Source organism: Suncus etruscus, chromosome 20 (assembly GCF_024139225.1).
Source record: "Suncus etruscus isolate mSunEtr1 chromosome 20, mSunEtr1.pri.cur, whole genome shotgun sequence".
Classification (NCBI taxonomy): Eukaryota; Metazoa; Chordata; class Mammalia; order Eulipotyphla; family Soricidae; genus Suncus; species Suncus etruscus.
In genome coordinates, this window is record NC_064867.1 from 7,869,654 (window position 1) to 7,936,921 (window position 67,268).

The 67,268-nt window shown below is 46.7% G+C and overlaps 1 protein-coding gene across 1 annotated transcript; it reads right to left on the reverse strand.

Annotated features, from left to right (window-relative positions):
* Positions 1–9,454: 9,454 nt before the first annotated feature.
* On the reverse strand, positions 9,455–46,541 carry LOC125998203 (CCR4-NOT transcription complex subunit 10-like). Its single transcript, XM_049766473.1, is given in 17 exon segments — positions 9,455–9,590; positions 11,735–11,795; positions 11,798–11,847; positions 16,048–16,128; positions 17,024–17,200; positions 18,474–18,595; positions 20,195–20,394; positions 22,004–22,153; positions 23,957–24,074; positions 25,788–25,871; positions 29,230–29,267; positions 29,270–29,315; positions 30,392–30,534; positions 32,500–32,574; positions 32,577–32,649; positions 45,706–46,212; positions 46,467–46,541. Coding segments are annotated over 17 exon segments (2,136 nt in total).
* Between the last annotated feature and the right edge of the window lie 20,727 nt (positions 46,542–67,268).

A 67,268-nucleotide genomic window follows, 5' to 3' on the forward strand; every position in this document is an offset into this window, starting at 1 on the left:
CAAAGATGCAAAGAAAGAGGACAGGGTAAAGTTACAGTGGAAGCCCAATCACCCATAAACAGGATTCTCAGTAGTTCCATCGATGATATCCCAGCCTTGAACTTTCAGCCAAAAAACATTAAGAAAAACAAAACTGAACCCATGTACAATACAATTACTTTGTCCCTCAAATCCCCAGTTGTAGTACATACTATTTCTTAGCAGCACACAATATAATCTAAACACATTAGATTTATGTAACTCCTTAAACATTGAGGGCAAAGTATATTTATCTAGTTCCATGCACATGCTTACTAGTATAAGGTAACCTCAAAAGTTTTAGTGGGTTGTTTTTCTTAAGGATTGGAGTCAAGGGAACATAGTAAAAAACAGTGTTATGGCATTTGTTTGCATAGGCCCACCAAAATATAAGGGACATAGAAAGAAAAATTATGGCCTAAATACAAGGAGACCTTACCCCTGAAGTTCCTTGGCACAGGACAGACTCTAGGCTCCAGGCACACTATTTTGTCCAATCCAAGTCATCGTCTGTAGTGGCAATACACCTCCATTCCTCACATAGTCTCTGTTGTTGGTATCATACTTCTGTATTAAAGATCCTGGAGTCTGCATATCCCAAATTGCAGTCAGGATGGTGCAGAGCATCCTCTCGTTTCACCTCACACTTAAGGGGCAACAGAGAGAACCATGTCCTGTAGAGCAGGTCATTGTTGTTGTCAAGTCTTCTCAGTGTAAACGGAAGTCTCTTTTTAGGAGGTCCATGTCAGACCCTTGGTAGTGTCTTTCCTGGTAGAGGATAGCTTCCAGTTGTTGCTATAAAAGACCTTGGATGTTTCGTAGCTTGCCAGGTTCCGGCGTGAATGGAGGATGCCCATTCTTCTGAGACTTGTGCCAGGTCATTTATCAATGTTCAGGGCGTAAGGTACATTGAACTGAGATTTGTGTGTTCCTACCTCTATTAGATAAGAACTTATCTGTATGTATAGTGTTTTTCCATTTTAATGTGTCTATGCAAACAAGGATCAATGACATGTAGCGTTATTGGTGCATCTGGAGGCAACAGGAACAAGACCAGCAATTTCCATGACATAGTTCAATCATAGGCATTAAACTGAGGGACAGATCCACCAACAATCCGTACTGAACAGCTTACAAAGGAAAGACAAGATGAAAAGTGGATAGAAACATCATGGTAGAAGAATATATAGAGAGAGTTATACCTTTTAAAGAAAATACACATAAAATATTCAAAAGATATGTGTCCAATTTATGTCCTAAATAGTTCTGGGATTGTTAGATCCACTGTATGTCTTTGGTCTGAGATTAGAACTGTGTTTCTGGAGTTAAGAAGGATAAATCTGGGGTACTGATGGTTGGGAGGAGTATATGTTTGCAACATGTAGACTGGTATGAAATTGCCAGTGACAGCCTGAGTATAGCTGAGCAGCTATCTGCCACCCCCCAGATCAAAATCCACCCCCTAAGCCAATCTCTGGAGCCGGCCTGGAAGTGGGGAAAACCCAGGGTACCCCATCAGGTCCTCCCAGGAACCCACCTGGATATCCAGAGGAAAGAGGGAGGGAGCATCGGGTGACCCAGGTCCAGGCCCCCCTACCCTAGGCTGGGCCAAGAGGCCTCTGGCACATACAGAGGTCTGACAGAAGCCAGCCCATTCCAGCTGAAAATCCTGCTCCAGGAAGGAAGGAAGACCCTCCCAGGCCGAAAGGGCAGGAGTTCAAGACCCACCCTAGGCCAATCTCTTGCTTTGTCGAATTGTGCTACACTTGGGACTTTTTGCCCGCCATGGCAATCTTGTTAGTAAGTTTCTGAGGCACAGCGAGGAGGCCGTGGTCCAGGGAACCCACAGGGAAGAGGCCCTTGATGATAGCAGGTACCAACAAACACTACCCCAAGACCTGCAGCCCGCCCTGGCACCTGGCACAGCAATGAGTCCATGGTGCGACGAGGGATAGTCCAGGGCTCCCACAGGGAAAAGGGCCTAGAATACAGCAAGCACCAACAGCCACTACGCCAGGACCCGCAGCCCGGCCCTGGCATCCGGCACAGCGAGGAGTCCCTGGTGCGAAGCGGGATGGTCCAGGGCACCCACAGGATAAGACCTTTGATGATAGCGGGTACCAATAACCACTACCCCAAGACCCACAGCCCAGCCCTGGCACCAAAGGCAGCACTGGAGCGGGCCCGGACACGGGAGCTGAAGAGGGCTCTGAAGGGAGCAGGTTGGACTTGTACAGGAAGAAGATGCCATGCATAGAAAAGTCAGAAGAAGCCATCCGCAGGTGCACCAAGGCACAAAGTAAATACATATTTAGATTAAAAAAAACCCCAGCCTGAGTGAACTCTAATCAATGCACATGTTGAAAATGTTCTCTGCTTTCTCCACTCTGTCTTTGTTTGTTAAATAAACTTGTGTTGGCGAATCCTGCTACACTTGGGACTTTTTGCCCGCCGTGGGCAATCTTATCACTAAGTTTCTGAGGCAAAGCGAGCAGGCCGTGGTCCAGGGCTCCCACAGGAAAGAGGCCCTTGAATACAGCAGGCACCAGCGGCCCCTACCCCTAGATCCGAGGCACAGCCGTAAAAGCAGTGAGGAGTCCCTCATAGTGGCCCTGCAGCCCTGCCGTAGCTTGGACAGCGAGGAGTCTCTTTCATCAGACACGCAGCATAGCCCTAGCAGCACAGACTCCTCTTAGTCAGCCCCTGCTACCCAGGGTATCAGTGGACCAAAGGACACCACTCCAGCCCCTGCTCTCCTCCTTTCGGGAAAAGAGGAGATGAATGTCATGCACTAGCCTGGACGTTCAGAAGAAGAAAATGCTCCATACTGAAAACTCAGATCAACTGCTGAAGAGCAGGGCACCCAGTGGGAAGAGGCCCTTGATGATAGCGGGTACCAACAACCAACAAGACCCGCAGCCCGGCCCTGAACCCGGCACAGCGAGGAGTCCGTGGTGCGACGCTGGATGGTCCAGGGCACCCACAAGGATAAAGCCCTTGATGATAGCGGACACCAACAACCATTACCCCAAGACCTGAATCCCGGCGCTGGCACCCAGGACAGCGATGAGACAGAGGTGTGACGTGGGATATTCCAGGGCACCCACAGGGAAGAGGCCCTTGATGACAGCGCGTACAAACAACCAACAAGACCCGCAGCCAGACCCTGGCTCCCGGCACAGCGATGAGTCAGTGGTGCGAAGTGGGATGGTCAGGGCTCCCACAGGGAAGAGGCCCTTAAATACAGCAGCACCAGCAGCCCCTACCCCAAGACCCGCAGCCCAGCCGTAAAAGCAGTGAGGAGTCCCTCATAGTGGCCCTGCAGCCCGGCCGTAGCTTGGACAGCGAGGAGTCCCTTTCCTCAGTCCCGCAGCCTGGCCCTAGCAGCACAAACTCCTCTTCGTCGGCCCCTGCCACCCAAGGGATCAATGGACCAAAGGACACCACGCCAGCCCCAGCCCTCCTCCTTACGGGAAAAGAGGAGATGAATGTCATGCACTAGCCTGGACGTTCAGAAGAAGAAAATGCTCCATACTGAAAACTCAGATCAACTGCTGAAGAGCAGGGCACCCACTGAGAAGAGGCCCTTGAATACAGCAGGCACCAGCAGCACCTACCCCAGACCCGCAGCCCGGGCGTAAAAGCAGTGAGGAGTCCCTCATAGTGGCCCTGCAGCCCGGCCGTAGCTTGGACAGCGAGGAGTCCCTTTCATCAGACCCGCAGCGTAGCCCTAGCAGCACAGACTCCTCTTAGTCGGCCCCTGCTACCCAGGGTATCAGTGCACCAAAGGACACCACTCCAGCCCCTGCCCTCCTCCTTTCGGGAAAGAGAAAATGAATGTCATGCACTAGCCTGGACGTTCAGAAGAAGAAAATGCTCCATACTGAAAACTCAGATCAACTGCTGAAGAACAGGGCACCCACTGGAAAGAGGCCCTTGAACACAGCAGGCACCAGCAGCCCCTACCCCAAGACCCGCAGCCCGGCCTTAAAACAAGTGAGGACTCCACTGAAGTTACCTGCAGCCCGGCCGTAGCTTGGACAGCGAGGAGTCCCTTTCCTCAGACCCGCAGCCTCGCCCTAGCAGCACAGACTCCTCTTCGTCGGGCCCTGCCACCCAAGGGATCAATGGACCAAAGGACACCACTCCAGCCCCTGCCCTCCTCCTTTCGGGAAAAGAGGAGATGAATGTCATGCACTAGCCTGGACGTTCAGAAGAAGAAAATGCTCCATACTGAAAACTCAGATCAACTGCTGAAGAGCAGGGCACCCACTGGGAAGAGGCCCTTGATGATAGCGGGTACCAACAACCAACAAGACCCGCAGCCCGGCCCTGGCACCCGGCACAGCAATGAGTCAGTGGTGCGAAGTGGGATGGTCAGGGCTCCCACAGGGAAGAGGCCCTTGAACACAGCAGGCACCAGCAGCCCCTACCCCAAGACCCACAGCCCGGGCATAAAAACAGTGAGGAGTCCCTCATAGTGGCCCTGCAGCCCGGCCGTAGCTTGGACAGCGAGGAGTCCCTTTCCTCAGTCCCGCAGCCTGGCCCTAGCTGCACAAACTCCTCTTCGTCGGCCCCTGCCACCCAAGGGATCAGTGGACCAAAGGACACCACTCCAGCCCCTGCCCTCCTCCTTACAGGAAAAGAGGAGATGAATGTCATGCACTAGCCTGGACGTTCAGAAAAAGAAAATGCTCCATACTGAAAACTCAGATCAACTGCTGAAGAACAGGGCACCCACTGGAAAGAGGCCCTTGAACACAGCAGGCACCAGCAGCCCCTACCCCAAGACCCGCAGCCCGGCCTTAAAACAAGTGAGGACTCCACTGAAGTTACCTGCAGCCCGGCCGTAGCTTGGACAGCGAGGAGTCCCTTTCCTCAGACCCGCAGCCTCGCCCTAGCAGCACAGACTCCTCTTCGTCGGGCCCTGCCACCCAAGGGATCAATGGACCAAAGGACACCACTCCAGCCCCTGCCCTCCTCCTTTCGGGAAAAGAGGAGATGAATGTCATGCACTAGCCTGGACGTTCAGAAGAAGAAAATGCTCCATACTGAAAACTCAGATCAACTGCTGAAGAGCAGGGCACCCACTGGGAAGAGGCCCTTGATGATAGCGGGTACCAACAACCAACAAGACCCGCAGCCCGGCCCTGGCACCCGGCACAGCAATGAGTCAGTGGTGCGAAGTGGGATGGTCAGGGCTCCCACAGGGAAGAGGCCCTTGAACACAGCAGGCACCAGCAGCCCCTACCCCAAGACCCACAGCCCGGGCATAAAAACAGTGAGGAGTCCCTCATAGTGGCCCTGCAGCCCGGCCGTAGCTTGGACAGCGAGGAGTCCCTTTCCTCAGTCCCGCAGCCTGGCCCTAGCTGCACAAACTCCTCTTCGTCGGCCCCTGCCACCCAAGGGATCAGTGGACCAAAGGACACCACTCCAGCCCCTGCCCTCCTCCTTACAGGAAAAGAGGAGATGAATGTCATGCACTAGCCTGGACGTTCAGAAAAAGAAAATGCTCCATACTGAAAACTCAGATCAACTGCTGAAGAGCAGGGCACCCACTGGAAAGAGGCCCTTGATCACAGCAGGCACCAACAGCCCCTACCCCAAGACCATCAGCCTGGCCGTAAAAGCAGTGAGGAGTCCCTCATAGTGGCCCTGCAGCCCTGCCGTAGCTTGGACAGCGAGGAGTCTCTTTCATCAGACCCGCAGCGTAGCCCTAGCAGCACAGACTCCTCTTAGTCGGCCCCTGCTACCCAGGATATCAGTGGACCAAAGGACACCACTCCAGCCCCTGCTCTCCTCCTTTCGGGAAAAGAGGAGATGAATGTCATGCACTAGCCTGGACGTTCAGAAGAAGAAAATGCTCCATACTGAAAACTCAGATCAACTGCTGAAGAGCAGGGCACCCAGTGGGAAGAGGCCCTTGATGATAGCGGGTACCAACAACCAACAAGACCCGCAGCCCGGCCCTGAACCCGGCACAGCGAGGAGTCCGTGGTGCGACGCTGGATGGTCCAGGGCACCCACAAGGATAAAGCCCTTGATGATAGCGGACACCAACAACCATTACCCCAAGACCTGAATCCCGGCGCTGGCACCCAGGACAGCGATGAGACAGAGGTGTGACGTGGGATATTCCAGGGCACCCACAGGGAAGAGGCCCTTGATGACAGCGCGTACAAACAACCAACAAGACCGGCAGCCCGGCCCTGGCACCCGGCACAGCGATGAGTCAGTGGTGCGAAGTGGGATGGTCTGGGCTCCCACAGGGAAGAGGCCCTTGAATACAGCACGCACCAGCAGCCGCTACCCCAAGACCCGCAGCCCGGCCATAAAAGCAGTGAGGAGTCCCTCATAGTGGCCCTGCAGCCCGGCCGTAGCTTGGACAGCGAGGAGTCCCTTTCTTCAGACCCGCAGCCTGGCCCTAGCAGCACAGACTCCTCTTCGTCGGCCCCTGCCACCCAAGGGATCAGTGGACCAAAGGACACCACTCCAGCCCCTGCCCTCCTCCTTTCGGGAAAAGAGGAGATGAATGTCATGCACTAGCCTGGACGTTCAGAAGAAGAAAATGCTCCATACTGAAAACTCAGATCAACTGCTGAAGAGCAGGGCACCCACTGGAAAGAGGCCCTTGAACACAGCAGGCACCAGCAGCCCCTACCCCAAGACCCGCAGCCCGGCCTTAAAACAAGTGAGGACTCCACTGAAGTTACCTGCAGCCCGGCCGTAGCTTGGACAGCGAGGAGTCCCTTTCCTCAGACCCGCAGCCTCGCCCTAGCAGCACAGACTCCTCTTCGTCGGCCCCTGCCACCCAAGGGATCAGTGGACAAAAGGATACCACTCCAGCCCCTGCCCTCCTCCTTTCGGGAAAAGAGGAGATGAATGTCATGCACTAGCCTGGACGTTCATAGGAAGAAAATGCTCCATACTGAAAACTCAGATCAACTGCTGAAGATCACGGCACCCACTGGGATGAGGCCCTTGAATACAGAAGGCACCAGCAGCCCCTACCCAAAGACCCGCAGCCCGGCCGTAAAAGCAGTGAGGAGTCCCTCATAGTGGCCCTGCAGCCCGGCCGTAGCTTGGACAGCGAGGAGTCCCTTTCCTAAGTCCCGCAGCCTGGCCCTAGCAGCACAGACTCCTCTTCGTCGGCCCCTGCCACCCAGGGGATCAGTGGACCAAAGGACACCACTCCAGCCCCTGCCCTCCTCCTTTCGGGAAAAGAGGAGATGAATGTCATGCACTAGCCTGGACGTTCAGAAGAAGAAAATGCTCCATACTGAAAACTCAGATCAACTGCTGAAGAGCAGGGCACCCACTGGGAAGAGGCCCTTGATGATAGCGGGTACCAACAACCAACAAGACCCGAAGCCCGGCCCTGGCACTCGGCACAGCGATGAGTCAGTGGTGCGAAGTGGGATGGTCTGGGCTCCCACAGGGAAGAGGCCCTTAAACACAGCAGGCACCAGCAGCCCCTACCCCAAGACCCGCAGCCCGGGCATAAAAGCAGTGAGGAGTCCCTCATAGTGGCCCTGCAGCCCGGCCGTAGCTTGGACAGCGAGGAGTCCCTTTCTTCAGACCCGCAGCCTAGCCCTAGCAGCACAGACTCCTCTTCGTCGGCCCCTGCCACCCAAGGGATCAGTGGACCAAAGGACACCACTCCAGCCCCTGCCCTCCTCCTTTCGGAAAAGAGGAGATGAATGTCATGCACTAGCCTGGACGTTCAGAAGAAGAAAATGCTCCATACTGAAAACTCAGATCAACTGCTGAAGAGCAGGGCACCCACTGGAAAGAGGCCCTTGAACACAGCAGGCACCAGCAGCCCCTACCCCAAGACCCGCAGCCCGGCCGTAAATGCAGTGAGGAGTCCCTCATAGTGGCCCTGCAGCCCGGCCGTAGCTTGGACAGCGAGGAGTCCCTTTCATCAGACCCACAGCCTGGCCCTAGCAGCACACACTCCTCTTAGTCGGCCCCTGCTACCCAGGGTATCAGTGCACCAAAGGACACCACTCCAGCCCCTGCCCTCCTCCTTTCGGGAAAGAGAAAATGAATGTCATGCACTAGCCTGGACGTTCAGTAGAAGAAAATGCTCCATACTGAAAACTCAGATCAACTGCTGAAGAGCAGGGCACCCACTGGGAAGAGGCCCTTGATGATAGCGGGTACCAACAACCAACAAGACCCGCAGCCCGGCCCTGGCACCCGGCACAGCGATGAGTCAGTGGTGCGACGAGGGATGGTCCAGGGCTCCCACAAGGAAGAGGCCCTTGAATAAAGCAGGCACTAACAGCCACTACCCCAAGACCCATAACCCGGCCCTGGCACCCAGCACAACGAGGAGTCCGTGGTTCGACGCAGGAAGGTCCAGGGCACCCACAAGGATAAGGCCCTTGATGATGCGGGCACCAACAACCATTACCCCAAGACCCGAATCTTCGTCCTGGCACCCAGGACAGCGATAAGTCAGTGGTGCGACCTGGGATGGTCCCGGGCACCCACAGGGAAGAGGCCCTGATGATAGCGGGTACCAACAACCATTACCGCAAGACCCGCAGCTCGGCCCTGTTACGTGTGTGAACTCGGTCACATGTGGGTAACTAAAGGTAACTAACAACAGCCACAAAGGAAATGGGACCGAGAAAGGCTAGACTAGCACGCATGGGGCTGATAGTAGAAGGATAAGGTGTTTGCCTTGCATGCGGCCAACCTTGACTCAATCCTTCTCATGCTCCATGGTCCCCTGAGCCTGCCAGGACCCCTAAGCATGCTGGATAGGGCCCCGAACAAAAACAAAACAAAACAAACGACTATCAAGGAAAGCAAAACACCAAAGAGTAGAGCTGGATATGACAGTGAATAGGGCATTTTCCTTACATGCAGTCAACCTGGGTTTGATCTCCAGCATCCCACATGGTTCCCCTGATCCTGCTGGTAGTGATTCATAACTGTAGAGCCAGTTAACACTGGTTGTGTCCCCAAAACAAACAAAACACCTCATAAAAACACTGAAGAGGAAAGCTGTGAGCGTAAAATCCGAAAAGGGAAACACAAAACAAACAAAAAACCTAGAATCAGTCCATCAAAACTGATACTTCAAACACAAGATAATCAACTACTACTTCTACTTAACCAAGAATTATTTCCAAGTCAGTATTGCCTGAAAGGTAGCGCTGACCTAAAGCATCCTTCCTTTCCAAAAGTAACATATACTTTTCTTCTGGTGGGAGAGGAAGAGGGGGGCTACATCCAGTGCTGCTGAGAGGATCATGTGGTATTATTGAGAGAGGAGGGAAAACATTGAGAGAAAGAAGAGGAGAGAAACAGAGGGAAGGAGAGGGAGGGACAGGAAGACGACCCCCTTAAAATCTCATTCATCCTGAGTTACAGGAGGAAGAACAGTGGAAATGGTGATTAGTTCAGATCGAATGTGTCCTCATTAACCTTGTTCCTGATCATTGGAAGAGATCCCTAAGGAGACATCAGTGACGTTTTCTGGATTCAAGTGAGTAATGGCATCAGATATTCTGTCCAGAGAGATGAGGGCTTCTGCAGCATACAAATGGCCCAGAAACCTAAAATGAAACATAGTTTAAAAGAAAGAAAAGTAGTTCATCATAACAACACCAAAAATACAATAAATCATGTATTTGATTCTTTAAATTAGGATCTAAATTTATTAATGCATCAATAAGTGCTGGATTAGTTTTTTGTTTTTTGTTTTTACTCATTTGGGCAGTGCTCAGGGGACCATAGGAAATGCTGGGGGTTAAATCTGAGTTGTCTGAGTGCAGAGCAAGTTCTATAATATATACTATCACTATGATCCCATTTGGAATTTCATTTTTTGTTGTTTTTGGGTCACACCCAGCAGCAGTCAGGGGTTACTCCTGATCTCTCCGGCCCCTAGAATTTCTTAATTGACTACTTAAAATGCACTCCACAATGCAGATTTATTATGTTGACCAAATTTTCTTTTGTTTTCTTTTTTTTTTTTTTTTGGTTTTTGGGTCACACCCAGCAGCGCTCAGGGGTTACTCCTGGCTGTCTGCTCAGAAATAGCTCCTGGCAGGCACGGGGGACCCTATGGTACACCGGGATTCGAACCAAACACCTTTGGTCCTGGATCAGCTCCTTGCAAGGCAAATGTCGCTGTGCTATCTCTCCGGGCCTGTCTTTTTGCTTTTTTTTGGTTTTGGTCTTTGGGTCACACCGGCAGCAATCAGGGATTACTCCTGGCTCTGTGCTCAGAAATCGCTCCTGGCAGGCTGGGAGGGGGACCATATGGAATGCCAGGATTCGAATCACCATCCTTATGGATGCAAAGCATATGCCCTACCTCTGGATGCAAGGCAAACACCCCATAATTTGTGAGTCTTTTTGAGGAGCTATCTTTTCTTGGAGCTGGTATCTAAGAAGAAGACTTCAGTGATATGACTTGGGCAGAAAACAAGCAGGCACTGGGTAGTCCCAAGTAGTTACCACCTAATATTCAGCTAGCACAGCTTCATACATTTAATCTCCATGAACAGGATACTAATGTGAGTGTATGAAATAAAATGAGGGTTTTGGTTCTTGGGCCATACTCCGTGGCGCTCAGGGGTTCCTCCTGGCTGTGCTCAGAAATCACTCCTGGGGGACCAGAGTGATAGCACAGTGGTAGGGCGTTTGCCTTGCAGGCGGCTGACCCAGTGCTAACCATGGTTCAATCCCCAGTCATCCCATATGGTCCCCCAAGCCAGGAGCGATTTGTGAGTCTATAGCCAGGAGTAACCCTTCATTTCACTGGGTGTGCCACAAAATGAAAACAAATAAACAAAAAGAAATAAAGAAATCATTCCTGGTAGGCTCAGATCATAGGATGTTGGGGATTGAACTTGGGTTGCTACTGGGGTCTGAGTCAACCACATACAAGAGAAACGCTCTATCTGCTGGTTGTTTTTTTTTTTTTTGGCTTTTGTGTCACACCCGGCAGTGCTCAGGGGAAACTCCTGGCTCTAGGCTTAAAATCACTCCAGGCATGAAAAAGGGGACCATATGGAAAGCTGGGTTTGAACCACTGACCTTCTGCATGAAAGGCAAATGCATTTCCTCCATGCTATCTCTCTGGCCCCTATATCTGCTGTTTCAATCAATTGTTTTCTGTAGATATAAAATTTCACTTTTGGGGGCAGCGAGAGATAGCACAGCGGCGTTTGCCTTGCAAGCAGCCGAACCAGGACTTAAGGTGGTTGGTTTGAACCCCGGTGTCCTGGGCCCAGAGAGATAGAACAGCGGCGTTTGCCTTGCAATCAGCCGATCCAGGACCAAAGGTGGTTGGTTCGAATCCCGGTGTCCCATATGGTTCCCCGTGCCTGCCAGGAGCTATTTCTGAGCAGACAGCCAGGAGTAACCCCTGAGCACCACCGGGTGTGGCCCCCCCAAAAAATTTCACTTTTGGGGGAGGGCTCAGAGAAATAGCATGGAGATAGCGTGTTTGCCTTGCATTCAGAAGGATGATGGTTCGAATCCCAGCATCCCATATGGTCCCCGAGCCTGCCAGGAGCATTTTCTGAGCATAGAGCCAGGAGTAACCCCTGAGCGCTGGCGGATGTGACCCAAAGACAAAACAAAACAAAACAAAATATTCACTGGGGAAATAGGAAGATGTCAATGTGCATCACAAATTAAGCAGATATACTCCAACAGCACCACCAGGGCAAGTGCAAGTTACACTTACTTAAGAGATCCTGATACCTTGGGTTGCTGAAGAAGTTTATCTGCGTGATTCAAAGCCATAGGTTATCACCCAAAGCCAGAGCCACGTAAGCACTACAGGCTAGGATGGAGCATCTGAAACACAAAAGAGAAGGGCTGAACACCTGTGTCACTAAGTTTATAGTTCTATTGTTTTTTTTTGGGGGGGGGGCCACACCCATTTGATGCTCAGGGGTTACTCCTCGCTAAGTGCTCAGAAATCACCCCTGGCTTGGGGGGACCATAGGGGACACCGGGGGATCGAGCCGCGGTCCTTCCTTCCTGGGCTAGTGCTTGCAAGGCAGACACCTTACCTCTAGCGCCACCTCTCCGGTCCCTATAGTTCTATTGTTAAACAGAAGGAAGATCACAGTTAAGAGTGGTGAAGAGAGAGAGAAATCCCTAAGACTAATGGAAAGAGTTAAATGATGGGGGCCAGAGATGTCTCTGTGAGCTGAGAGCCTACTTTGCATGCTGGTTCAGCCTCCAGAAATACACAGACCCCAGAGTACCATAGTTGGGAGCAACCAATGAACTCTGCTGTTGTCCCAAAACAAAATAACCAAAAAAAATTAAAATGATATGTAAGGGCCTGGAGAGCCCTTAACAAATCACACAAGTCAAATTTTTTCTTTTTTTTTTTTCTCATTCTGGGCTATACCCAGTGGTACTCAGGAGCTACTCCTAGATCTGAATTCAGGAATCGCTCCTGGCAGTGCTCAGGGATCATATGGGGCAGCAGGGAGAAATCTAAGCCAGTTGTATGCAAGACAAGTATCATATCTGGGGCACTATTACTCCAACCCCAGAATGAAAGAGTTTTTTTTTTTTTTCTTTTCTTTTTATCTTTTTGGGTCACACCTGGTGGCACTCAGGGGTTACTTCTGGCTCTGCGCTCAGAAATCACTCCTGGCAGGCTCGGGGACAATATGGGATGCCAGATTCAAACAACCGTCTGTCCTGGGTTAGGTTCCTGTAAGGCAAATGCCCTACCGCTGTGCTTTCTCTCTGGCCCTGAAAGATTTTTTTTCTAGGGGCCAGAGCTGTGGCACATTGTCTTGCATGTGGCTGACCTAGGACAGATCTCGGATCGATCCCCCATGTCCCATATGGTCCCCAAACCAGGAGCAATTTCTGAGTGCATAGCCAGGAGTAAACCCTGAGCATCAATGAGACCATATGGGACGCCGGGGGATCGAACCGCGGTCCTTCCTTGGCTAGCACTTGCAAGGCAGACACCTTACCTCTAGCGCCACCCCACTGGCCCGTGAACAAATTTAATTGCTTCAAACACAAACAAGATTATGTTTCTTTTCTTTGAGAGGCTTACAATCACTTCCAACTCAGTCTCCCATGCCATCCTTTTCCTCTATGAACACTACACACTGCATAATTCCTGCAGCCTAGTAATACTTGAGACCAGGCATAGCTTATCTACTCAAGCCTCTGGAGATTTCCTTTCGTTTTGATAAGTCGCCACCTAATGTTAACACCTCCTGCTGTCCAACTCCATTCTTTCTGAGTCACTGTCTAATCTGCTTGACTACCACTCAGATCTGAGAGTTCATCAGACTGGAAGGCAGCCCTGAAGGGTGGAGACACAGTCTACTCCCCACTGCAGATCTGACATAAGCCCCCTTGTTCTCTCCTCTACATGCTAAAGAAGCCCTTGGAATGAATGAGACAAAGTTGAGAACATGGAAGCAAAATGAAATAATTATCTTCCTTCAGGCACCAAATTAGGTTTATTAAGAGGTAGACAGCTCTGAACGCTGGGTACATGGATGGCACGCAGGTTCCATTCCTGATGCTGCGTGGTCCCCCAGCAGCACCAAGAGATGCCCCACCTTCCCCAGCATGGAGCTGGAAGTAGCCCCTCAGCCCTGAGAACTGCTGGATCAGTAACAATACAAAACCAAAAAAAGTTCTTAAACACTATCATCAATGGACCAAAAAAATTTGACTTTTACTGTGGGAGTCGTGGGCACCCAAGCAATACTAGTGCCCCAGCGCAGCTGCCAGTGTGGTGTTCAAGGGCACTTTGGCAGTGCCTGTGGTGCCGAGAATCAAATCTGGCTGTCCTTCCTGCAAAATATTCCTAATTGCCTTTACAGTCATCTCCCTGATGTGACTTTCTTTTCTTTTTTTTTTTGGTTTTTGGGCCAAACCCGGCATTGCTCAGGGGTTCCTCCTGGCTGTCTGCTCAGAAATAGCTCCTGGCAGGCACGGGGGACCCATATGGGACACCAGGATTTGAACCAACCACCTTTGGTCCTGGATCGGCTGCTTGCAAGGCAAATGGCGCTGTGCTATCTCTCCGGGCCCTTTTTTTTGGTTTTTGGGTCACATACAGCTACGCTCAGGGGTTCTTCCTGGCTATATACTCAGAAATCGCTCATGGCAGGTTCGGAGGAACATATAGGATGCTAGGATTTGAACCACCATCCTTCTGCATACAAGGCAAACACTCTGTATGCCTCCATGCTATCTCTCCGGCCCCTAATTACGGTTTTAAGAATTCCACTTAGTGAGGCTAGAGGGCTGTGAGTAGGGTACTTGCCTTGCATGCGGCCAACCCTGGTTCAGTCTCCAGTATCCCAAATGGTTCCCCAAAGCAATGCCAAGAGTGATTCTGAAGAATTAGAAGTGCTCCTGGGACCAAATGAAATACTGGGAATCGAATATAAGTCAAAAACAAACCCCCCGGGGCCAGAGAGATAGCATGGAGGTAAGGCATTTGCCTTTCATCCAGAAGGTCCCTGCCAGGAGCAATTTCTGAGCATGGAGCCAAGAATAACCCCTGAGCACTGCCGGGTGTGACCCAAAAACCACACACACACGGGGCCTGGAAGGTGGCGCTAGAGGTAAGGTGACTGCCTTGCAAGCGCTAGCATAGGATGGACAGCGGTTCGATCCCCCGGTGTCCCATATGGTTCCCCCAAGCCAGGGGCGATTTCTGAGCACATATCCAGAAGTAACCCCTAAGTGTCAAACGGGTGTGGCCCAAAGACCAAACCAACACACACACATACACAAACCACACACACAAAAACAAAACAAAACAAAACAAAAAAAAAATCTATGTCAGAAAGATAGTGCACCAGGGAGATTGCTTTGCCTTTCATGTGTTTGACCCTGGTTTGATACCTGACATTTCATACGGTCCTCAAGCCCCTCCTCACCAAATAAATAATTAAAACAAAACAAAACCAAATAAAACCTATTCCTAGCAATTTATTTATTTATTTATTTTTGGTTTTTGGGTCACACCCAGCGATGCTCAGGGTTACTCCTGGCTGTCTGCTCAGAAATAGCTCCTGGCAGGCACGGGGGACCATATGGGACACTGGTATTCGAACCAACCACCTTTGGTCCTGGATCGGCTGCTTGCAAGGCAAACGCCGCTGTGCTATCTCTCCGGGCCCAATTTATTTATGTTTTAATTTTTGTCTTTTGGGCCACACCAGGAGGTGCTCAGGGGTTACTCCTGGCTCTGTGCTCGGATATCACTGCTGGCAGGCTCAAGGGATCATATGGAATGCCGGAAATTGAACCTGGGTCCATCCTGGGTGGACTGCGTGCAAGGCAAACACTTTATGGTTGTGCTATCCCTCTGGTCCCACTCCTAGCAATGTATACAAAATACATGATAAGCCAAATAGGATTTGTCACACGAGCAAATGTAGGTGAAACATTTGACATAATTCAAAATATGAATGGAATAAAAGAGATTAAAACAGGGCCAGAGTGCCCGGAGAGATAGCACAGCGGCGTTTGCCTTGCAAGCAGCCGATCCAGGACCAAAGGTGGTTGGTTCGAATCCCGGTGTCCCATATGGTCCCCCGTGCCTGCCAGGAGCTGTTTCTGAGCAGACAACCAGAAATAACCCCTGAGCAATGCCAGGTGTGGCCCAAAAACTAAAATAAATAAATAAATAAATAAAACAGGGCCAGGGACTGGAGAGATAGCATGGAGGTAGGGCGTTTGTTTGCCTTGCACGCAGAAGGACGATGGTTCCAATCCCGGCATCTCATACGGTTCCCCGAGCAATTTCTGAGTGCAGAGCCAGGAGTAACCCCTGAGCACTGCCGGGTGTGACCCCAAACCCAAACCAAAACGAAACAAAAAACAGGGCCAGGTATGTGGCTCAGTGGTAAAGCTCAAGCCATGCGTGAGAAGGTCCACCTTCAACCGAGAGCTTCAGAGTGAGGTTCCCAGGGCATATCCAGCAACACCAAGGGAAAACGCTAAAGACACCGCAACATTCCCAAAGAGTCTATTGGTTTAGATACTCACTTTAGATTTTCGAGTTCTTGTTTTCTCAAAGGAGAAGACGGTGGAGCTGGGATAAATTTATCTCCATCGTGACTCTTACTGCTAAAAGAGACAAACTCTGAATTATAAAATGAAATAGCTAGATGTAAAATTCTGTTTCACTGTTCAACTTCCACATTCATGTCATTGGGGGCAGTGGCCCAGTCTGTGTTAGGAGGTGGGGGAGAGGGGAGACTAGACAACTCCTGACTCGGTGCTCAAAGGTGAATTCCCCTACAAAGCATACGCTCCATCCAGTTGAGCTATCACCTCTCTAGACCTCCCATGAACTTTATTCCCCCATAAATTTTTGTTGATTTTTTTTTGTGTCACACCCGGCAGCGCTCAGGGGTTATACTCCCAGCTCTACGCTCAGAAATCGCTCCTGGCAGGCTCGAGGGACCATATGGGATGGCGGGATTCGAACCACCATCCTTGTGCATGCAAGGCAAATGCCTTACCTCCACGCTATCTCTCTGGCCCCAGTTTTTGTTTATTTTTGTCTTTTTGATTTTTGGATCACACCTGGTGGCCCTCAGGGGTTACTCCTGGTTTTGCACCCAGAAGTCGCTCCTGGCAGGCTTGGGGGACCATATGGGATGCCGGGACCAAACCCAGGTCGGTCATGCGAAAGGCAAATGTTGTACTATCACTCCGACCTAAACTTTTTTTTTTTGGTTCTTGGGTCAAGGGTCACACTTGATTCTACCCTGACAGGCTCGGGGACCACATGGGATGCCGAGATTCGAACCACCGTCTTTCTGCATGCAAGGCAAATGCCTTACCTCCACGCTATCTCTCCAGCCCACACATCATTATTATTAATAGAAAACATTTGAAACTACAGGCAAAATTTTTGAAATTCTAAAGGGTCAGGTTTTTAGGATTCTCCCGAAATCCCAAAGGCTTGGTCAATGTCTGGTGGGGAAGTGGAGGAGAGGGATGAAGAGTCAAATACCTGCTCGTTTCACTGCTTTCACTGCTTTCAGGGTTTCCACTTAATGGATTACTATTTTTGGATCCATTTTCCTGTTTTGAATCCTGTTGTTCTTCAGGCAACAACAATAAGGCATTTCTGAGACAAATAGCTGCAAACTCCATACTGGCTACAAGAATTGCTGAAGATTGTCCGTCACTTAAAAGAATAAAATAAAATTAAGAAAGCAAAATGATATAAAGACAAGTATACTCTACCATCAGTAACAAAATCAATAAAATTATAGATAAAAACTTTTGTCTGTCAAGGTAGAACTTATTTTGGGGGATAACCCCACAGCACTCGGGGGTTACTGGCTCTGTGCTCAGAAATCATTCCTGGCAGTCTCAGGGCCCATATGGGGTGTGCTGGGGATCGAAACAGAGTAAGCCAGGTACAAAACACTCTACCCACTGTGCTATTTCTCTGGCCCTCTCAAGGTAGACATTTTATACAAATAACTCCTGAACATTGCTGGGTATGGGCCAAAATCAAAATAAAAATGCTGGGTCGGAGCAATAGCACAGCGGTAGGGCATTTGCCTTGCACACAGCTGATTCAGGATGGACCTCCGTTTGATCCCTGGCACCCCATCTAGTTAGTTCCCCAAGCCAGGAGCGATTTCTGAGCATAGAGCCGGGAGTAAGCCCTGAGCGTCACCAGTGTGGACCCAATACTAAGGGGAAAAAAAGACAGCACTGGGGGTGGTATCAGGACGAGAACACGGGGACTCACACAGGCAAGGCATATACTCTGCTACTGAACTACATCCCAGCCATATAATTTTGTTGAGATTCTACAAAATATCTACAATGTAGAAATGGTAAAGTTTTATTGTACAAGATGTGAAAAGTAACAACTGCAAGAAGAACATTTAGAGTACAGGAGATGGGGTACTTGCCTTGTGCGTAGCTGACCTGAGTTCAAATCCCTGTCACCACATAATGAAGTCCCCTGAACACTATCAGGAGTAATCTTTGAACACTGCTGGATATGACCCCCAAACCAAAGGAAATAAAGGAAAGACATCAAGTCGCCCTCTTCTGGAAAGCACGAGTAATGGCCATGCACACTGATGGACATAATAAGTCAAATCAGTGGCGCCCAAAGACAAAAAAAAAAAAAAAAAAAATCGGGCAGGTGCGGCCCAAAATAATCCAATGTCCTCCACAAATCTAAAACACCAATATTCCTCCGGGCACTCTTTTTCTATTTTTAGGGCTGGCAGTGCTCAGGGGTTACTCCTGGCTCTGCGCACTGAAATCACTATTGGCAGGTTCAGGGGACCATAAGGGATGCCTGGAATCAAACCCAGGTCTGTCCCAGGTCGGCTGTGTGCAAGGCTAATGCCCAACGACTGTGCTATCACTCCAAGATTTTCTAGAAGTAACTTGAATATGATTAACTATATTCACTTTCTTTTTACAAATACTTATAAACGGTATTCTGTATGGACTGTGATGCCAACACTATCTTATGATGATAACCTTGACCAACAATCGACTGTACGATTCCTTTCTTGCTGGGAACACCTTTTGTTTCTTGTTCAGAAGTCTAAAAATACAAATAACTTATGATTTCACAGAAATGTTTTAAGGGGTATGGAAATAATTTTCACACAATTACTGGCTTTTGTTTTTGATGGGTCACTCACACCTGGCTGTACTCAGGGCCGGAGAAATAGCATAGCGGTGTTTGCCTTGCAAGCAGCTGATCCAGGACCTAAGGTGGTTGGTTCGAATCCCGGCATCCCATATTGTCCCCTGTGCCTGCCAGGAGCTATTTCGGAGCAGATAGCCAGGATTAACCACTGAGCACCGCTGGGTGTGGCCCAAAAACTAAAAACAAAAAGAAAGAATCAAAATATTGGGCCAGTGCGGTGGCGGTAGGGTGTTTGCCTGGCAAGCGCTAACCTGGGATGGACTGCGGTTCCATCCCCTGGCGTCCCATATGGTTCCCCAAGCCAGAAGCTTGAGCTTGAGCGCAGAGCCAGGAATAACCCCTGAGCGTCACCAGGTCTGGCCCAAAAACCAAGAAAAAAAAATTCAAGATATCATGAAACTCATTTTTTGCTTGTTTGGGGACACACCCAGCAGTGCTCAGGGCTCACGCCTGCTCTACCCTCATAGGATCATCTGGGGGTGCTGGCGATTATATGTGGGACAGCCATGTACAAGGCAAGTGCCTTATTTGCAAGGCAAGCTGTATACTACTCTTCCAGTTCTGACTTGGGTTTTTCTTTTTTTTCTTTTTTTTTTTTTTTTTATAAAATTGATTTGTTGATTGGTTTGGTTTTGTTTGCAGGGGAGCCCATACTTGACTCTATTTAAGGGATCTGGGCTTAGGGATCACTACTTGTATTGTAGTCTTCGGAAACCATGTGGTGCTAATGAGACCAGAAAGATATGAAACAGGCACTTGAGGGGCCGCAGGTGGTAGGATGTTTGCTTTGCACACGACTAACCTAGGACAGACCCCGGTTTCGATCCCCTGGCGTCCCATATGGTTCCCCAAGACAGGAGCAATTTCTGAGCACATAGCCCAAGTGTCATCGTGTATGGCCCAACCCCTCGAAGGAAAAAAAATAAAACAAAAAAAAAAACAACAGGGGCTGGAGAAATAGCATGGTGGTAAGGCCTTTACCTTACATGCAGAAGGTCGGTGGTTCAAATCCCGGCATCCCATATGGTCCACCGAGCCTGCCAGGAATGATTTCTGGAGACAGGAGCAACCCCTGAGTGCTGCTGGGTGTGACCCAAAAAGCAAAAAAAAACAAAAACAAAAACAACAACAACAACAACAGGAGCCTGAGAGATGGCATGGAGATAAGGCATTTGCCTTGCATGCAGGACAGTGGTTTGAATTCCGGCATCCCATATGGTCCCAAGAGTCTGCCAGGAGCAATTTCTGAGCCAGGAGTAAACCCTGAGCTCTGCCCGGTGTGACCCAAACAAACAAACAAACAAACAAACAAAAATACCCCCGAGGAACAGAAAGAAAAAAAAAAAGAAAAACAAAAGCAAAAAACAAACAAAACAAAAACTACTTAAACATTAAATGGTCTTCCTAACATCCCCACCGCCAGGTGTGGCCCAAACGGAACCAAAGCGACTCCAAGAAACAAATACGATCGAAGACGTATGTAGCACTCACCCCCTTATTGGCGGCAATGCAGCACTCAGCCAGCCGGAGCCAGAGGCGAGGATTTGCGTGAACCTGAACAGCTTCAATCAGACATTCGAAGGCAGCCAGTGGCCTCCCGACGTGCAGCAGCTGAATTCCGCAGTTATACAACAACTCATACCTCTTGTTGGTCAGTAACGTGCACATGGGTCGTCCTGAAAACTTCTTGTCTGGCCACAGGAATGAGATGGGATTAAATGCGAGACTTTAAGGACCAGCCACCCTGAAAAGATGTACTCTGGTTTTAGTCCTTAAATTCACGTCGTGTATATGCCACTGACCCAACTGAAGTTGCGTGGCTCTGACCATTGGTGGGTTTCGCCCCGAGACACAGAGTTGCCAGTGCCATGGCAGTTGCTAGTGAGCACAGAAGTGCTAACCTCAAGCACTTCTTTTCCAGAAGACTAAGGAAAGAGATAAGGACTTTTACCTGAGAACCTCACACCATACCTCTCTGTAATATTTTTCGCCACACCCAGAGGCACTCAGGGGTTCCTCCTGGCTCTGCACTCAGAAATCACTCTTGGCAGGCTTGGAGGACAATATGGGATGCCAGGGATTGAACTCGGGTCTGCCCCAGATTGTCTGAGGGCAAGGCAAACACCCTGTCGCTATGCCACCACTCAGGCCCTCAAATCAATAATTCCTTTTTTTTTGGTTCACACCTGGTGGCGCTCAGGTGTTATCCCAGGCTCTGTCCTCAGAAATTGCTCCTGGCAGACTCAGGGGACCATATGGATTACCGGGAATTGAATCAAGGTCCCTTGGGGTTGGCTGTGTGCAAGGCAAATGCCCTACTGCTATGCTATTGCTCCAGCCTCTCAAATCAATAATTCTTAAAAACAAAACAAAACAGGGCTTAGAATTAGCTCAAAGAGTTGACAAAAGAGCCCCAGGTTTAATCCCTGGTAATGCATGATCAATACCACATATAGCCCCCAAGCACAGAACCAGGAAAAAGTCCTGGACACCTGGAGAAGAAAGGCCTCTCCATCCCATCACCATCCAGCCCCATCCAAGGGCTGATATCGAGTATAACCCCTTCTCTTTAAAAAGGAATCCTCAGGATTCAATATGTTAAACAAGGATCAGTGTACATAGATTCACAGAGGATGCATTCTGACTGCATGCTTGCTTTTTGGAATCATGCTTTGCCCAAAGCGTAAAATAGAAGTAGGCTGGGGCCTGGAGAGATGGCACAGCGGCGTTTGCCTTGCAAGCAGCCGATCCAGGACCAAAGGTGGTTGGTTTGAATCCCAGTGTCCCATATGGTCCCCCGTGCCTGCCAGGAGCTATTTCTGAGCAGACAGCCAGGAGTAACCCCTGAGCACCGCTGGGTGTGACCCAAAAAGTAAAAAAAAAAAAAAAATACAAGTAGGCTGAAAGGGATTAGAGCCTATGGGGAGGGATGAGGCAGGAAATGGGTGTGGTTATGGAATTACATGCATGAGAAATTATTATTAATAATATTGCTGGATGATGTGCTCAGAGAGATAGCACAGACGTGTTTGCCTTGCAAGCAACCGATCTAGGACCAAAGGTGGTTGGTTCGAATCCCGGTGTCCCATATGGTCCCTCGTGCCTGCCAGGAGCTATTTCTGAGCAGACAGCAGGAGTAACCCCTGAGCACTGCTGGGTGTGGCCCTCCCCCCAAAAAAATTGCTGGATGTTGCTAAAAATAAAAACAGAACCTCAAACCATTAAAAGAATCCACTACCCTCAAACCCCCCCCCCCAAACAAACAAGAATAAAAAACACTGTCCCCAGCAAAGGGCTTACCTGGATCACTACTGCCTGCAATAAGCTGTGCACAGACATTATCATTTTCTTGTAGAGCCTTTTTAAAGTAGAAAATCCCCAAATTGTGCTTGCTCATGGCAAAATGAATGCAACCCAGATTATTCCAAAACATGCACCTTAAACATTCACCTATGAAAAAAACACAAAAATGTTCACAGAAAAATTTTACTGTTGATGTACCTCATACAAGTATAAAATTCTACTCATTTCCTTAGAATAGTTTACAAAGCATTTGGAATCCAGGGAGTATCTGAAAATTATATTGACTATTTTCTTTGGGGGGGGTCTCATCTGGGAGTAATTAAGGGCTACTCCCCACTCAGTGTTCAGGAGTAGTTTCTAGCACTGCTGGGGAATCATGGGAGGAAAGAATAGAACTGGGTATCCTACATGCCACCATAAGCTCCAGTTCACAAGCTTTCATTTTGTGTTTTATTGTACTCAGGGCTTAATCCTGGCTCTGCATTCAGGAATCACTCCTGGTAGGCTCAGGGAACCATATCAGATGCCAGGGATGAAGCCGGGTTGGTTGCATGCAAGGCAAGTATGAAAACATTTCCATAAGATTATTATGTTACTGAGCCTACCCTAATCAGTAATTGTGCCCTACCCTAGGTGTGACCTGGCATTCTGCTCCCACCCTACGGTGGTGCCTGATTCTGGTGCAGAAAAGCAAGGGTCTGTGGAAGGCTGGGGCTTTTTTCTGGGGCTGATTCTGAGCCCTTTTGCTTCAGCCTTATCCACTGAATAAAGCTGAGATCTCCTGAAGCCTGACTGCCTGTGAGTCTTCTACCCGCCACTATCACCTCAGAACTGCCGGCTGAACAGGGTGGCAGACCATGGTCCGAGCTGGAGGAGAGAGACCTCATCCTCCATCCCACCATCATCCAGCCCCATCAAGGGCTGACTTGCAATAGGCAAGCACCCTGCCTGCCGCATAATCACTCTGGTTCCATAATGACAATAGAAGTTTTTTGTTTTGTTTTGCTTAAGCCATTCTTGGTGGTACTTGGGGTTACTTCTGACTCTGTACCCAGGAATCACTTCCGGTGGGCTTGGAGGATGCCAGAGATTGAATCCAGGCCAGCCGCATGCTAGGCAAATGCCCTACCAACTATACTAATGAATTTTTATCAGTAGCAAGAATTCCTTTTTCTCTTTTTATTTTTTGAATTATATCCAGTAGTGATGCTCAGGACCAATTCCTGGTTTAGTACTTGGTGGACCATAATCCAAGGATCAAATCCAAGCCTCCTGCATGTGAAGCATAAATATTTATTCTTTTTATTTGGGGTTTTGGGGCCACACTGGTGATGCTCAGGGATTACTCCTGGCTATGGGATCAGAAATCGCTCCTGGCCAGGGGAACCAGATGAAATGCCGGGATTTGAACCACTGTCTGTCCTGGATCAACTGCGTGCAAGGCAAACGCCCTATGATTGTGCTATCGCACTGGCCTCAAACTTTTTTTTTGTTTGTTTTTTGGGTCACACCCAGCAGTGCTCAGGATTACTCCTGGCTCTACGTTCAGAAATCGCCCAGCAGGCTCAGGGGACCATATGGGATGCCGGGATTCAAACCACCGACCTTCTGCATGCAAGGAAACACCTTACCTCCGTGCTATCTCTTCGGCCCCAAACATTTATTCTGGAGTCAAAAGGCTGACCGCAGGCTCCGCATGTGACAGGTCTGGGTTTGATTCTTGGGAGAAAAGGCCAGAGGGATAGTACAGTGTGTAAGGTGGTTGCCTCAAAGGAGGCAACATTGAATTAGATCCCTGGTACCCTGTATGGTCTTTTGAGACTGCCAGTAGTGATTCCAGAGCTCACTGCCAGGAGTAAGACCTGAGCACCGCAGCATGTGGCACCAGAAGAACACCACCCCCCCAAAATAAGGAAAAAGAAAAGTTACTGCTTCAAGATATTCTTTTACCTGTTTTCATGAATCCTGGATGCTCAGCAATGTTTGAACTGTTTAACAGCTTTACAGCTTTTCGATAATTGCCTCTTAAGTACTCAAAATTGCTCTTAAGAAACAGAGAGGGCGCAGACTGTAAAGAAAGTACACGTTACTGGTGATTTGTAATCAAATGCATGATGCGTGCATTAAGATGTATGGTGTGAAGTCAGAATTATACTATGCTGAGATGAATCCAGTATAATTAGCCTCGTTGGTTGCTCTTCTCAAAATCTAAAAACAAAATCTGTCACTGAACTAAGGGTCTACCTAAAAAACACCCCAACAACATATGTTTATTATTTGAATAGAATCTGACTTTATCAAATATATCATTTAACTAATTTGCTCTTTTTTTGGCCTTTTTTGGGGGCTACATCTGGTGGTGCCCAGGGCTTACTCCAGGACTCTGCATTCAGGAATGACTCCTGGTAGTGGACAGGGGACAATACGGGATTCAGGGATCTAACAGGCTGACAGCATACAAAGCAAGTGTCCTACACCCTGTACTATTTCTCTGGCCCTATTTAATTTGTTTTGGGGGTTATATTCAGTGGTCCTCAAGGCTTAATCCAGGCTCTGAACTCAGGGATAACTCCCTAAGGTGCTCATGAGACCATATGTGATTCCAGGGATCAAATCCAGGTCGGCTGAGGAAGGCAAATACCCACTGATTATTTCTCCAGCCTCTATCTTATACCATTTAATTTTTTTTGGCACACCCAGTAGCGCTTAGAGGTTACTCAAAAATCTCTCCTGGCAGGCTTGGGGGACCATATAGGATGCCAGGTATCAAACCGGGGTGGTCCTGGGTTGGCCACATGCAAGGCAAACACCCTACCGCTGTGCTATCTCTCCAGCACTGAAAAATAAGATTTGATGGGCCCGGAGAGATAGCACAGCGGCGTTTGCCTTGCAAGCAGCCGATCCAGGACCAAAGGTGGTTGGTTCGAATCCCGGTGTCCCATATGGTCCCCCGTGCCTGCCAGGAGCTATTTCTGAGCAGATAGCCAGGAATAACCCCTGAGTACTGCCGAGTGTGGCCCCCCAAAAAAACAAACAAAAACAAAACAAAAAAGAAAAAAAGAAAAATAAGATTTGATAATAGCTTTCTGGCTAGTTCAGCCTTTCCCCTTACATTCAAGCATACCTGCCCTCATGTCTAGGTATTAAAATTCTAAAAGATTAGTTGTGACCCAGTGACTAATTTAGATCCTGCTTAGATCTGGCTAATTTAAATCCTTAGATTTCTAAGGCTAATTTTCCTGAATCACTCCTATTATGTACAATATCCTTATGATTTCACACTTTTGTTTTGTCTTTAGGCTAAACCTAGTGGTGCTCAAAGGTTTCTCTTGACTCTGTAATCAAGAATCACTCCTAGAGGGCTTGGGAGACCATATGGGCTGCTGGAGACCCAATTCAATTTGGGATGGGCCCTACCTACTATACTACTCCTCTGGCCCCTTAAAATGACTGCTTTGAACCGAGGTAAACATGTAGTGAAATTTCAAGTGATAAATACCATAAATTGTCGACACGGATTTCACAACTCTATGACGAAGTTTTTTGATTTTGTTTTGGCACCACTTATGGTTGTGCTGAGGGAACATAGGTGGTGCCGGGGATTGAACCCGGGTCAGCTGCATTTTCTCTGGCCTCAAAACATGATCTGTTTCTGGCAGTCTATAGACTCTATAGACTAAGACAAATTATTTTAAAATGACAAATGTCTACTGTACAAGTCAGAAAGTTTGAAGCTTTAAACCACAAGTGAAAACAAAGTCCTGGAGAAAAGGAAACTCACATTTCCAGCTGTGTTCATGACCGATTTCACCTCTCTTTTGCAGGCTTTTAGGGACTTCATCTGGATATAAGCTCTCACTTTATACTGTCAAAGAAAAGATGCTACTGTTGAGAATGAGGATATATCTGCATATGTTACACTTTTATTTTTTAGTGAAGTGTGTTACATTCAAGTGTTTATACTAGTAACACTAGCTCCCTGTGAAAGCAAGTTTTATATGATCTTAAATGACCTATTTTTACAATTTTATTCTTAATACATTCTGAAAAACTAGTGCTAGGGGTCACTCACATGCAAAATAAGTGTGTTAACCTTTGTATTCTCTCTACCTGTCTATCAATTCTTTTTCTTTTCCCAATGTTTTCTTTTATTTTGATTTGTTTTTTTTTGTTTTGGGGCCACACCTGGCTCTGTGCTCAGAAGTCACTCTTGGCAGTGCTCAGGGGACCATCTGGGATGCCGGGAATCAAACCCAGCAAGACAAATTCCATACTCACTGTGCTATCGCTCCAGTTCCTATCAATTCTTTTTTTTTTTTTAATTTAATTAAAAAAATTTTTTTAATTTTTGGTTCACACCCAGCAGCGCTCAGAGGTTACTCCTGTCTCTACGCTTAGAAATCACTCCTACTTGGGCCGGGAAGGTGGCGCTAGAGGTAAGGTGTCTGCCTTACAAGCACTAGCCAAGGAACGGACTGCGGTTCGATCCCCCGGCGTCCCATATGGTCCCCCCAAGCCAGGGGCGATTTCTGAGCACATAGCCAGGAGTAACCCCTGAGCGTCAAACGGGTGTGGCCCAAAAACCAAAAAAAAAAAAAAAAAAAAGAAATCACTCCTACGGGCTCGGAGAGATAGCACAGCGGCGTTTGCCTTGCAAGCAGCCGTCCAGGACCAAAGGTGGTTGGTTCAAATCCCGGTGTCCCATATGGTCCCCCGTGCCTGCCAGGAGCTATTTCTGAGCAGACAGCCAGGAGTAACCCCTGAGCACCACCGGGTGTGGCCCAAAAAAAAAAAAAATCACTCCTACCAGGCTCAGGGGACCATATGGGATGCTGGGATTCAAACCACCATTCTTCTGCATGCAAGGCAAGCACCTTACCTCCATGCTCTCTCTCTGGCCCCCAACTCTTTTTTCTTTTCTTCCTTTTTTGGGCCACACCTAATGATTCTCACGGGTTACTCCTGGCTATGTGCTCAGAAATCGACCCTGGTTTGGGGGGCCACCATATGGGATGCTGGGAGATGGAACCGTGTTTCATCCTAGACTAGCATATGCAAGGGAAATGCCCTACCACTTGCGCCACTGCTCTGGCCCCAAGCTCAGAAATTGCACCTGGCTTGGGGGACCATATGGCACGCTGGGGGATCGAACCTAGGTCCATCCTAGGCTAGCGCAGGCAAGGCAGGCACCTTACCTCTAGTGCCACCATGTCGGCCCATTATTTTTTGGTTTTTGAGCCACACCTGGTGTCACTCTGGGGTTACCCCATGGCTATGCACTCAGAAATCACTCCTGGCTCTGGGGACCATATGGGACACAGGGGATTGAACCCAGGCCTATCCTGAGTCAGCCGTATACAAGGCAAATATTCTATTGCTGCGCTATCACTCCGATCCCAGCTGCATATGGCAATTAACAAAAATTTAAGTACAGACTTATTTTTTATTCTTTTGTAGTACATAAGAAGCTTACAGCTTTATAATTTCTTTCTTTTTTTTTTTTTTTTTTGGTGGCTTTTGAGTCACACCCGGCAGTGCTTAGGGGTTACTCCTGGCTCCATGCTCAGAAATTGCTCCTGGCAGGCACGGGGGACCATATGGGATGCTGGGATTCGGAACTGATGACCTTCTGCATGAAAGGCGAACGCCTTACCTCCATGCTATCTCTCCGGCCCTGCTTTATACTCTTGAACAAAATATATTTAGAAGTATGCTTCAAGCTGGGCCCGGAGAGATAACACGCGGCATTTGCCTTGCAAGCAGCCGATCCAGGACCAAAGGTGGTTGGTTCGAATCCCGGTGTCCCATATGGTCCACCCTGCCTGCCAGGAGCTATTTCTGAGCAGATAGTCAGGAGTAACCCCTGAGCACCGCCGGGTGTGGCCCAAAAACAAAACAAAACAAAACAGAAGTATGCTTCAAGCCTAAGAAATATACATGCTTTTAATTATCACTTTTGTTTATTTTGGAGCCTTACCTGGCAACTCTCAGGGATAAATTTCTCCTGGCTCTGCCAGTAGATAATGCTCCTTGGGGGACTATATTGCAGTCTTGGGGGTCTATATGGGAGGCTATATGGGGGTCTATATGGGATCGAACCGGGTCGGCTTTGTGCAAGGCAAATGCCCTTCTGCGATGCTATCACTCCGCCCCTATTTACGTCTCTTTTTTTTTTTTTTTTTTTTTGTGGTTTTGGGGTCACACCTGGCAGTGCTCAGGGGTTATTCCTGGCTCCAGGCTCAGAAATTGCTCCTGGCAGGCACAGGGGACCATATGGGATTCGAACCGATGACCTCCTGCATGAAAGGCAAATGCCTTACCTCCATGCTATCTCTCCGGCCCCCTATTTACGTCTTTTAATAATAATCAACCACTTTTTTTTTCCGGCCACACCCGTTTGACGCTCAGGGGTTACTCCTGGCTAAGCCCTCAGAAATTGCCCCTGGCTTGGGGGACCATATAGGAGGCCGGGGGATCGAACCGCATCACGATCTTTCCTTGGCTAGCCCTTGCAAAGCAGACACCTAGCCTCTAGCGCCAACTCGCCGGCCCCAATGAACTACTTTTATTACATCAATAAATAATTATTATTATAAATGGAAGGAAATATCTATTCTGCTCTGCTGCTTATTACACATATAGCAGCCACACATCATAAAAGTAGCCAACTTGCCTGCCCTACAAGTTAGGGAAAATACATGCTACAGAAATACAGGGACAATAAATAATCATATATGGGGCCGTAGAGATATCACGGAGGTAAGGCATTTGCCTTGCATGGAGAAGGATGGTGGTTCGAATCCCGGCACCCCATATGGTCCCCTGAGCCTGCCAGGAGCAATTTCTGAGCCTAGAACCAGGAGTAACTTCTGAGTGCTGCCGGGTGTGACCCAAAAACAAACAAACAAACAAAAAACTCAATAATCAAGAATTTACTACTTATTTAATGCTTTCAAAGATCATGCTTCATCATAAGAATTATAAATGGGGGCCGAGCGGTGGCGCTGGAGGTAAGGTGCCTGCCTTGCCTGCGCTAGCCTAGGACGGACCACGGTTCGATCCCCAGGCGTCCCATATGGTCCCCCAAGAAGCCAGGAGCAACTTCTGAGCGTATAACCAGGAGTAAACCCTGAGAGTCACAGGGTGTGGCCCAAAAACCAAAAAAAAAAAAAAAAAGAATTATAAATGAACACGAGTTATAACCTTTAAAAAATGTACACTACCTGATGTATCTTGGACTTTGCTACTTCTATTAAGCTCCACCTTCAGTTTTATGATTAGATCCATCTTTGTTGCTATTATTACCATCCTGCAGGGTGGTGATACAAAGTTAAACACAATTAAGTATTTTAGCTTGTGGAGAGTTTTCACAATTCAGAATCCCAAATCGAACTCCGAGAAATTCAGGGAGAGAAATTCAGTGTAGATTGGCTAACCAAAATTGATTTCCAAACAGCTGAGACTAAGTCTTCCTGTAAAGACTAGATCTGGGTTCGGGATGTGGTTCAGCAGAAAACACTTGCCTTGTAGCCAAGAGGCTGGGAGTTTGGTCCCTGGGACTACCCTGAATGTTGAGTGCACAGCATTACTACTGTTGTGGCTCCCAGCATGACAACAGACATGTGGTCTTTGGAGAGCACAGAAACCAATGTGTAAGTGCCAGTCATTGTAACAACGAAGAGGGGGTGTTGTAGGATGAGAAGAACAGATAGGACAGTTTAAAGAGCACTGGTAGGGGCTGGAGAAGTAGTACAATGGGTAAGATGCTTTTCTTGCATGCAAACCAACCTGAATTAGAACCTGCTATCCTGTATGGTTCGCAGAGCCCTGTCAGGAGTGACCCCGAAGTGTAATGCCAGGAATAAGCCCTGGGAAAGGCCAGGGCCTACTCCAGCGCAGTACTTAAGAGGCTACTCATTTTTGTTGTTGTTGTTGTTGTTTTAGGGTCACACCTGCAGCGCTCAGGGGTTACTCCTGGCTCTATGCTTAGAAATCGCTCCTGGCAGCCTCTGGGACCATATGGGATGCCGGGATTCGAATCACCGACCTTCTGCATGCAAGGCAAACACCTTACCTCCATGCTATCCCTCCGGCCCCAAGAGGCTCCTCTTTGCAGTGCTCAAGAAACCGTGTGGCATTGGGGCTCAAACTCTGCTCTCCAGCATGTGCTCCAGTCTGGTGAGCTACCTCTCAGAACCCTCATGTTTCGTCTGGGGTGAATTTAGATGGGGAGAAGGCTATACAACTGTGTTCACTAAAAACCACAGAATTGTAGACTTTAAAAGGCTAAGTTTTATATGAATGCTTATAGATGTTAAATAATATTTAATCACAAAAATATGAATATATTTTTAAAATTTAGTGGGATCACCCCAGAATACTCACTTCGTTCTTTCCATTTTTGTTATTATTACCCTGTGAAACCATTTTCTCTAGGACAGCCAGAAGATGTAAAGCTTTCTCAGCCTGATAGGTTAGTATGTACAAGTCTACAAGCAAAAAACAGACCGCTTGGGCGAATTTTTCTTCTGCAGGGAGAAAGAAACAAAAAGAAAAGTCACAGTCTAAAGTGAGACAAACATCTTAGACCCCCAACTCTTCCCCACAAAAAGGTCTAAAAGTCCAAGTGTAAGTCTTTACTGAAAGAAGTATAACTCGTGAGGAAGGCCAACACTGGTGGTGGGAATGGCCCTAACTCACTGTCACTAAACACCTGACATACAACTGGGAAACACTTGTTGGCCTCAACTTAAAAAAAACATGTCTTTATTGTTCACTGGCAGAAATAAATGTTCTGAGGCTCAAACCAGGAATTCTCGAATGCAAAGCATGCACTCCAGTCCTATGAGCCATGACTTCAGCACCAGCATGTAAAACTAATAGTTACTTTAAGTGGAAGGAAATCTCAATTCTAGTATCTGCTCTGCTGCTTACCACACAGATGGTCTCTACACATCATAAAAGTAGCCTATTTGCCTGCCCGATAATAAATGATACAGAAATACAAGGACATACAGGGAGTAGGACATCTGCCTCGCTTGCAGCCGACCTGTTAAACACCCAGTAAGTAGCCCATATGGTTCCCCAAGCAACACCAGGAGCTAATTCCTAAAGGAGAGGCAGGAGTAAGCCCACAGCACCAGCAGGTGCAGCCCAAAACCAAAACAAAAAGCAAAAAAAGGCAGAGATGTTGAGAAGGTAATATTTTGAGGTTCTTTGATTCTAAAGATCTGAATTCTAGGAAGAATATTTACTTTTCTGTGGGGGAGTGGAAAGTGAGCACATCCAGTGGTGTTCAGAATTTCCTTCTGGCTCTGTGCTCAGAGATCATTTCTCCAGCGGCTCAAGGGACCATTTATGGTGCTGGGGATTAAATTGATGTCAGCCACATGTGGGACAAGTGCTCCCTGCACTGTACTTTCCAGCTCTAAATATTTACTTTCTCTTTTTTGATTTTTGGGTCACACCTGGCGGCACTTAGAGGTTACTCCTGGCTTTTGGTGGGCTCAAGGGACCATATGGGATGCTGGGGATCAAACCTGGGTCAGCCATGTGCAAGGAAAGTGCACTTACTTGCTGTACTATCTCTCTGGTCCAAGACTCCCACCCCCCTTTTTTTTTTGGTTTCTGGGTCACACCCGGCAGCGCTCAGGGGTTATTCCTGGCTCTATGCTCATAAATCGCTCCTAGCAGGCTCAGGGGACCATATGGGATACCAGGATTTGAATCACCGGCCTTCTGCATGAAAGGCAAACGCCTTGGGGCTGGCATGGTGACGCTAGAGGTAAGGTGTCTGTCTGCCTTGCCAGCACTAGCCTAGGATGGACCACGGTTCGATCCCCCAGCGTCCCATATGATCCCCCAAGCCAGGAGCGACTTCTGAGCGCATAGCCAGGAGTAACCCCTGAGCCTCACCGGGTGTGGCCCAAAAACCAAAAAAAGAAAAAAGAAAGGCAAAAGCCTTACCTCCATACTATCTCTCCGGCCCCTATTTCCCCTCCCCCCCCTTTTTTTTTTAGAGAATCTTATTTAGTTTTCCAAAGATTTCCTTTCTACATATGAGATGGGAGGAAAAATTTTATACTACAGAAACAAAAGAAATTAGGAAATGAAGTGGAGTATATCTACAAAGTGAATGGGGTCTGAGAGATTTTACAGTGGATAAGAATGAAATACGGCGGAGAGATAGCACAGCGGCATTTGCCTTGCAAGCAGCCAATCCAGGACCAAAGGTGGTTGGTTCGAATCCCGGTGTCCCATATAGTCCCCCGTGCCTGCCAGGAGCTATTTCTGAGCAGACAGCCAGGAGTAACCCCTGAGCACCGCCGGTTGTGGCCCAAAAAACAACAACAAAAAAAAAACAAACAAAACAAAACAAAACAAAAAAGATAAGGAGCAAGCTATGGGTTTTTCACTACATGGGAGACCCCAGCAGTCCCTTTACCAGTACAAGAAGTTAGGGAAACTTCTGACAGATTTGACAGACTACATACCAAAAGGTTCTATGAATTGATAAAGTTTTTCACCAACTGATATTGCTTCTGTATATTGTCGCAGATGGTAAAGAAGACTGCTTGATTGTAATACAACATGCTGTTTTCAACATCATCTAAGCCATCCATTTCTTCGACAGCTGAGTGGACCTAGAAAATAATCAAAGGGATATGCTTTAGATAATGGTAAAGAAATAAAGAGTGGAAATAATAGAATGCTTGAATAAACAAAAACTTAGACCAACAGTTTTGCTTTGCCTATTCTTATACTTTCAAGAGATTAAGTTTAATTACTCATAATAAAATGACTTCATTATAACTTGTGTTATATCCAACCTGTATTTTTTGTTTTCTTGGCCACTCCTAGCAGTCTCATGACTACTCAGAACAGTCCGTTAGGTGCCAGGGCTTAAAATGAATCTCCTGCTTTCAAAGCGTGATCTCTTGGGCTGGAGCAATAGCGTGGTGGGTAGGGAGCTTGCCTTGCACGTGACTATTATACTAAAACCTTCGTGTCTAGAAATTTTATGTAAGTTATCTGTATCTCAACATTAGAGAAACAATAGAAATAAAACAATTTTTGGCCTTGGGGTCACAGTTGGCTGTGCTCAGAGCTTACTCGTCTCCTGGCTTTGTTCTCCAGGATTCCTCCTGATCATAGGGGTATTCAGTGGATCATATGGGGTAATGGAGATTGAACCTGGGTTGGCTGCATTCAAGGCAAGTGTCCCTCCTGTATGGCCCTTAGAAATTACTTCAGAGGGTTCCTGGGAAGAATAAGTAAGATGTTTGATAGAACGTTTTTAGCAAGGTCTTTTGTTTGTTTGTTTGTTTTTTGTTTTTTTTTTTGGGGCCACACCCTGTGACGCTCAGGGGTTACTCCTGGCTATGCGTTCAGAAGTTGCTCCTGGCTTCTTGGGGGACCATATGGGACGCCGGGGGATCGAACCGCCGTCCGTCCTAGGCTAGCGCAGGTAAGGCAGGCACCTTACCTCCAGCACCACCGACCGGCCCCGTTTGTTTGTTTTTGTTTTTGGGTCACACCTGGCAGCGCTTAGGGGTTACTCCTGGCCCTACGCTCAGAAACCGCTCCTGGCAGGCACAGAGAACCATATGAGATGCTGGGATTCGAACCACCGTCCTTCTGCATGCAAGGCAAATGCCCTACCACTGTGCTCTCTGGCCCATTAGCAAGGTCTTTTGCATAGCAAGCAATAAATGCTTCAAAGTAGGTCTTACTCCACCTTTGTTATTAGATCCTCTTGGACATCAAAGATTTAATCTTGTGAGAAATATTGCTCTTTGAACCAGACAAATGAAAAGACAAGTCTTTCACTTATTCATGTCCTAAAATGCTAAAAATAATCAGATATTACTTATATTTGGGCTATACCTAGCAGTATCGAAGAGTCATTCGCAGCAGTGGGGCTACGGAGACTACGCAAAATCAGGGGCCAAATCTAGCCCTTGGACATTGAAAGCAGTATTCTAGCACTTTGGGCCAGCTTCTGGGTTCTGACCATTTGAAATTATTAAGAATGAAATCATAATAGTAGTAAGATTAATCTTAGCAGCTAAGTTTTTCATAGTCACAGAAGCTATCGACGCTTCCTGCAAAATGAGAAAACTATAGTAACAACTTCACAAGGTTTCTTGTACTTTAGTTCTTTTTCAAAACTCCACCTTTGTCTATCCGGTTCAAATTAAAAACCCAACAAAATAATATAATGAAGACAGTAAAATAATATAACTATCATTACTTGGAATAGTTATTTAGTTTTGTTTTGTTTTGGGGCTGCACTTGGCTCTGTGTTCAGGGATCACTCCTGAAGGTTTGAGGGACTTCATAGGGTGCCAGGGATAGAAACCATGTTGGCCACATGTAAGGCAAGTGTCCTACCTTCTGTACTATCATTCTGGTCCTAGAATAAAAATATTCTACACAAGTAAAATTAATCACCAATAAATATTTTAAATATACCAGATACTGTGCTATTAATTTCATACAAGAAGTCATGTCAACTTTCCTTAACTATTTTTATTTCTCATTGCAGAGATTATCATATATTTATAGCTAAAAATATTTGTGTTATCACCTGATTCTTCAGCTGGTTAAGTGTTTGTCTCAAATTATCTGTTGTTGTTTGGTTACTTTTAAAAAACTCAGCTACGGCGGTATTCAAAATTATTTTATAGTCATCTTTGTTTATATCTTGCAGGCAGGCAAGGTATTGTAGACAGGCATCGTAATTTCCAGCCTAAAACAAAACACACATTCACAAATGACATTACACAGGGGCTTGAAGAACTATCCATTCATTTCTAAATATGATTTGCTGACTCATCTTCATTTAAAAACGATTTTACTGGGGTCAGGAAGGTGGCGCTAGAGGTAAGGTGTCTGCCTTACAAGTGCTAGCATAGGACAGACAGCATTCGATCCCCTGGCGTCCCATATGGTCCCCCCAAGCCAGGGGAGATTTCTGAGGGAACAGCCAGGAGTAATCCCTGACAGTCACAGAGGCGTTTGCCTTGCAAGCAGCCGATCCAGGACCAAAGGTGGTTGGATCGAATCCCAGTGTCCCATATGGTTCCCCCCCCCAATGTTTGGGAGGAGCTATTTCTGAGCAGACAGCCAGGAGTAACCCCTGAGCTTAAGATAAAATAAAATAAATAAATAAATACGATTTTACTTTTTTTTGTTTGTTTGTTTATTGGGCCACTTCTCAGGGGTTACCCCTGGCTAGGGGGACCACATGAGATGCCGTCCTACGCTAGCACTTAGTCCTTATCGCTTGCGCCACTGCTCCAGCCTCTACTTTTTCATATATTTTATTTTACTTTTTCATTTTTTTATTTAAATTTTTTTTGAATCACCATGAAGTAGGGTTAAAAAATTACAACTGAGTTTCAGGTACGTAATGTTCCAACAGCATCAATTCCTTTACCAGTGAGTGTCTACTACAACAGTTGAAAAATTATGTCCCCAGTTGAAAATTATTATCAACATATTAAAAGTACTAGATGAAGCCAGATTCTGGTCAGTTAAGAAACTCTAGGGCCAGAAAGTATTTCCAAGGACTTAGTGCAAATTGTGTGCAAAAGACCTGAGTTTGATCCTCAAGTATTACGTGGTCTTTCAGGTTCAGAGTCAGGAGTAGTAGTGTTGCTAGACGTGGCCCCAAAACAAATACACAAATAACAAAAAAAATGGGCTGGAGCGATTGCATAGCAGGCAGGCTCTTTCCTTGCAAAAGACCAATGAAACCTAATAAATAAGGCTTTCTTTCCTATTGTTTAAAATCAGAAATGCTAGAAAGCTTACTGTCATGTATCTCTGGAACACTCTTGGTAGAGCATCAGGGAGGGACCCTGTGTCGGGGGGATATGAACCAGGGTTAGCCGCATACCAGGCAAATGTTTTAACTGCTATGCTGCTCTCTGGTCCTCAAGTACAAGAGTTTTATTTAGGACATCATGAGAGAGAAGGCAAGAAATGTCTGTAGGAAAAAACCAAAACTGCAATCCAAGACAGGCTGCGTGGGAGATTTCAGAATAGAGTAGCAAACATTCTATTTCTTTGCCAGGTTGCCAGGAATTGAACCCAGGCCTCACATTTAGGAGGCATGTATGTGCTCTATACAGTCACTTTCCTGGTTCTATCTTTTTTTTTTTTTTTTTTTTTTTTTGGTTTTTTGGCAACACCCGGCGGTGCTCAGGGGTTACTCCTGGCTGTCTGCTCAGAAATAGCTCCTGGCAGGCACGGGGGGGACCATATGGGACACCAGGATTCGAACCAACCACCTTTGGTCCTGGATCGGCTGCTTGCAAGGCAAACACCGCTATGCTATCTTTCCGGGCCCCTGGTTCTATCTTTCACCACACTTGAATTCTGCAATGAAATTTTGTCTCTGTCGTTAGAGGCGGTCCCACACACTCCTGGCATTCCCTCCAGCCCTTGAAGCTATTTTCCCTATCCCCTCTAAAATATTATTATTCTGGTAGGGGACGAGGGGTTGTCCGGGTCACACTGAGTGGTGCTCAGGGCTCACTCTTAGAAGGGCTCAAGGAATGAACCTGGGTGAGCTGAGTGCAAGACAAGAGCCCTAACTCACTGTACTAACATTCCTGCATCCACAACAAGCATCTTTTTTTCTTTTTAATTTGTATTGTGGTCAAAGTGAATTACAATTCTCTCATAGTAATATTTGAGGCACATAATGGCAATAAGTGAGGGGCATTCCCACCACCCCTGTTCCTAGCATGCATCCCACATCTCCCTCTTTTACCCCCGTAATGCTGGTGCAACTGTTCCCCCTTGTACAGTTTGTGTAGACTGGGTATCGATTCTGTTGGCGTTGACTTTAAATTTGGTATTCGTGCAAAACAAGCATTTTTTTTTTTTTTTTTGGTTTTTGGGTCACACCCGGCGGTGCTCAGGGGTTATTCCTGGTTGTCTGCTCAGAAATAGCTCCTGGCAGGCACGGGGGACTATATGAGACACCGGGATTCGAACCAACCACCTTTGGTCCTGGATCAGCTGCTTGCAAGGCAGATGCTGCTGTGCTATCTCTCTGGGCCCCAACTCTCTAATCTTAACCTGAATTGTTAGAGAACAAAAAATGACAAAGATTTTAGCATAAAAATATATACATATAAATATATATTTTTTCTGCCACATCCAGCTATGTTCAAGGTTTATTCCTGGCTCTTTGCTCAGGGGTCACTTCTGGAAGAGACCCAGTGGGAGTGGTGGGACCTTACGGGGTACCAGGGAGAAAGCTGAATTGGTCGTGTGCCAGGCAAATACCTTACCCACTGTATTATCTCTCTAATCATGACAGACTTGTTTGTTTTGGGGCCACACGTAGCACTGCTCAGGGGTTACTCCTGTTTCAGCAGTTAGGAATCACTCCCGGAGGACTTAGGGAAATCATGTGGATGCCAAGGATCAAACTTAGATCATTCTATCACACCCCACCCACTATTGGTCCTGCCCCAATGGTAAGATTTCTATGACTAGAAAATACTTGCTTACTGCTGAAAATGGAGATCAAGAGAAACTGTTTCTTACCGTGAAAGCTTGGAAAGCACTGGTGGACAACTCCTTTTCTCGATCAGTAATCCCAGAAGACTGGCCTGCCCCTTCCTGTTTCTCTGCTCCCTGATCTGCAATTACAAACGTTTTACTGCTCTTTAGAAAGGAATGATTTGGGGCCCGGAGAGATAGCACAGCAGCGTTTGCCTTGCAAGCAGCCGATCCAGGACCAAAGGTGGTTGGTTCGAATCCCGGTGTCCCATATGGTCCCCCATGCCTGCCAGGAGCTATTTCTGAGCAGACAGTCAGGAGTAACCCCTGAGCACCACTGGGTGTGGCCCAAAAACAAAAAACAAAAACCAAAAAAAAAAAAAAGAAAGGAATAATTTGTATAGAAAAGGTGTGATTCTTTTCCTTTCCTAACCAACATGGCAACATAGGAACTCTTTTGACTACAATGAGTAATTAGTGTTACTAATGAGGATGAAACTTCTTTGAAAATATAAAGAAATTGGGGCAGGAGAGATAGCACGGAGGCAAGGCGTTTGCCTTTCATGCAGAAGGATGGTGGTTCGAATCACAGCATCCTATATGGTCCCCCGAGCCTGCCAGGAGCGATTTCTGAGCAGACAGCCAGGAGTAACCCCTGAGCGCTGCCGGGTGTGACCCAAAAACCAAAAACAAAAACAAAAACAAAAAAAAATTAAGAAAAAGCAAAGAAAATAGAAAGAAATGTCTCCATTGGCTGTTGCCAAGGGAAAGGAAAACCCACTATCACACATGTAAGGCTTGTAGTTTTGTTCACAGGTTTGAGATGGCTGTGCTTTATAGATTGTAGATCTCTTTCTCTCTCTCAGTGACATACTGGGAACAGAAAAACGAATGATGTTCAGGCTTAGAGACATAAGGAGATTCTAAATACATGTGTAATACACATTTAAGAAGTTTGTCAAAAAAAAAAAGAAGTTCGTTACATACAGTTGGATCCCAGAAACACTTAATTGGAAAAATAGACTGTGAAGAACTCAGTTAATTTCCAGTCACAGGAAGATGTTTTCATAGCACCAGCAATCCAAAAGCCAAAGATGAATCTGAGTGCCTCCTGTATGGGCTGGGAATCCTGCTCACGGGCAGAACAATTACCTTGCTTGCAGAAAGCCCTGAGTTTGATCCCTAGCACTGCAAAAACAGAACAAAACAGAATGCTTCCAAAGGACCAGGTTCAAAAGGCTGGAGCACATACTTCTCATAGTGAAGCCCTGGGCACTATCCCTGGTGCCACCTGGTCCCTCAGTATCTCAGGGCATAGGCCCGTACACCAAACATTCTTCTCAACATACTGTGCCCATAAAAGTTCTTTTCTTTCTTTCTTTCTTTCTTTCTTTTTGGGTGGGGGTTGGGTCACACCCGGCAGCGTTCTGGGGTTACTCCTGGCTCTTTGCTCACCTTCCTCTGTGTGTGTGTGTGTGTGTGTGTGTGTGTGTGTGTGTGTGTGTGTGTGAGAGAGAGAGAGAGAGAGAGAGAGAGAGAGAGAGAGAGAGAGAGAGAGAGAGAGAGAGAGAAAGAGAGAGATGGTGTTAGGCATTGAATCCAATTAGTGCTTGCAATTTATTCAATCTTATAAGGCAAGTAATTTGCTTAGCTATATATATCCAGGGTTTTGTTTGTTTTAAACCAGACCTGGCAGTGCTCAGGAGTTACGCCTGGCTCTGCACTCAGGGTAAAATCTAGGATGCTGAAGAATCCATCGAACCTAGATTGGCCACATTCAAGGCAAGTATCCTACTGGGTGTACAATCAGTTAGCCCTTACCCACCAGCTTATTATTTATTTATCTATTTATTGTTTGGGGCCATACTTGGTAGTACATAGGGGTTACTCCTAGCTTTGCACTCAGAAATCACTCCTGGCAAGTTCAGGGGACCATATGGGATGTTGGGTTCAAATTTAGGTCTATCCTGGGTTGGCCATGTGCAAGGCAAACACGCTACCCCTGTGTTATCATTCTGCCCCCCCCCCCAGTTTATTTTATAGCCACCACAACCTTCCTGCTTTCATTGCTTTAGCAATCACTAGTTTGTTCTCCATCTCCATAATTCTACATAAATGAATTTTAAAAAAAATGCTTAAAGGGGCCAGAGAGATAGCACAGCAGAAGGCCTTTGCTTTGCAGGCAGCCGACCCACAACAGATGGTGGTTCAATTCGCCAGCATCCCATATGGTTCCCCCAAGCCTGCCAGAAGCGATGTTTGAGCACAGAGTCAGGAGTAACCCTTAAGCACCACCGGGTGTGGCCCCCAAAAAATAAATAAGTATTTTACCAGTTTTCTTTTTCTCATTTTATATATATACATATATATATGTATATATATACACACACACACACACACACACACACACATACACATATAAACTTCACATGAATCATTCGAAAGATGACTTCTGGGGCTGGAGAGATAGCACAGTTGTAGGGCATTTGCCTTAGATGCAGAAGGACAGTGGTTCGAATCCCGGCATCCCATATGGTCCCGAGAGCCTGCCAGGAGCAATTTTTGTGCTTAGAGCTAGGAGTAACTCCTGAGGGCTGCCCGGTGTGACCCAAAAACAAAAAAAAACTAAAAAAGAAAACTAAAACAAAAAAAAGAAAGATGGCTGACTTTCGCACATATAGCCAAAATAAAAGAGCCACACTATCAAAAGTGTCACTTATTTATTAATGGACTCTGTTAAAGAGTCCACTAATTCCACTCAGGATTTCCAAAGTAGCCTAAGAAATAGCTATGACTTTATTCTTCTTCCTTTACCCAGGATCCAACCAGAGCATTTCCCTCGGAAACTAGTTTTACTTTCTTTTTTTTTTTTTTTTTTTTTTGGTTCTTGGGCCACACCCAACGTTGCTCAGGGGTTACTCCTGACTGTCTGCTCAGAAATAACTCCTGGCAGGCACGGGGGGACCATATGGGACACCGGGATTCGAACCAACCACCTTTGGTCCTGGATTGGCTGCTTGCAAGGCAAACACCGCTGTGCTATCTCTCCGGGCCCTACTTTCTTCTAATACCAGAACACATCAACTCTTTATTTTGCTTATTAAAACCCTTTTTGTTTTTCTTTTCAAATGTGGGGTTAAACCAAGAATCTCATAGAGAAGACTCTGCCAGTGAATGACACCCCCAGTTCCACCCCCACAGTCCCTTAGGCTCGCACCAGCCCAAGGGAAAGGTTCCCTAACCCAGACTGCTCCCTTGGCTATGATTCAGTGTTTCCAGCCTCTCTGCAAAGACCATGCTGGACCACTCACCGTGTCAGTTACCTCGAACCCAGGTTCCCATGCCTAGGGTGACAGGTTCTGGATATTTGAGTTATTATTCTAGTCTTCACGCCTGCACTTACAAAAGAGCATTAGAGAATTACATTTCTTATTTCTCTTTGAGTAGCCAGACATTAATATTCATTCTTTTTCTTTTTTCTTTTTCGGGCCATGCCCAGCTATTTTCAGGGATTACTCCTGGCTCTGCACTCAGAAATCCTCCCGGCAGTGCTCAGGGAACCCTAAGGGATGTCAGGGATCAAACCTGGGTCAACCACATGCAGGAGAGCAGCCTACCTGTTCTACTACCACTCCAGCCCCACCAGACATTAATCTTACTACTTAAAAGTATGAAAGATCTGGACCCCTTGTATTCTTCAGGAGTAATTTAGTGTTTTTTACTACTAGAGGTTAAAATAAGAATTATAAACAGCACAATTAGATGCTACCCCATATACTAGGGCTTTACAGAAAGATACTGATCTACAATCTGTATGACAGATGTCAGTGACACTTTATAGAACTACCATATGGGAACTCTGGCTCAGAAGAATTAACTGTTTAGAGTGACCTGAGAGGTGAATTTGAGTTTTGAACTGAAAGCCAGTGTTGGGGCCAGAACAGTAAGTGTTTGTCTGGCATGTAGTCAACTGGGTTTCTATCCTGGGATATTTATTTATTTATTTATTTATTTAATTTGTATTCTTGGGTCACACCCAGCAGAGCTCAGGAGATATTCCTGGCTCTGTGCTCAGAAATTGCTCCTGGCATGGGGACCATCTGGGATGCTGGGATACAAACCACCTTCAGTCCTGGGTCAGCTGTGTGCAAGTAAATACCCTAGCCCAATCTCCCCAGCCCCTCCCTGGACCATTCTGTATGGTTCCCCAATCCCCTCAGGAGTGATCCTTGAGTGGTGGGGTTAAGACCTGAGCACTACCAGGTGTGGCCACAAAACAAAACAAAACAAAGCTGAAGTCTTTCCATCCATTCAAATTGCTTCCTTAGAAGCCAGTCCTAAATTCCCTACTGGTCTATCACTAGAGGCACAGATCAGGGCTGTGCTAAAAAAATGTCCTTGTCCCCCACTCCCCATTCACTCCTAAATATCTGTCTTATACTAGCTCCCTTCCACACCTCATCCATCACAGGCCCTTCCCAGGCCACAGGCAGAGTGACCCCTCTCCCACGACCAAGAGCTGTCTAGATAAAGAGTTCTCTTATCCTCCACAGCCTTCTGGCCTCTTCACCAGGGGGCATCCTCACCACCACAGTCCTTCATCACCTTCCTTAAACAGATGCTTGTTGAAAGAGTAGGCATGCTTGATAACACAAAAGTAAAGTTCATTTTCAGCATTAAGCATAATCAAATAATAAAACAGTATTAGAATAGCTCAATACAACACAATGTATATCCTCCCTTCCTTCCTCTCTCTCTCCATCCCTCTTCTCCTTCCTTCTCTTTCATTTTTGGGCCACACCTTGAGGGGGGTCAGGGTTTACTCTTGCTGCTGTGTCAGGGATCACTCCTGATAGGGTCCGAGGAACCATATGGGATGCCGGCTGGCCATGTATAATACAAATGACATATCCACTGTATTACTGCTCTGACTTACAGTTCTTTTTCTCTGTTTTTCTTTTATTTTTCTTTTTTTTTGTGTGTGTGTGTGTGTCACACTGATGATGCTGAGATAACTCCAGACTGCACAGAAATCGCTTCTGGCAGGCTCAGGGGGAGGGGGGTACCATAATGGGATGCCAGGATTCGAACCACCATCTGTCCTGGATCTGCTGCGTGCAACGCAAATGCCCTACTGCTGTGCTATCTCTCCGGCTTCCCCTGAATACATACTTTTTTTTTTTGTTTGTTTTAGAATACATACTTTCTTGGCCCGGAGAGATAGCTTGCCTTGCAAGCAGCCGATCCCGGACCAAAGGTGGTTGGTTCGAATCCTGGCGTCCCATATGGTCCCCCGTGCCTGCCAGGAGCTATTTCTGAGCAGACAGCCAGGAATAACCCCTGAGCACCGCTGGGTGTGGCCCAAAAACCAATAAAAGAATACATACTTTCTATAGAGGTGTTTTGATTAATCTCCAGCATCCCACATGACAACCTGAGTACTGCCATGAGTAAGATCCTTGCATAAGGACCAAGAGAGGCATGGCCCCTGAATATTCTCAGGGTTTGGCCTCAGCCCAAAATAAACAGTAAAATATGAAAATTAGCAATTATGGATAGAGATTTCTGCTCACTTTAACTAATCAGCTAAGATGCATACGGAGAAACAGCCAAGGCTGACATAAACTAGTTCAACCACCTAGAAAGTAACGGTGATGATATACCTATGTACACAGCCTTTGACCTTCAGGCATTCATCCTATTCCACGTATGAAAGCACACAGACCTTATTTATAACAGACTGTCTAGAAATAGCATCACTGCAGAGTTGCAGTCTTGACAGGCTTGAATAGATGGGGTGTTGGGGATCAAATTCAGTAGGCACTGTGCAAGGCAGATAGATACCGTGTCTGCTGTATTCCATAGAAGGTATACTTTTTTTTTTTTTTTTTTGATTTTTGGGCCACACAGGTGATGCTCAGGGGTTACTCCTGGCTATGTGCTCATAAATCGCTCCTGGCTTGGAGGATCATAAGGGACGCTGGGGGATTGAACCGAGGTCCTAGGTGCAGCCCTACCATTGCACCATCGCTCTTCTTTCTTGGTTTTTAGGTCAACTTGGCAGCACTCAGGGGTTACTCCTGGCTCTACGCTTCTGGCAGGTTCGGGGGAGCATATGGGATGCTGGAATTTGAAACACTGTCCTTCTGCGTCTAAGGCGAATGTCCTACCGCTGTGCTCTCTCCAGCCCCCTGGGTAAGCTCTTTTAAGACTCACTACTAAGAATGTATTCCAAGGCTGGAAATGGAATATTACATAATCTACCTGCTAACTTTAACCATCAGAACCTTTCTTGTTGTTTTCAGGACACATTCAGCTGTGCTCAGATTTCTGTGGCTCTGTACTTCAGGGGCTCACTCCTGGCAAGGCTCTGGGAACCGTATGGGTGGACAGGGATTGACCCTGGGTTGGTCAGCGTGTGCAAGGCACACTCCCTACCCACTGTACATAATTTCTACAGCCAGAACTAACAATTCTAGTAAACGATCTAAATAAACAAGGCATACCGTGGTGCCTTTTTCTTAGGAAGGGTCTCAGTTTCCTTACCAGACACTTCCAGAATTTGTGTCCAATAGCACTTTGTGTTAACCAATTTTCTTTCACCTGTATTTTTTTTTTTTTTTGGATCACACCCGGCAGTGCTCAGGAGTTACTCTTGGCTCTATGCTCAGAAATCTCCCCTGGTAGGCACGGGGGACCATATGGGATACCGAGATTCGAACCACTGTCCTTCTGCATGAAAGGCAAACACCTTACCTCCATGCTATCTCTCCGACCCCTCAAGTCAAGATAAAATTTAGGAAAAACTGGGGCCGGAGAGATAGCTCAGAAATAGCTCCTGGCAGGTACAGGGGACCAGATGGGATGCCGGGATTCAAACCAACCACCTTAGGTCCTGGATCGGCTGCTTGCAAGGCAAATGCTGCTGTGCTATCTCTCCGGGCCCAGATCATAATTTTATCATCTCCCAGTTTCTACTTTTTTTAAATAAGAAATCGGTATGGGCGTGGAGTGTTGGGCCACATGGAGGGATGCTGAAAAGTTACTCCTGGATCTGCACTCAGGAATCACTCCTCGTTGAGCTTGGGGACCCCCCTGGGGTGCCCAGTTCCAACCCACAGGCCCTGTATAAGGCAAGCCCCTTACCACTGAAGGAGCTTATCTCACTGGCTGGAAAAGCTTGTTGTCTTAGCTCAGCCTAAAGATCATTCGTCCTCTGTAAGGGGCGACTTCTTACCAGAGAGAGTCTGCACATAATTCCACAATGTGTCTTTATTTGTCCAAAAGCAATCTCCATTGCCAACTGAAAGAGAGCAAGACCGTTCATCCAGAAGTTTCCCTTTCCTTCGGCCCTGGCCCAATGCACTCGGCAGACTTCCTAAGCGGACAGAACTCTTTGATGCACCAGCCTTGACACTCTTTAAGCCACTAGGCTTCATGTCTAGCCAGGCAACTGCCTTGAGGTTTAAACGAAGTAGAAAAGAGACACGACTGCTTTTTAAACACCGCTAAGAAGCAGTTAACTGAAAGCACAAGACACATTCCAATACAGAATGCTAACAGCTGAAATCTGATTGGAGGAAGTTTTTATAGTCAAGCTACTTTTCAAAATAGCTAACTCCAATGGTGCTCAAGAAACCTTTTTTGGGGGGAGGGGAGGTCACACCTGGCAGCGCTCAGGGGTTACTCCTGGCTCTATGCTCAGAATTCGCCCCTGGCAGGCACGGGGGACCATATGGGATACCATATGGGATATAGGATTCCCATATGGGACCATATGGGATACCGGGATTCGAACCACTGTCCTTCTGCATGAAAGGCAAACGCCTTACCTCCACGCTATCTCTCCGGCCCCGCTCAAGAAACATTTTACCAAGGGAAAAAAGAGGAACGCTAAAGCTAAAAAGAGGAACGTCAAGCTACTACGACACAGACAGAATAGCGATGGCGCCTTTGTGAAGGAAGTTTGAAAGAAGATGCCATTTTGTTGTAGAAATACAATTTCCTTCTGGAGCAGGGGTCTCAGACTCAATTTACCTGGGGGCCGCAGGAGGCACAGTCGGGGTGATCCTGGAGTGCAAAGTCAGTAGTTAGCCTTGAACATTGGGGGCGTGACCCAAACAACCAAAGCCAAACGAAACAAGACTCCTCGAGGGCAGGGCCACAAAACGTTGCACGGAGGGCCGAAAACGGCCCGCGGGCCTCGAGTCCTTAACCTCTTCAGCTCCCTTCCACGGGTCCGGCGGAGATCTTGAGGAGCACCCAAAGGTCTCCACCAGGGTGGGGGCGTTTGGACCTTGGGCTTCATAACAACGATCTACCTCACGGTGCGTAGCTAGGTCGGGCCTCACCTGCTCGCCTGTCTGCAGCCGTCTTCGGCGAGGGGCTCGCGGATCGTCCGTTGGGCGCGCGGCGGCGTCGGCCCCCGAAAGTAACCTACTGACCCGTCGCCTAGCAACGCACCTCGAGGACCTTCCACCGCCCCGCTTCCGCCCCGGAGTCATTTCCGGGCGCAAACCGACCGGCTGATTGGCTGGCTGCGGCAGGCCCGTCCCGCCCACGCAGTCCACGCCCCCGTCTTCCAGGACGCTTTCGTGCCCGCCCCCTCCTCGCCCCGCCCCTCTCTGCCTCTTTCCTAAGTCACGCCCCCTGAAGCATCTTCTCGCCCCGCCTCCTGCCGGTTCCTACGGCAAGCCCCGCCCCCCGAGCGGTCTCACCTCCTCGCCCCGCCCCATCTCTGCCTCTTTTCCTAAGCCACGCCCCCTAAAGCATCTCTCCTGGCCTCCTGCCGGCTTCTTTTGCAAGCCACGCCCCCGAGGCGTTCCTTCCCGCTGTCGCCCCGCCTTTTACCGCGCCCTTTCCACGCCCCTTCCCCGGAGGAGTCTCCCCTCCTTGCTCGTCCCTCTCTGCCTCTTTTCTAAGCCACGCCCCCTGATACGTCTCCTCTTCGCCCCGCCTCCAGCCGGCTCCTTCGGCAAGCCACGCCCCCGAGCCCCTCCTCGCCCCGCCCCATCTCTGCCTTTTTCTAAGCCACGCCTCTTAAGCTTCTCCTCCTTGCCTGGCCTCCAGCCGGCTTCTTCTGCTAGCCACGGCCCCGAGGCGTTCCTTCCCGCCCTCGCTAAAGGGCCAGAGAGCACAGTGGTAGGGCATTTGCCTTGCATGCAGAAGGGCAGTGGTTTGAATTCCAGCATCCCATATGGTCCCCCGAGCCTGCCAGGACCAATTTCTGAGCGCAGAGCCAGGAGTAACCCCTGAGCGCTGCCGGGTGTGATCCAAAAACAAAAACAAACAAAAGACCTTGCTAAAAACCTTCTATCAAACATCTTACTTATTCTTCCCAGGAACCCTCTGAAGTAATTTCTAAGGGCCATACAGGAGGGACACTTGCCTTGAATGCAGCCAACCCAGGTTCAATCTCCATTACCCCATATGATCCCCTGAATTCCCCTATGATCAGGAGGAATCCTGGAGAGCAAAGCCAGGAGACGAATAAGCTCTGAGCACAGCCAACTGTGACCCCAAAGCCAAAAATTGTTTTATTTCTATTGTTTCTCTAATGTTGAGGTACAGATAACTTACATAATATTTCCAGACACAAAGGTTTTAATATAATAGCCACGTGCAAGCCAAGCTCCCTACCCACTGCACTATTGCTTCAGCCCAAGAGATCCTGCTTTGAAAGCAGGAGATTCATTTTAAGCCCTGGCACCTAACGGACTGTTCTGAGTAGTCATGAGACTGCTAGGATTGGCCAAGAAAACAAAAAATACAGGTTGGATATAACACAAGTTATAATGAAGTCATTTTTATTATGAGTAATTAAACTTAATCTCTTGAAAGTATAAGAATAGGCAAAGCAAAACTGTTGGTCTAAGTTTTTGTTTATTCAAGCATTCTATTATTTCCACTCTTTATTTCTTTACCATTATCTAAAGCATATCCCTTTGATTATTTTCTAGGTCCACTCAGCTGTCGAAGAAATGGATGGCTTAGATGATGTTGAAAACAGCATGTTGTATTACAATCAAGCAGTCGTTCTTTACCATCTGCGACAATATACAGAAGCAATATCAGTTGGTGAAAAACTTTATCAATTCATAGAACCTTTTGGTATGTACTCTGTCAAATCTGTCAGAAGTTTCCCTAATTTCTCATACTGGTAAAGAGCCAGCTGGGGCCTCCCATGTAGTGAAAAACCCATAGCTTGCTCCTTATCTCCCAATCACCTGATAAACAACCCTGAACTTGATCTAAGAGACATAGAACTTGAAATGGTTATTCAGCTAACATGCTTCAGAGAATTGCCTGTTAGTATTTAAAGAATGAAAAAACAGGGGGCCGGAGAGATAGCATGGAGGTAAGGCGTTTGCCTTGCATGCAGAAAGAGAGTGGATCGAATCCCGGCATCCCATATGGTCCCCGACCCTGCCAGGGGCAATTTCTGACTATAGAGCCAGGAGTAACCCCTGAGTGCTGCCGGGTATGACCCAAAAATACAAAAAAAGAAAAAAAGAAAAGAAAAGAATGAAAAAACATTGGGAGGTCAGAATGATAGCACAGCTGCATTTGCCTTTCACACAGCTGACCCAGGTTAGATTCCCGACATTCCAATGGTGCCCCTGAGCCTGCCAGAAGTGCTGACCTTTCTGACACACGGAGAACTATGCTACAGGTACCAAGGACTCAGAAACAGTACCGGGAAATGATCAGGGAGTAGAGAATGTCGGATGACACCAGAAAAACAAACAAGGAAGAACACACAGACACACACACAGAGATACACACACACACACACACACACACACACACACACACACATGCACACACGTGCATCTAATTGGTAAATCACTTGCTTGTTTTTTTCTGTTTTGGGGCCACACTTGGTGTTCTGGTGGTGTTCAGGGCTTCCTCCTGCCTCTGTGCTCAGGGATCACAGCCTACCCGCACTTCGGGGATGATATGTGTTGCTGGGAACCAAACCCAGGTTAGCCACATGCAGCCAAATGCTTTGCCCATTCTACTGCTGCCCCAACCTATTTATTTTACTTTATTGGATTATGATTTGGGGGCCATGCCTGGTGGTGCTTAGGGTGACCTCTGGCAGTGCTTGGGACGACCTTGGAATGAGGGGATGGAACTTGAGCTTCTTGCGGGCAACGCCTGCAGTAACCTCTTGAACACTCTCTCCAGACCAAAAGCATATTAAATTCGTGTGTGTGTGTGTGTGTGTGTGTGTGTGTGTGTGTGTGTGTGTGTATTTGAGGGGCACATCCACCAGTGCTCAGGACTTCTCCCAGCTCTGCTCAGAGTTCACTCTTGGCAGTGCTCAGAGAACCCATCAAGGTAGGCTGTATGAAAGACAAAGACTTAAACCCCTGTACTAGCTCTCTGCCCCCCCACCAAAGATATACCTTGACAACCTGAAACCTGAGCTCAATTCCTTGCAAAAAAAAAAAAAAATCTCTTGAGGCCGGAGAGATAGCACAGCGGCCTTTGCCTTGCAAGCAGCCAACCCAGGACCTAACGTGGTTGGTTCGAATCCCAGCATCCCATATGGTCCCCCGTGCCTGCCAGGAGCTATTTCTGAGCAGACAGCCAAGAGGAACCCCTGAGCACCGCCGGGTGTGGCCCCAAAACCAAAACAACAACAAAACAGAGATACCACAGCGGTAAGGCGTTTACCTTAGGCGCAGAAGGACGGTGGTTCAAATCCCGGCATCCCATATGGTTCCCTGAGCCTGCGATTTCTGAGCAAAGAGCCAGGAGTAACCCCTGAGCACTGCTGGGTGTGACCCAAAAACCAAAAATAAAAATAAATAAATAAAAAACAAAGGGCCGGGCGTTGGTGCTAGAGGTAAGCGCTAGCCTGGGAAGGACAGCAGTTCGATCCCCCCTGTCCCATATGGTCCCCCAAGCACGGAGCGACTTTTGAGCGAGTAGCCAGGAGTAACCCCTGAGTGTCACCGGGTGTGGCCCAAAACCCGAAAAAAAAAAAAAACTAAAAAAAATATAAAATAAAACCCAAAAACCTATGACTGACCACGGTTAGATCTCCTAGTGTCCCATGTGGTCCCCCAAGCCAGGAGCTATTGTGAGCACATGACCAGAAGTAACCCCTGATTGTCACCGGGTGTGGCCTAAAAACCAAAAACCAAAAAAAAAAAAAAAAAAGAAATCCAAAATAAAAATCAGAATTTTAAATGTATGTATCTCATAATAATAAAAAAACACAACTTAAAAGAGATCTTAATCCCAAATTGGCATGACCATGACATTTTTGTTCAGACAACAATCATGAAATTGTCTCCTTTTAATCTGAAATGATAGCAAGTAATTATTTAAATCTATAAAAGTAAATAATTTCTTCTCATGGAGAGGTTACCAGAGTTTATACTATTTCCCCTTTTCAAAATAATTTGGTTCTGGGGCCCGGAGAGATAGACAGCGGCGTTTGCCTTGCAAGCAGCCAATCCAGGACCAAAGGTGGTTGGTTCGAATCCTGGTGTCCCATATGGTCCCCCGTGCCTGCCAGGAGCTATTTCTGAGCAGACAGCCAGGAAGAACCCCTGAGCACCGCCCTGTGTGACCCAAAAACTAAAAAAAAAAAAATTTGGTTCTGAACAAAGTCTCTTCTGCTTTATCAAAATTTGTTTAGATTGGGAGTTCATGTTTACTCCCATAAACTATAAAATAACCCAATGAGGAACGTTCTACAGTTAACTTTGTATTTGTATAGGTACAGCATGAAATAAATTTTTTTTTTTTTTTTTTTTTTTTTTTTTTTTTTTTGGTTTTTGGGTCACACCCGGCGGTGCTCAGGGGTTACTCCTGGCTGTCTGCTCAGAAATAGCTCCTGGCAGGCACAGGGGACCATATGGGACACCGGGATTTGAACCAACCACCTTTGGTCCTGGATCGGCTGCTTGCAAGGCAAACACCACTGTGCTATCTCTCCGGGCCCATGAAATAAATTTTTAACAAAAATTTGATATTTTTTTTATATTTGGGGTATATCAGATTGGCCTGAAGATAGACCCCTGATCAGTCACGTGCAAGGCAACTGCCCTACCTGTTGTATTATGTCTCTGGCCCTTTAAAATGTATTTTTACGGGGCCGGGCGGTGGCGCTGGAGGTAAGATGCCTGCCTTGCCTGCGCTAGCCTAGGATGGACCGCGGTTCGATCCCCCGGCGTCCCATATGGTCCCCCAAGAAGCCAGGAGCAACTTCTGAGCGCATAGCCAGGAGTAACCCCTGAGTGTCACAGGGTGTGGCCCAAAAACCAAAAAAAAAAAAAAAATGTATTTTTACTGTTTAGTTTGATTCTTGGATCCACAACTTCTCCATGTCATGTGCCTTTCTACAAAGCCAAAGCCAGATGAGAGAAGATCCCAATGAAATAAATCTAATAGACAAGATGTACAAGACTATAATGAGTCCGATGTAGCTGCCAATCATATCCTGTGAAAATGTCATCTAGCCAGTGTGCCAATAACAATAATCTTGCACTCTCTATTTTTTTTTTTTTTTTTTGGTTTTTGGGCCACACCCGATGGTGCTCAGGGGTTACTCCTGGCTGTCTGCTCAGAAATAGCTCCTGGCAGGCACGGGGGACCATATGGGACACCGGGATTCGAACCAACCACCTTTGGTCCTGGATCGGCTGCTTGCAAGGCAAACGCTGCTGTGCTATCTCTCCGGGCCTGCACTCTCTATTTTTGTTCGGTTATGGGCAACATCCATTGATGCTCAGGGCTTACTCCTGGTTCTGCACTCAGGCTGACTCCTGACAGGGCCAGCGTGTTGTGTATGTAAATATTTTGGGGGATTACTATGTTACTCACCCTAAACTGATTGGTGATTGTGCCCTACACTAGGGTGTGACCTGGCATTCTGCCCCCACCCTAGGGTAGGACCTGATTCTGCTTCCACCATTGGTTGGTATCTGATCCCACCATTGGGTGGTACCTGACTCTGGGGTATAAAAACAAGGGTCTGGGCCCGGAGAGATAGCACAGCGGCATTTGCCTTGCAAGCAGCCGATCCAAGACCAAAGGTGGTTGGTTTGAATCCCGGTGTCCCATGTGGTCCCCCGTGCCTGCCAGGAGCTATTTCTGAGCAGACAGCCAGGAGTAACCCCTGAGCACCACCGGGTGTGGCCCAAAAAACAAAAAAACAAAAAAAATTTATAAATGAAAAATAAATAAAGCAGTTACCATTGATTTTAGGACAGAGCAGGGATCGGTTTTGCCCAGAACATGGGTTTTACCCTCAGACGCAGTTGAAACTGATATAACCAAACAGGGGACAGTGTCAGCCATCATAGTTCTTCTAAATTTGTTTCAGTTTAGAGAAGCGAGGGACGTGTGACCAAACAAAATGGCTTCTGAAGAGGTATCTCTGAGTAAGAGTTATGTTGGTTTTAAATAGCACCAAGCAGGTAAAGTCAGACTTTCGGTTTTAAAATCATTTTAATAACTTATTCATATACACATTTTTAATTTTAATTTTTAAATGGAAATTTTCATTTTAACAGACACATTAAAATAAACTTTAGTTATAAAAATGACTTCATTTAAACACCATGGTTTTTCAAGGTTTTCATAATTCATTTTCTTTTTTTCAAGTTACAAAGTTTTTGATGATTGAGTTTCAATCATATAGAGTGTACAACACCCTTCACCAGTGCACATTTCCTGCCACCAATATCCCAGATTCCCCCTTCCCCTCTTTTTTTTTTTTTTTTTTTTTTTTTTTGGTTTTTGGGCCACACCCGGCGGTGCTCAGTGGTTACTCCTGGCTGTCTGCTCAGGCACGAGGGACCATATGGGACACCAGGATTCGAACCAACCACCTTTGGTCCTGGATCAAACGCCGCTGTGCTATCTCTCCGGGCCCCAACATCAGACTTTGAAATTATTTCACTTGCTTTAGTTCCTTGCCTTTTCACCATAAGCCTATGGCATGGGTTGGAGGATGATTTTCACCACAGGCATAGAGAGCCCCGCAGTTAGGCTTCTTGCCACCAATCTACTCTTTCATGTCCAGGAATTGCAGGAGTGTAGAAGCCTACATCGCAGATTTGTCAGATCTTCAGAGCAGATCATGGACAGGTAAGGGGATAGGAACTCACTCCAGGATCTTGTTTCCACGGAAAATCCAAATAGTCAAGATTAGGCAATGCTGGAAAACTGAAACATAAGCCAAATGAAGAGCTTCGGAAGCATTTATGTACACTAAAGCAAACTGTAAGAAATGCTTCTGTGAATCCTCTTCTACACAGCAAGCATCACTCCTTGGCATCAGCTGGTTGAAGTTAATTAACCCTTTATGTATGTCAAGAGCTTTCCTAAAGCAAATGCCATCATACTTTATTAAAATCACAAATGAGGGGCCGGAGAGATAGCACAGCGGTAGGGCATTTGCCTTAGACGCACAAGTTGGGTGGCTTGAATCCCAGCATCCCATATGGTCCCCCAAGCCTGCCAGGGGCGATTTCTGAGCACAGAGCCAGGAGTGACCCCTGAGCGCTGCGGGATATGACCACAAAAAAAAAAAAAAAAAAAAAAAGTTGTTCAGAAAGGAATTCAAGTAGCTTAGCTTCATACTGTAGAAATTTTAAAGCTCTTACCAATAAGTTAAAAAAAATAGACAAAGAATTCATGTGCTCAGAAGAATAGCACAAGGGTTTAGTGCACTTGCTTGCTAGCCTGTGGTCACAAGTTCAAGTCCTCCTTCCCGAATGCACAGGATTTCTTGAATGCTCCTGGCAGTCCTGCTGTTGGTGGTCCCTGGAACTGCAGTGATCACTACTCCATAGTCAAGCATATGTGAGAACTAAAAAGTGTGTGATGAGGCCTCCCAAGCCCCAGTAAGCTCTTTTTTGTTTTGTTTTGTTACCACACTGATCAGTGCTGAGTTTACTCGTGGCTCTGTGCTCAGAATCACTACGAACAGTGCTTGGGGAACCATATGCAGTGCCGGGGATCAAATCCATAAGCCACAGCAAGGCAAGCACCTTTCGCACTGGACTGTGTCTCTTATTTGGTTCCACCAGATTTTGTTTCAATTGCTGTTGTAAAGAAAACAAAGAGGAGCCAGAGAGATAGCACAATGGTAGGGCATTTGCCTTGCACACAGCTGACCCAGGAGGAACCTGGGCTTGATTCCCGGCATCCATATGGTCCCTCGAGCCTACAAGGAGAGATTTCTGAGTCTAGAGCCAGCAGTAACTCCTCGGCGCTGTTGACTGTGCCCTCCCAAAACAAAACCCTAAATAAATAAATAAATAAATAAATAAATAAATAAATAAATAAAAAGAAAGGAAGTGAAGAAGATATACAGACATTTTTAATGGTGGAGCTCCAATATGTGTGATGGCGAAAGGTCAGGGAAAGATATACTAGAAAAATAAAGAATATACATTTTTTTTTTTTTGGTTTTTGGGCCACACCCTGTGACGCTCAGGGGTTACTCCTGGCTATGCGCTCAGAAGTTGCTCCTGGCTTCTTGGGGGACCATATGGGACGCCGGGGGATCGAACTGCAGTCCGTCCTAGGCAGCGCAGGCAAGGCAGGCACCTTACCTCCAGCGCCACCGCCCGGCCCCAGAATATACATTTTTAGTATGACAAGATCTAGGATCCTTTTCTGGAGGACAACACTCTCTTGAAGACCCAAGACCCTTGATCTGATTGCTATGTCACCTCCTATTTATCCTTGTGTATTTTCCTGGCTACTCCTGTGCTGTAAATACTGCCAGGTAGGCAGAACCATTAGGGAGGCAGCTGCCTGGAGTCATCTGGGAATGAAAGAAATGAAAGAATGAAAGAAATACATGATAATGTAAGAGAATATGGCTCAGAACAAAGGAGAAACAGAAGAACAAGCACTTCTTTTATTCCTTAGGAGAGGAAGCATTTGAGCCTCACTCTGTAGCTTTCTGTGTGGTAAAGAAAAGCCAAACTTTCCAGATTCTCCTTTTCTAGTGTTTTATTTTTATCAGTCATATGTACAGACATTTAAAAGGAAAACTACATTTAAAAGTTTAAAATCCGGGCCCGGAGAGATAGCACAGCGGTGTTTGCCCTGCAAACAGCCGATCCAGGACCAAAGGTGGTTGGTTCGAATCCCGGTGTCCCATATGGTCCCCCGTGCCTGCCAGGAGCTATTTCTGAGCAGACACCCAGGAGTAACCCCTGAGCACCGCCCTGTGTGACCCAAAAACTAAAAAAAAAAAAAAAGTTTAAAATCCGCACTCCTTGCTTTTCAAAAGGCAAACTACTCTTTAAAATCAACAGTAGTCAATAGTTTTGCTTACTCCTTTATTGGTTGCAGAATAATTGTTTTACAATAATTAATAATAAATACAATAATTGTTTTACAGAATAAATCAATTTTGGAGGAGAGGCGTCACACCTAGCAGTGCTCAGGGGTTATTCTTGGCTCTGTGCTCAGAAATTGCTCCTGGCATGGGGCCGGTGAGGTGGCGCTAGAGGTAAAGTGTCTGCCTTGCAAGCACTAGCCAAGGAAGGACCGCGGTTCGATCCCCTGGCGTCTCATATGGTCCCCCCAAGCCAGGGGTAATTTCTGAGCCCTTATCCAGGAGTAACCCCTGAGCATCAAATGGATGTGGCCAAAAAAAAAAAAAAAGAAGAAGGAAGAAGAAGGAAGAAGGAAGAAGAAGAAGAAGAAGGAGGAGGAAGAAGAAGAAGAAGAAGAAGAAGAAGAAAGAAGAAGGAAGAAGAAGGAAGAAGAAGAAGAAGAAGAAGAAGAAGAAGAAGAAGAAGAAGAAGAAGAAGAAGAAGAAGAAGAAGAAGAAGAAGAAGAAGAAGAAGAAGAAGAAGAAGAAGAAGAAGAAGAAGAAGAAGAAGAAGAAGAAGAAGAAAAAAGAAGAATAATTGCTCCTGGCAGGCTCGGGGGACCATATGGGAATCCAGGATTTGAACCACTGTGCTGTGCACAAGGCAAACACTCTACTACTGTGCTATCTTTGTGGTCCCAAAATAAATAAATTATTTGTTTACATTTATATTTGTCCTGAAAATCCAGGGCAGGCATGCAGCCTGGTACCATCTGCTCTTCCTCAGCTCCCTGTCCCTCTCCAACCATCTCACCTCCCTTTTGCTTTCTTTTTTTCCTGACTTCCTCTCTACCCTTTTTCCTTCCCTTATTTTTTCTCTTCCCTCTCTCACCTTCCCTTTCTCTCTGTTTCCCAGACATTTCTCAATCAACACACTACTAAACTCAATCCTTTTTGTTCCCTGCCCAGGCCCTTGATTCCCCTGCCTTCCATAGCACAAGCCTCCAGATTTGGGGTGAGGAGGCACACCGAAGCCATTAGACCAGGGAGCACTTGCTCTGTTCCTGCCACAAGTTTTCAGGTCAGTGCTGGGAGATTGGTTGTTATTTCTCGACCACTGGCTGCCAGATTTGAGCAGGATGTCCCAGGCCAGGAATCTAAAGGCCTCATCCACTTTCATACTAGACTTGGCACTTGTCTCGAAAATGGATTCTGGGGCAGAGAGATAGCACAGTGGTAGGGTGTTTGCCTTGCTTGCTGCTGACCCAGGATGGACCCAGGTTCAACCCCAGCACCCCACATGGTCCCCTGAGTCTGCCAGGACAGTGCTGGGTGTGGCCCTAAAACAAAACAAACAAGAAACACAAGAACAATGGATTCTGTGCTCCTGAGCCAACTTAATAGTCTTCTCTTCCTTCGCCTTACAGAGTCTTGCCTTTCATGTCACACTTGGTCCGCAACAAGAGGCACTCCACTCTGTTTGTTTTTTTGTTTTTGGGCCGCACCCAGCAATGCTCAGGGGTTACTCCTGGCTGTCTGCTCAGAAATAGCTCCTGGCAGGCACGGGGGACCATATGGGACACCGGGATTCGAACCAACCACCTTTGGTCCTGGATCGGCTGCTTGTAAGGCAAACGCCGCTGTGCTATCTCTCCGGGCCCAGCACTCCACTCTGGTGGAGGCATTCTCTTAGATGTTCTTCATCCAATTCTGAATATATATCTATATGTATGTATGTATACATATATATATATATATATTTTTTTTTTTTTTTTTTGGTTTTTGGGTCACACCCAGCTGCGCCCAGGGGTTTCTCCTGGCAGGCTCGGGGTACCATATGGGATGCCGAGATTCAAACCATAATCCTTCTGCATGCAAGGCAAATGCCCTGCCTCCATGCTATCTCTCCAGTCCCAGTTCTGAATATTTTCAAAGAATTTCTCATCTGTGATGCTTGATGTGTAGAAGAGGATTCACTGAAGCATTTCTTTTTTTTTTCCACCGAAGCATTTCTTACAGTTTGCTTTAATGTACATAAATGCAAACAGCAAAGACTTCATGGACATGAGGAAATCCCTGGTGATGAAAGTGAAAACCGGGCAAGTTGTGCTCAGGCTGCTCCCCTTGAACCAGCTTCCTAGAGCTGCAGCCTGCCCCACCCCACCCCACCCCAGTTAATCCAAAAGCTCTTCTCTCCCCAACAGCCCCCCAGAGGGTGAGCCTATTTTCAGACAGCAGCTTGCATTTGAACTGACCACATCTGGAGCATCCAAGGCCTTCAAAGCCTAACATTGATGAGGCCGGAAATACTGGTAAGAAATGAGGAATATTTGGTATTTCAGAAACTTTTTCTCCGAAAAGTACTGCTATCAGTACCCCAGTCCAGCTAAGACTGGGGTCGGAGGCCAAGAGATGGCACAACATGCTGAGTGTAAGCGCCCGTGCAAGAGAACTGTATTCAATTTTGGGCCCTGCCTGATCTCCTGTGCCATCCCTGAGCAGAGAGTAGCTCCTGAGCACCACCGTGGTGTGGCCCAGAAACGAAAGAGAAAAGTCTGAGATAAGGTGCTTGACAATAAAATCTCAAGTTATCCTCAAGAATGCTAATAATAGTATGTATTATGTACTACCTAGTAGAGCTAGCTCTGTGCTTCACATGGTTTACCTTGTTCATTTGCTAAATGATTTTTTAAAATAATACTGTTACCCTCTTCCATTTTTAGATGGAGGGTGAAGAAGGAATGAAGAAACTGAGACATAAATAGAAAGTTGAAATGAAGACTGTTGTTTTTCCTTCTTTCCTTCTTTAATTTCTTTCTTTCTTTTTCCTTTGTTTTTGTTTTTGCTTTTGGACCACACCCAGTGATGCTCAAGGGTTATTCCTGGCTGGCTATGTGGTCAGAAATGGATCCTGGCTTGAGGGATCATATGGGATGCCAGGGGATTAAATCACAGTCGCTCTTAGGTTAGCATGTGCAAGGCAAATGCCCTACCACTTGCACCACCGCTCCGGCCCCAATTTCTTTATTTTTAATTTTGGGCCTCACCTGGCAATGCTCAGAGTTTACTCCTGGCTCTGTTCTCAGGGATGACTCTTGGTGGGCACCAGGACCATCTAGAATTCTTTTTTTTTTTGGGGGGTGGTGGGGTGGGGTGGGATCACACCCAGCAGACTCAAGGGTTAACTCTTGGCTCTATGCCCAGAAATCGCTCCTGGCAGGTTCGGGAGACTAGATGGGATGCCGGGATTCAAAACACTGTTCTTCTGCATGGAAGGCAAACACCTTATCTCCATGATATCTCTCCGGCCCCAGGACCATCTAGAATTCTGGGGAACCAATCCAGGTAAACTTTCTGCAACGCAAGCACCTTACCCTTGTACTACCTCTCCTGTCTTTCTGTCCTGTCTTCCCTCCTTTTCTCCTTCCTTCCTTTTCTTTCTTCCTTTCTAGCTTCTTCTCTCCTCCCCCTCTCTCTTTCTCTCTCTGTTACAGAAACCAGGGTCTCACATGGGCATCAACTATCACTGTTACTTTCTTAACCCAAAATTAAGATTGTTATTAAGGTTGCAAGAAAGCAAGGGAGTGATTAAATTAAAGCAGCAAGGCGATGATGCTTCTAAGATGTTGATCCGTGGAGCCCCATCAGCTGTTATTTCTAGGATATCTCCTCAACAACTCGCTTTACTAAAAATCTGTACTCACCATCACCAGGACTAACAAAAGTAAATCAAATAATGGCTTAATCAAGACACAGAAAACATTATTTTCATTTCCAAAGCAGTTGTTCCAATATGTGCCTGAGTGGGAAGAGAAAAATAGTGTTAACCTCTTCATTAGTCAGTCCTCCCCCCGCACTGATTCAGCCCCATAAACAATAGATATAATTACCCTGAATAATTGTGTGTTTACTTCCATGTCTAGACACAGAACTGGCATTTGAAAACAAAAGGGAAAAGCAAAAGTGAAGTACTCTGCTGTTTTTTAATTCTCAATGTCAAACTTTGTCTCAATCTGACTGCCCCTCTTAGGAACAGAAGAAAGAAACCAGAATCCCAGGACTTCTGTGAAGTCTTTTTCTAGAAAACTAGGTGTTCACTTAGAAGTCAGACAATAAGGTTAAGAGATCTCTTGTTTAAATGGGAGCGATTTTTTCAAAAATTTTTTTTTTTTTTTTTTTTTTGGTTTTTGGGCCACACCCGGTAACGCTCAGGGGTTACTCCTGGCTATGCGCTCAGAAGTCGCTCCTGGCTTGGGGGACCATATGGGACGCCGGGGGATCGAACCGCGGTCCGTCTCCTAGGCTAGCGCAGGTAAGGCAGGCACCTTACCTCCAGCGCCACCGCCCGGCCCCAAAATTTTTTGTTTGTTTTTTTTGGGTCAAACCCGGCAGCCTTCAGGGTTCACTCCTGCCTCTGCACTCAGAAATTGCTCCCAGGGGCTGGAGAGATAGCATGAGGTAGGGCATTTGCCTTGCATGCAGAAAGATGGTGGTTCAAATCCCAGCATCCCATACGGTCCCCTGAGCCTGCCAGGAGCGAATTTTGAGCGTAGAGTCAGGAGTAACCACTGAGCATTGCTGGGTATGACCCAAAAACCAAAAAATAAAATAAAATAAAATAAAATTCAGAAATCGCTCCTGGCTTGGGGGGCCATATGGGATGCCAGGGGATTGAACTGTGGTCCATCCAGGATCAGCTGTGTGCAAGGCAAATGCCCTACCGCTGTGCTATCTCTCCGGCCCAATTTTTAAATTTCTTTATTGATTTATTTAGCTTGTCTGTGAGTGGTGACAAGGGTCAATCCTAGATTCTCATTCACAGAGCTTCATAGACTGGAAGTACTGAGAGTTGTCCTCTCCTTCTGCCCCACTTCCTCCTCTTCCCTCATTTGCTGTTACTGCAGCTACTGTTGCAGTGTGCAGGGTTGCTCTCCTGCACTATGATTCCCCACGAAACTCAACATACACCATGCTCTTCAGGGTTTGCAATTTGGGACCATGGTGGGTGCACATTTTTTAATTTAATTTAATTTAATTTAATTTAATTTAATTTGCAGGAGGAATGGAGCCACACCTAAAGGTGCTCAGGGCTTATTGTGCTCAGGGATCACTCCCCAGGTATTCAGTTCAGGGAACCTCCTGAGATGCTGGGGATTGAACCCAGCTGTGTGCAAGGCAAGTGCCCTGTTTGCTGCGCTATCATTTTGGCCCCACATCTTTTTTTTTTTTTTTTATGTATTGATTTTCTTTGCTGCAGTTTCATAGGCAATATTCTTAATTATTTCTTTTTTTGTTTGTTTGTTTTTGTTTTTGTTTTTTTGGGTCATACCCGGCAGCACTTAGGGCTTAGTCCTGGCTCTGTGCTCAAAAATCGCCCCTGGCAGGCTCGGGGATTCAAACTACCATCCTTCTGGATGTAAGGCAAATGCCCTACCTCCATGCTATCTCTCCGGCCTCAATATTCCTTTATTTTTGAGATTCCCAAACAGTGCTCAGGAGACCCAGGGACCACTTCTAGCATCACTCAGCTAACCAGGCTAGCAGCTCAAGGCAATCACCCCTGCAGGTTCTACTGCTTAAGCTCTGAACTAACAGAGACCGCCAGAAGACTCCTATTGCTTGAGGATTTTCATGACTCTAAGAACCTCCAGGACACCCTGTTAGTGCTTAAGGATTTCCATGAGATATGACGGGGGACCATGTGGTGCCAGGAACTAACCCGGCAATGTGGGGTATGTCCCCTAGAACATATTTCCAATTTTATTTTCTTCATTCGATTTTTTTTTTTTTTTTGGTTTTTGGGCCACACCCTGCGATGCTCAGGGGTTACTCCTGGCTGTCTGCTCAGAAATAGCTCCTGGGGGACCATATGGGACACCGGGATTCGAACCAACCACCTTTGGTCCTGGATCGGCTGCTTGCAAGGCAAACGCTGCTGTGCTATCTCTCCGGGCCCTTCATTCGATATTTTATTTGGTGGGGATTTGGTTTCTGAGCCACACACAGGAATACTAAGGTCACACATGTTTCTTTAAAACATATATATTTAAATTTATATATTTATAATATCTATATATATTATCTGATATAATATATAATTGAAACCATTATGGTTTACAAAGTTTATACTACAATCTGGGGCAGGGGTCCTCAAACTTTTTAAACAGGGGGCCAGTTCACTGTCCTTCAGACTATTGGAGGGCCAGATTATAGTAAAAACAAAAATTATGAACAAATTTCTATGCACACTGCATATATCTTATTTAGAAGTGAAGAAACAAAATGGGAATAAATACAATATGTGGCCTGCGGGTCGTAGTTTAAAGACCCCTGACTGGGGAAACAGTTTAGTTGGCCTGGTGAACTTCACATAGCTAACCTCAAACTTTATCCTTTTTTTTTTGGGGGGGGGGCCACACCCTGCAACACTCAAGGGTTGCTCCTGGCTCTGTGTTGTCAGAAATCACTCCTGGCTTAGGGGCCATATGGGACGCTGGGGGATGGAACCAAGGTCAGTTCTAGGTCAACCAAGTGCAAGGCAAACAAATGCCCTAACGCTGTGCTATCTCTCCGGCCCCACTTGTGAATTCTTTTTTTTTTTTTTTTTTGGGTCACACCGGCGATGCTCAGGGGTTACTCCTGGCTGTCTGCTCAGAAATACTCCTGGCAGGCATGGGGGACCATATGGGACACGAACCAACCACCTTTGGTCCTGGATCGGCTGCTTGCAAGGCAAACGCCGATGTGCTATCTCTCCGGGTCCACTTGTGAATTCTTAATAAACCTAGAGACTGACTCCACTTCTGAATGTGTGGACAAATTAATAGCTACAAATCAATCTAAGATTATGGCCAGAAAACAAGATTTTTTTTCAATTTTTTTTGTTTGTTTAGTTTTTTGGGTCACAACCGGCAATGCTCAGGCTCCTGGCTCCATGCTCAGAAATTGCTCCTGACAGGCTCAGGGGACGATATGGGATGCCGGGATTCAAACCAATGACTATCTGCATGAAAGGCAAATGCCTTACCTCCATGCTATCTCTCCAGCCCCAAGAATTTCTTTTTTCTTTTTTCTTTTTTTTTGGTTTTTGGGCCACACCCTGCGATGCTCAAGGTTACTCCTGGCTGTCTGCTCAGAAATAGCTCCTGGCAGGCACGGGGGACCATATGGGATACCGTGATTCGAACCAACCACCTTTGGTCCTGGATCGGCTGCTTGCAAGGCAAATGCCGCTGTGCTATCTCTCCGGGCCCCCAAGATTTTTTTTTTTTAGTTCCACAAAGCAAAATTAGGTGGGCACGAAGTACCATGCACCTTGCTGGTATATCATTTTGTTTTTCCTATGTTTAAACAGAGTGCCAGCCAGCAGGGGTAATGGGGTTTCAGTTTGTCTCCACACAGTTAACCTTTAACGCTACTTTAAAATCCACTTTAAGGGGCCGGTGAGGTGGCGCTAGAGGTAAGGTGTCTGCCTTGCAAACGCTAGCCAAGGAAGGACCGAGGTTCGATCCCCCGGCATCCCATATGGTCTCCCTAAGCCAGGGGCAACTTCTAAGCACTTAGCCAGGAGTAATCCCTGACCATCAAATGGGTGTGGTGCCCCCCCAAAAAACAAAAAGAAAATAAAATTCACTTTAAAATTGTATGGTATGGGGCCGGAGAGATAGCATGGAGGTAAGGCGTTTGCCTTTCATGCAGAAGGTCATCAGTTTAAATCCCGGCATCCCATATGGTCCCCGTGCCTGCCAGGAGCAATTTCTGAGCCTGGAGCCAGGAATAACCCCTGAGCACTGCCGGGTGTGACCCAAAAACCACCAAAAAAAAAATTGTATGGTATGCCAATACAACAACAGAGACAAAGCCCTTCACAGAACAGTCTCTATATAGTACAGAATCCTTGAGGAAACTGGTAAAGGACCCATCTTTATAGCCTCAAGACTAATTTCAGAAGATGTCAAGCCAATGAAACTCACAGATACCCCAGTCTTTGGGCTGAAAACTCTGGGTCTCTTCAGAAAGGAGATGCATTAAGAATTATCCCAGTTCCACCGACCTCACCGAACACCCAGCTGAAAATGCAGCCAATCTACACCCACAAATTCCACAATATTGACATCCCAGTATGAGCACAGTGAATAAGGTGGGAAAGTAGTATAGAAGTCTGCTCAACTCAATAAATGAAAACAATAACACAAAAGTCTTAATTAACCAAAACAACTCAGTAAGTCCTCAAGTCCTCATTGACTATAATAACACAATCGTGAGATATGACAGTTTTAACAAATATTCCATCACTGAGCTATATTATAAGTCCACTTACAATTTTGTTGTAACAAGAAATATAAAATATATTATTTTGTGCTAACCCGGGAACAAGCTTGGGAGGGTTTGAGAAACTAGGGACAATGGTAGAGGGAAGGCCACAGTGGTGGTGGGATTGTGCTGGAAAATTGAATTCCTTTAATTTTTTTTTTTTTGGTTTTTCGGTCACACCCAGCAGCACTCAGGGGCTACTCCTGGCTCTATACTCAGAAATCACTCCTGGCAGGCTCAGGGACCATATGGGATGCCAGGATTCGAACCACCGTCCTTCTGTATGCAAGGCAAATGCCCCACCTCCATGTTATCTCTCTGGCCCCTATTTCCTTTAACTGAGGGGGAGTGGTGCTTATAATTAATTGATCACAGCCAGTTACAGATTTCTTTGTTCCTTGTTCCTTCTCCACTCCCACTGCTTCACTTGAGTAGCCTTAAAAAAAAAGAATTATCTTTTTTATGTGGAAGGGGGGTGTGTTGCTATGCCACTTAGCAAGTGTTCAGGGTCTATGCCCAGTTCAGTGCTTGAGTTCATTTCCGTCTATGCTCAGAGTAGTATGCAATAGTGGGGATTAAGGCTGGACTTCCCATGGGCCAGAGAGATTGTTAGGTTAGGAAACTTGCCTTGTAGAACCCCCATTACCAACATATGATCCCAAGAGCACAGAACCAGGAACAATCCATGAGCATTGCCTGGTATGGCCCCAAACAAACAAAACAAACGTGAGCTCTGAGTCAAGATATTGCAGGGGAAAGGGAAGCAACCAAGTGACTCTGGGGGGTGGAGTGGAGATAGGCATTGGCTTTACTCTTCATGGCAGAGGAAATAGCAAAAACAAAGGGTCACAGGATATGTCCAGAGAAGAGCAATGGGGCCAGTGGGGCAGGATGTGGGACACTGAGTGTGATGGTGAAGCAGGAATGCTCAAAGAGGCCACGGAAACCAAAATCCTGCACAGTTGTACCAGTTTAGACTTCGCTTGTACTTTACTGAGCTTTGCTGTAGTGGTTCAGTGCAATGTCCAGAGTCTGCACACTTAGGGCAGGGTGAGGGCGTGAATATAGATATCCAGTGCTCTATACATTTGTGGTATCTCCCTGGCTCTTTTTTTTTTTTTGGGGGGGGGTCAAACCCGGCAGCGCTCAGGGATTACTCCTGGCTCTGTGCTCAGAAATCGCTTCTGGCAGGCTCAGGGGACCATATGGGATGTCGGGATTCAAACCAATGACCTGCATGAAAGGCAAATGCCTTACATCCATACTGTCTTTCCGGCTCCCTCCCTGGCTCTTTTTATTGATGGTTCTAATTGTACCTTGTTTAGTACCTTCTTTGGGACAATACCCAGCAGTGTCTGAAGGCTACTTCCAGCTTTGTGCTTAGGGATGAGGGTCATTCCCAGTGGGGCTGGGAGTAGGAGAGACAGGACCATGTGGTGCGGGATAGAATTCGGGCCTCTTACTTTTTTTTTTGTTTTGTTTTTGGTTTTTGGGCCACACCTGGCAGCACTCAGGGGTTACTCCTGGCTGTCTGCTCAGAAATAGCTCCTGGTAGGCATGGGGGATCATATGTGTCACTGGGATTCGAACCAACCACCTTGGGTCCTGGATCGACTGCTTACAAGGCAAACACTGCTGTGCTGTCTCTCCGGCCCCATGGACCTCTTACTTTCAAAACAAGTGCTCAGCCTTTTGACTCATCTCTACTGGAGGAAGCTGTTCATATGTGAAGAAAAGATGAAGGATGTCCAAGTAAAGTTACTCCTTAGAATCATGGTGAAAGGAAACCCCAAGAGAAAGCTGTATGTAGGTCAGACATATCAGTACAGTAAAATGGTTTCATATTAGAGCCCACAAAAAAGCAAAGCAATAATACAGCAGGTAGGGTGCTTGCCTTGCATGTGACCAACCAGGGTTTAATCTCTCGAATCCCATATTATCCCCCTAATAGTGAACACTGAACACAGAGCCAGGAGTAAGCCTTGAGTGCAACTGGTTGTGGAGCCCCCCCACAAATAATGGCACAAAGATAAACTTGTTAGAACACTAAAAATTTTACACAGCGGAGACAAGAATTTAGGATTGAGGGACTCAAGAAATAGAACAGCAAATAGGGTGCTTGCCTTACATATGGCCAACCCAGTTTCAATCCCAGCATCCCATATGGTTTCCTTGAATGGGTTGGAATAATTCCTGAGCATAAAACCAGGAATAAATCCTGACCACCATTTGATGTGGCCTCCAAACCAAAATAAAACAAAATAAAAAAAAAAAAGAATTTGGGATTGATGTCAAATATTTGGGGGTCAGAGAAACAGTACAGGGATTAAGGACCTTGCCTCGTATCTGCCAACCCCAGTTCAAATCCCCAGCATCACATATTGCCCCTTTGAGCACTGCTAGAGGCCACTGGTATGAAGCCATGGACAGCCCCTGAGCACCAATGATTGCGAGCCCCCTCCCCCACAAAAAGGACATAGAAATCTAATCGAAAATAAACTACTGCTAATTTTTGTTTGTTTTTGGGTCTCATTCAGTGATGCTCAGGAGTTACTCCTGGCTCTGCACTCAGAACTCACTCTTGGCAGGCTCAGGGGACCATATGGAATGCCTAGAATCAAACCCTGGTCTGTCTCAGATGGGACGCTTGCAAGGCAAATGCCTTACTGCTGTGCTATCACTCTGGCCCCAATTTTTTATGTAATAAAAAGTTAGAAAAGAGACATTGGGGCCGAGTGGTGGTGCAGGGCATAAGGCGTCTGCCTTGTGTGTGCTAGTCTAGGAGGGACCTTGGTTCGATGCCCCGTGTTCAATATGGTCCCCCAAGCCAGGAGCACTCCTGGCAGGCCCGGGAGACCACATGGGATGCCGGGATTCGACCTTCTGCATGCAAGGCTAACGCCTTACCTCCATGCTATCTCTCCGGCCCCAGAACATTTATTCTAATATGACTTGATCTTAGCAAGTAGAAAATTAAAACTTCAATTTATCTATCTGGGGCCTTTCTGGGTAATCTGTGTAAGTTATTTAATTTTCTTTCCTTTGAAAATAGGATGATTATAAAAAACAAGACATGTAGAGTTCCTGGCACATGATAGACATTTATAGTATACCACTTAGCACTGAACCTCTGGCCTGGTTGGTTGAGAATGGCATGTAGTCTCTCTCTAACCCCCCAAAGAAAGGAAAGTATAATCCCTTTGCATACCTGACTGCTAAGGATTTTCAGCACTGCACTAGAAGATGTTAATGGAACTATGTTGTACAGGAATATTTTAAAAACCTAGGAAGTCTAACTTTGATCTCAATATATGTAAGTATTTGGCCATCTAGAAGTAAATAAGTAAATACTTCCCATATTCATTATTATGATATACAATTGACAATTCTGTGGAGAAATAAAATTGGACAACTGTTCTGAAAAAAATGGGAGGGACCCTCTCTCTAAGGGGTCAGTCAAATGAGAACAGTGACTTAAGAATTTCCTTACTCATGGGCCCGGAGAGATAGCATAGCGGCGTTTGCCTTGCAAGCAGCTGATCCAGGACCAAAGGTGGTTGGTTCGAATCCCGGTGTCCCATATGGTCCCCTGTGCCTGCCAGGAGCTATTTCTGAGCAGATAGCCAGGAGTGACTCCTGAGCACCGCCGGGTGTGGCTCAAAAAACCAAAAAAAAAAAAAAGAATTTCCTTACTCTTGACACTTTTTGGCATCATAAAATCTCCTTGGCTCCTGGGCTGGGGCAATAGTACAGTGGATTGGTTCCTTGCCTTCCACAAAGCAGATCTGGGTTCAGTCCCCACACCCCATATGGTCCCTGGAGTCCTGCCAGGAGTGATCCCTGTGTATAGTGCTAGAAGTCCTGAGCAGTCAGGTATGTCTCCCCCACAAAACTAGAACCTAGATGGGGTTGCAATTTCTTCTTGGGGAATGGGGTCGGCTACAGGCAATTCTCAACCAATTATTTATTATGGTTTTTATGAATGTGTCATGTGCTAGGGACTGTATATGCTGGAATCCAACCAAGTCAGGTGCATGTCACCCTACTGTACTATCTCTCTACTCTTCTGATTCTTTTCTTTCATGATGACTTTGCTTTGGGGTCACATCTAGTGGTACTCAGGATTTA